Consider the following 72,089-nt stretch of genomic DNA (forward strand, 5'->3'; position numbering starts at 1 on the left):
ACAATAGGTGCCGTACTCGGCCAACTATAGTGCAGTTCGATAGAGTAAAATAGATACTATATATAATGCATGCTAGACTCATGAAATTACGTTTTAAACCTTTCAAAGTAACTTAAGGTCGTTGCACCTTCAATTAATACAAGGATCATACACACTTGCTTAGAATAATTTTATAAGGAAATAACAACATGGACAACCTTAGTTTCTGGGAGTAGATCCGTTATGAAATAGCGTATTCATTTCACTTTTGAACATGCCAAAATAAAGAAGGAAGTGCCTTAACATACCTTATCATAATCTTTCCAATCACAAAGTTGAATTCGCCTCTTCCCACCTTAATCTACAACAACGATAATAATACCATCATCATGTTATGAAAGGTACAACTATCGCACAATGGACAACAAGCTTATTTTGTATAAAAACGGGCAGCATCTCCCCGATAATCCTTAGTTCCTCCAAATTCAAAATAACTCCAACAACACAATAACAACATATATACATTATTTTACAGCCTTATATTACACCATCAAATACTACAAACAGCCCAACACACTCCAATCTTTTCATATACAAAACGACCACCGTACTAGTGTCAAACGACTCGGAAATGTTACGACGAATGACCAGACCACCACCATACATATATATGGTGTTTCCCCACACCTGTCCTCCTCCAAAACACCAAAACATATAGTAAAACACGCATCCCAACAACAACACAAAACAGTCCACTACAAGTAAATAACTCAAACTCACGGCTTCCGATCATCGTCCCGTGAGTTCTTACAAGTATAGAATGACTTACCATAAATTTACAGAAGGAAAATGGATGAAAGAGAGTAGTAAACGTACCTTATTTGTTGGATAACTCAGCCCTTATCTTGGTCCTTCAAACTCTAGGTTTTACTCCCAATAAGATCTTGAAAGGGAGAGAAAATCAATTTGGGATTGTGGGTATTTTTTGGGAGGAAGTTTGCAGGGGTTTAGGTATGGTTATTTGTGATATATAATGAGGTTTATATCACAGGAGATAAGCCCTTAAATGGGCTCTTTGTCTGAACCAAAATTGCCTCTTTTTGGGCACTCATTTAACCAAGTAGGTGACACACCTACTTGTCACCTAGCAGCCTATGCAGTCTCTCAAAACTCCATATATCACTCTACTCCGATATCATATTGATAAATGGTTTAACGATTTAGAAAATAGACTCATAGATCTTTAATGTGATGGGTAGAACACCCCATAACTCTAAGTATATTGGGAGAAAAACACAGTTACATTTGAACTAAGTTTCAATACATTTATGAATATAAGTTGTGGTGACCTTTTCGAACTTTTGTTCCAAGACTCGCTTGACTTCAAATCATAAAATACATCTATCATACAAATAAAATAACTCATAACATAATATCCTTATAATTTTAAACACCCTATTCTCTCCCTAAAAGTACATGTTATAACATTCCCAACTTGTTGACTTTCGACAAAACTTATTTTCTTCAATTCATTTAGCTTCTAAGCCTTCAAACCCTCTTGGTACTTGGTATTCATGACCTTAAGTATTTTTATCCTCCATCGTAACATGATTAAGTTACTTTATGTACTTTCAAAGTTGATCTCATTTCTGAGCTTACATCAATTAACTTACTAATACTCTCATATACGAAAACATGGGGTGTAACAGAAGCCCTCGATGTCGATCCCCTTCTGACTCGAGAATCTAAGGGGATGATGGAGGTTGCAGCCTCCCAAGAAGCTTCTCCTATCCCGAAGGAGGTGACCTATGTCATTGACATCATAGATATGCCCTCCTACACTGAGTCTATGCTCGAATAGGCTCAAGGGGGCAAAGAAAAGTCAAGTGAGGGAACGCAGGGCCTAGATGATCCCCTCATCTCATTTTTCGATGGCATGGACATGGCTGCATTGGAGGATTTTTTAGGGCTTGGTCACCTGGAGGTCCTGAAGAAGGATATGCCCTTGGGAGTTGGCTGGCCGAGTTCGAGCCCAAGATTAGTGAAGTAGTTTCTCGCACCGAGTGTGGACCCCAAGCACAAATAGCGGTTCTTCTCACAATCTCAGAGGATGCCCGATTCCTGTCTGCTATGATGGGTGTAGCATGCTACCTCCGATGCCTGATGACCGAGGAGGACCAAGCAAATATGTACGAGGTGGGCACATTAAGTATTTTCAACTAGGGGTAGCAGGCGCTAAACCGGGTAAGGTGTTAACCCTTTCACACCCTTTCGTGATTCTCTCTTAGATTTTTGATGTTTCTTACTAACTTCATTGTTTTATAGGCGATAAATGGTCTCGGCTAAATGATGATCTCTGTGCACAACTGAGCTCGCCTGTCATGAAACGGGATGCTCTTGGAATAGAATATGCATCGTTTAGTCCAAATTGTATATGACCTCTACTAATACTAAGGAAATGGTGGCCCAGTACAAGGTCGATGTGGAGGCAGTCGAGACCCGCTCAAGAACGAAGACTGAATACATGAATTGGCTATCTCAGAGAGAGAGACCCTCGAAAAAGATTCACGTCCGAGGTTTTGACCTATCGGACAATGTTAAAGAAGCTAGGAGGCTTCAGAACGAGGCAAAGGAACTATACGAGCCTGAGTGTCCCGAAGGTTCTAGAGGTTCGGATGGCTCTAAGGGCTCTAACGGTTCTAGCGACAAGTCGAGCCTCGGTTAAGACTAGGAGCAGGTGCCTTAGTATATTTCCTATTTTCTTATATATACCTTTTTATTATTATTCCGAGGCAGTTCAATCAGGCCGTTCTAAATATATTATGGAATATATAAAAAATTTCCCTTTCTGGCAATAATGTGTCTTTATTTTTTCAGCATCTTCTTGCAATTTCTATTTGTGTATTGTTTTTGATGCCTTAGCATAGAATCAAATGTAGTTTTGGGGCATTCACTTTCGGAGGTTTGAAAGAAGCCCGACTTCGGTGCAACTTTGTTTGCTCGTGGATTCGTACCCTCGGTGAGACCGATGGTTTTCAAGATGCTTAAGTATTTTTAGAGGATGTTTTTGCCAAGGATAATGTTTACCTCGAAAAATGCGAGTAATAATTAAATTTGATTTATGGTTTTAAAGATATATGATTTAGTTCAATACTAATTAATAATTAAGAAATATGAAGTAGAAATGAAAGAGACAAGTAAATCAAACCAGTGCTACTCAATAGCAGTGACCTCGAACTTAGTGACCTTGAGGTGGCTTAGAGCAATAGGAACAATTAAGTAAGAATAGTAAAGTAAGAACAGTAGAGCTAAAGGACAATGCTGATTAATAGTAGATGAAAAGGTAGAGAGTGTATTCTTTGCTCAATGATTAGATGATGGTACAAATGATTGTGGTCCCCTTTATATAATAGGGGAACCCTAAATAAGTAATATTTCTATTTACAGTAAGGAATATTCTTGGTACAATTTTCTAACCGCCTTGTAGGGAATCTTACAATCATATTCCGGGATTTGAGCCATGACTTTAGGAATGTGGCAGGAATCTAGCTTATTTTGGTACAAATCCATAACGGTAATATTTCGGGTTCGAGCATACTTGGCCCTAGTATTCCTCGAACTCCCATCCCCAGGTATTGTACTCTGCCTTCGAGCTCAAGTCTGGTCAGCCGGTCTCGAACTCGACCTCGCCCGGACTCACACTACGAACGACCTCTTGAATACATGGATTGAAGGCATTTGATCTTGACCGTATACAGATAGTCCCCGAGTTTCCTAGAATAAGGTGATAAGAAATGATTTGAGCCTCGATTTTCTTGAGACTCTTATGACGACGTCATTCCCATGACGTAGGCGCTTGAAGTGATTGGAAATGTCGTACCAACACATTTCCCCAAAAAAAAACAAATGTGTGTCAGCACTTGTCAGCCACTGGCGCCGCCAAACTGTAGTCACATTCCTATAAAAGTGAGGCTACCTTGTTGAACGAAGGACTGTACTTATTTCATCTTTTTTTACTTTGACTCTTTCCCTTCTTTATTTTTGTTTCTAATCATTTATTTCCATGGTTCGAACCTGCGACCTCTTGGTCGCATGGCAGCAACTTTACTAGTTACATTAAGGTTCCCCTTTTCAAAGCTCTGATTCGAAACAACAAGAGAGTAGCGCAGAATCCTTCCCGCATTAGAAAATATGTGAGGTTCACCCTGTCGCTTATCCCTTTTTAACTTCAACCGGGCATGGTACGTCATTCTTTTTTCTTTCCATGGGGTGGGATGGCTCTATAATCTACTAACTTTTGCATCCTACAATGGTACAACATCCCAAGGATGAATATCCATGGATCATTGCTCGTGCATCTTACAACCTCTTTTGGTTTTTCTTGTGATAAATGGTGAAGCTACATCTTCTTGTATTCCCTCCTAGTCTTTTTCTTTTATCGATTTTTTAACGGATTATGGCTCAAAATTTCAACAGAATGTTCAATCCCAGTAGCCAGAAGTAATTGAGGGTTATCTACCCTAAATTTCTTCAAGCACACAAGCATTTCAAAAGATAAAAAATGGGGTCCCCGGGAAGGAAGTTCCCAAAGATGCCGCTCTCAAGGACGTGGTCCTAAAAGTAGATTAGGTTCTTGGCTTTTATTTTTTGCTTCTTTGTTCCTGTGTAAGGATCCTTCGTGGATGTTGTAAATATATTTTGTAACCATCTATTGGAAATATAAGAAGATCTCTTCGTCTCATTTTCGGCTCGTGTTGAATTCCATTCCATCTTTATTTGCAAAAAATTCAATTGCATAACTTTAGCGATTAGCTCGAATATCACACTCGGAACATAACAAACCCTTAGGTTTTTAATCGATTAGCTCAAATACCTCTTAAGGTTTTTGTTAATCTTCGTGCTTGGGAAATCGGGACTCTTGAGTCCGAGTTGAGTGAGAGCAAGGTTTCAAATTTGAAATAAAGTTAGCCCTTATGCTTCGTAGACAGTCCCCACGTGAGAGTTTTCTCAAAATCAAGTAGCTCGTAGGCTTAGTAGTCGAGTGATCACTTGCTCTAACTCAAAATAAAGTTAGCCCTTAGGCTTTTTTATAATCCCCGAGCGAGATTTTTCTCAAACTTGGGCAGCCCTTTAGTAGTCGAGTGAGCAATTGCTCGAACTCGAAATAAGACGACAAGAAATGACTTGAGTCTCGATCTCCTCGATGCCTAGATCATGATGTCGATCTCGTGATGTCAGAGTCTGAAGTGATTGAAAAGTCGCATCTGTAAAGTTTCCAAGGTCATTAATTAGAGGCGGCTGGCGGTCGGCTTTTGGCTTCCCCATTACGCTTAAGTGACTTCTATGAATAGGCTAACTTCACAATTTTGCAAACATTACTTCTTAATTTGTTTCCAAGCCTTGCTAGTTCTTTCGATTTCCACGAAACCATACTTTTCTCAATTTGTTCTTTACTCTATCGGTAACCTTTTCATTTGAACTATAATGACAGAAATATCCAAAACCGTTCCCCAACAAGAAAAAACCTATTCGTCATCGGGGCCCTCCAGAAGTAAACCACTGGTGCCACATCGCATCGAGAGATGTAATCCCCCGTCGTGTGAAATAACATCCGATTTCCAAACTGAAAAACCTATATCAACACCAGGATGATATGAGCATCTGTCTCGATATTTCTGTTTGATAACCCGGGTTGAGCTTGAGCAGGTGAAGAAGGATTGAACATGGGATGACAAAGATGTAGTGATTCCTTCCCCAGAAGAGGAAATTACTACCTATAAAGCAGGCTACTTAAGCGTGTACACCTACCCATTCACGCTGGGCCCAACAAATCCAGCTCTATGTCCCATAGATCTAGTTATTCTCGACTTCTGCCAACAATACCAAGTGACGATTGGTCAGATCTACCCTTCATTCAGGCGAATTGTTCATTTGATCCGATTTTTCTCGAGCCAGGTCGAGGGGATTCCTTTCACCCTCGACCATCTAATCAGGCTGTACAAACCTCGACTATCCCGCAGTGGCTTGATAAAACTACAACGTTGATCCTCAAAATATCTCCTCTCCATTATCGATGAGGACAAAAACCGAGGATAGCTCAGTCGGTTTGTCCGAGTTAGGACCTCTGACATGATTCCTACTGAGAGAATGTCATTCCCCGAGGAATGGAATATGAAATGTGAATACACAGTAACTTTATACCTTGCTTCCCTCTTTCTTTCATGGTCTTATCTTTTTCTCAATATAACCCCTTCCGATGGTGCAACTGTCGCTTGGTTTCCTAGAGCGGTCTCAGACCTCGAAGGATGGGTCTGCAAACTGGCCTCTAGTTCTTCATATGTGGAGTGATGTTGGCGCGATTTAGCCAAGGGCCGATGGGAGGCAAAAAACCATGGTGAATTTTCTTGTTTGCTTACGTGTGACCCTCAATGCAATACTTACTTCATATTTATGCAGGCTTTGGAGAAGCTGTCAAAAATGCGGCTGCCCCCACCTGGTGAAGAAGAGACCTCAAAGCCTCCCAAAGAAAAGAAAAGAAAGAGGGGGTCGTCTGCAATTACTCCGAAGCCGAACAATAGCACGGTTCGAAAGCCTATGGCCGATACTATGGTCTTATCCCTGGAAATGGCTCAACCTCTCCGGGACAAGGAAGAAGAAGATGATGACGACTGCCTGTTGGTAGCTCATAAAAGAGGAAGCACTGGTTCTTTGAAGTCTGCCGAACTTGTGGTGGCAGATGCAAATCATTTTATGACTGAAGAAATCTTTGAGGTAAGCTCAAATAAAGTCCCTTAGCCATCGAGTAGCAAAAGAGCACCTTGTTTTGGAGGTCACTTGGAAGGTGAGACCGAGGGGCCCGGTCCCGAGCGCCTTCAAATAGAAGAGAACGCCCCGAGTGGTTCACTTGGGGTAATCAATGTGGATGACTCGCCGCCTAGCCCTGAGTTCTCCAAGGGGCAATTCCGAGATGCTGGAATATGAGGACTTCCGATATAGGGACGAGCCACGAAGGGCATGATATCTTCCAAGAATGCTTTGCTGGGATCGAGGATGGTCGTGTCCTAGATACTTCTTTTATTTTCGATGAGGCACAGTGGCTCATCAAACAAGTAAGTTTTGTCTTTTGAAATTACATTTGTACTATACGCTTGTTGTTCTAAGTTTAACCTATCCCTGTTTGTGAAGGCCATCGTGCTCCATAAGAAAGCATTCTCAAATTCTCAAATCGAGATTGCTTGATTTGAGGCCGAACTTAAAAAGATCTCCGAAGAAAGGGACAGTCTAAAAATCCTCTATGTCAAGAAAGAGGTGGAAATCAGCGATCTCTGAGTTGAGTTGACGAAGGCTTGACAAGAACGGACCGAGCTTGTTGAAAAGGTAATATAGTCCTTGAGGGCCTATTATGTACTTGTTTGTTTTGACGACTAATGCTTTAATTTTGTAGTTTCAACAGAAGGGAGAGTTGGTGGAGCAGCTTCGGGAAGAGCTTAAGATTAAGAAGGCCAAGACCCTGGGGTGGAGGCAGGACATGGACAATCTATCCTCAGAGAAATAAACTCTTTGAGAGCAACTGACTTCATTCAAACACCAGTTTCAAAGGGTGAAAGAGGAGGCCTATCTTGAGGCCACGAAATCGAGGAGCTTAAAGATAAATCCGTTGCTGAGCTGGCCAAGGCCAAATCTGACACTGAGGCAATTGTATCTTCATACCGAGCTGACACCGAAACAGCTAGTGCCCGGGCAAATGGTATTTTTGCTACTGCCGAAGTCAGGTTATCGTGTAAACTTGACCATGCCAGGCGGCATTCTAGGAGAGAAACCCTCGAGGAGGTTCATGCTCGCGGCTTTGATCTCTTGGCCGATACAAGAAAAGGCTAAGACTTCGGAAGAGGAGGCCTCCACTTTGCTTTCTAATGATGAGGATTCAACAGTGGCTCTGATAGTGGGGGAAACAAAGATGAAGGGCCTAAGGATAAGGCTCTCGAAGATATAGCTCCTGAAGGGAATGCAGCTGCTGGAGATATGTCCCCAGAGTAGTTTTTAGGTTTCTTTATTTTGCCTTAGTGTTTTTTTGTGTAAGGACCCCTCACGGGTTTTTGTAAATAGCTTTTGGAAATACAAAGGAACTTTTTGTTTCAATATTGGCTTGTGATGAATCCCATCATGTCTTTAATTATGGAAAATTCAATTGTACAACCCGAATGGTCAGTTCGAGTATTGGTTTGAACTCAGAACACTATGGATCCTTAGGTTTTTTACTTATCGACATAATGCCTCGTTAGGTCTTAGGTAATTCTCGAGCTTAAATCATCTGGTTATGAGCTTGGGATGTCGGAATTCTCAAGTCTGAGTCAAGTGAGAACAAGGTCTTGACCTCTATATGTTTCGGCCCTTAAGCCGTTTAAGTTGGCCCTTAGGCTCTTGTACATTGGCCCTTAGGTTATTTAAGTTGTCCTTTAGGCTCTTATACATTGGCCTTTAGGCTCTTTAAGTTGGGCCGTCTCAGCCTCTAAAATAGCTATAATTTTTCCCTCTTTCCAACTAAAAGACTTAGTAAATTTTTTTGTATGCCTTAGCATGTGTTTTTGGTACACGTTTGAGTTTTTCAAAGGTTCGACTTATCGTAACCTTATTAGTAATTTGTGTAAACATAATCGAATACCTCTTGAGGCTTTTTCAAAGGTCGATGTTATCAAATCCTTTGGATTATTCGATGGTTGAATTTATTGAAGCCCTTAGATTTTCGAGGGCTGAATTTATCGAAGCCCCTTATATTTTGCTTTTGCCGAGGTAGCCTAATTTAATAGGTTTTTCAATGTTTGAAGGCCTTTAATTTATGGCGGAAGTCGTACGTCTCCGAGATGTATTATTTTGGCCGTAAACTTTATATGACCGTAGTTTTAGTATGGACGTAGCCTTTGGATATGTCACTTGGACTTGTTTGCCGACAACTTTCCGAACTTGTTCAAAATGTTAGTCCCCTATTATACTGGCCTTGGACTTTGTTTCGAGGAGGTGTGTCCCGAACCAAACTGGAGGGCCATGACTAGCACCCGGCCATACTTGCTGAGCACCAACGTACATTTTATTTAACCTTCTTTATTATCCTTTAGGGCCGACGAGATCAATATAAATGGTAGATATGGATCATGGACAACCAACAATAAAATATGATGGTATGAACATACATAATATGGGATGACCAGACAATCAAGAAATTGTATATAAGGTACGAGCTACCACGCTACCATGAAAGACTATATAACAAAATCAACCGACAAGGCATACCAAACTATATATGAGTCGACACCTGTATATGAGCCTCTAAAGGAACATAAGTGTTGCAACATTACCGGAACAGGGCCCCGACATACCCATAATGTCTTAACAAAAATGCATACCAAGACCACGTCAAGTCTGAAGAAGGGATCTCGCCAAACACCGATGAACTAGACAACTTACTGTGGTGGGGGAGCTGCGTCTGCCTGTCTATCAGGACCTGCAACACGACATGCAGCATCCACAAATAAAAGGACGTCAGTACGAATAAAGTACTAAGTATGTAAGGCAGGGAACCATAAGTACGAACAGTAATGTAAGCAGGAGTAGAGACTATAAAACTTGTAACATCTGGGTACCTCTGAGGGCTACTGATATGAAATGCATGATACATATGTATATATACATAAACTTTTAAAACGTACGCCTCTGTGGGCATCATCATCATCATATCATACCCGACCGTAATAGGCTCAGTAAAAATATACCCGGCCAACTGATTAGTGGTTGCACAATAGGTGTCATACCCGGCCGACTATAGCGCGGCTCAATAGAGTAAAATAGATACATATATATAATGCATGCTCGATTCATGGAATCACGTTCTAAACCTTTCGGAGTGACGTAAGGTCGGTATCCTCTATAGACGTTATTAGGACTAACTCTTCACCATGAACCTTATAAGAATCAGGAAGTACCAAAACCATTGATAACATAAGAATAAGAGAAGCAACATCAACATCAATCGTTCCATAAGAGGGGGAACAATGTAAGTACTGTTAGCTTCTAAGAATAAAGTATCTTTGGAAGCCCGTTTATTACATTATGTACAAACGGAGTCATGCAAAAGATGGAAAGGGGTAGACTCACATACCTTTTATATACTGCCCAACCTCAAGCTATGGAAATGTCACGACTCCTTAGTCTACAATAGGAGAAATGATGCTATCGTTAACGTTTAAGCGTCGTAACTATTATGTACCGACCACAACCTATTTTACACTGAAACGGACAGCAGCACCCCTATTTATATGACTTCCCACAAGTGAAAACAATCACCAAACAGCCCAAACAACATCAATGTTAATCATATTGATCCCAAAACAATCCACCAACTGATAACATTACTACCAAGCCTTTCGACATATATTTCACAAGTTCTAGCTTCAATGACTTAGCCGCAACTTGGATAATCTTAAATACATGTAGAGTAAGAGAATCCTTACCTTTATACAGAAAGAACAACTCTAATTCAAACTTAATTGTCCACTAAATATCCCTCAAATGCTGCCACAACAACAAGGAAGCGAAACTAGCAATCAATTAGGGGTTTTCGGTATTAGAATCAGTTTAGAAGGCTTGAAATCACCTAGGGTTGATATTAAGAACTTAAGGGAGTATTTATAGAACGTAAGACCCTTAAAAACACCCACATGAGCTGGAACAACACAAAAATGAGCAACAACAAGAGAAACAAGAAACTTACTAGCACCACGGGATTCCCGACACTTAATTTGTGTTGTTTGCCCTTTGTTTGGGTCTTGAATCTTGAGAGAACCTTGAGAGGGTGTTTCCAGGGTTCTAAGGTCTGAATATTCTGAAAACATGAATTAAAATGGGTTGGAGGCATCATATATATATCCAAATGTCTTAAACCGCCTAAGTGGGCCCCATAGAGAGGTGCTTGGGCGCAATCTCGCGAAAACGTGAATATCTATCTACTCCGAGGTCATATCGACGAACGATTTAATTAGTTGGAAAATAGACTCATATATATTCAATTTGGTGGGTATATCACCGCGTAATTCCAATAAATTGGGAGAAATCTTAGAAACATTTGACTTAATGTTTAAGTAAAATTATGAACCTAAGTTGCGACAACTTTTGTCGACTTTTGTTTCATAACTTGTTTGACTTCAAGAATTATGATACAGATATTATATGATTCAAATATATTAAAACATGGCCTCTTGAGTGTATTATGCGCCAATAGGTTTACCCAAAAATACGGCTGACAATATCCTTGATTCGTTTAACTTCTAATACTTGTTAACCACCCTTATACACCTTTGTATCATTTAAGACTAATAGGATTAACTTCTTATCATCTTAAATATAATCTCTTCATATATTTACGTCGACTACCTTATAGAATGAAATAACGTACGTGAATATGGGTTGTAACACCCTCCCCCCTTAGGAACATTCGTCCTTGAATGTAAGGGTTTATGGGGAGTCCAAATCATCGTGGATTCGAACGGAAATTTCCGGTCAATTTTCCCCTAAAAATGGTCACTAGCAAAACTTGCAAGTAGTTAAGCCCAACGTATGGCCTTACAAGGCTACACAAAGTATTATGGATATGCACATTATCTGCAGATCACCATTTTGTATTAAGGAAGTGTATTCTCAAGTTATTGCTTACCTCATAGACCCGTTTCACCTTCTAATGTATCCTGCATTCCACCAACATCCTTGTTATCTTCATTCTGGAATAGGTAAGGGTATTTAGACTTCATATCCTTTTCTGTTTCCCATGTCATTTCTTCCATATTCTTGCTCCTCCATAATACTTTGATGGAAGCTACATCTTTTGTTCTCAGCTTGTGGACTTGTCGATCTAATATAGCCACTAGCACTTCTTCATATGATAGATCCTCTGTAATTTGTACGTCTTTGATAGGGACGACCCGAGAAGGGTCTCCAATACATTTCCTCAACATAGATACATAGTATATCGAGTGGACAAATTCCAATTCATATGGTAATTCTAACTCATAAGCAACCTGTCCCATTCGCTGAATAATTTTATATGGCCTGATATACCGTGGACTCAACTTACCTTTCTTCCCAAAATGCATAACACCTTTCATCGGTGAGATCCTCAGGAAAACCTAATCACCAACCTCAAACTCTAGATCACGACGTCGGACATCAAAATAATTCTTTTGCCTGTTTTCTGCTGTCCTCAATCGCTCTTGTATCACTTTCACCTTCTAAATGGCTTGGTAAATCAAATCTAACCCATATAATTTTGTTTCACTGACTTCGAACCTTCCAACTGGGGATCTACATCTCCTCCCGTATAATGGCTCTTATGGGGCCATTTTAATACTGGAATGGTAGTTATTATTGTAGGCAAATTCTATGAGTGGAAGATGGTCATCCCAATTTCCCTTAAAATCTTGAACACATGATCATAGCATATCTTCTAGTGTCTGAATGGTACGTTCAGCATGTCCGTTAGTTTACGGATGAAATGCAGTGCAGAGATTCACTTGTGTGCCTAAACCCTTCTGAAAAGTCTATCAAAAGTTAGCTGTAAATTGAGCTCCTCGTTCTGATATAATAGATACCTGCACACCATGAAGCCAAACAATCTCCTTGATATACAACTCTGCATAATCTTCAGCCGTGTAAGTTGTCTTAACTGGCAGAAAATGGGAACATTTTGTAAGCCGATCAATTATCACCCAGATGGAGTCAAACTTATGATGAGAGCGAGGTAATCCAATAATGAAGTCCATATTAACCACCTCCAATTTCTAGGTCAAAATCTCTATATTCTGAAGCAATCCACAGGGTTTCTGATGTTCTATCTTTACTTGTTGACAATTGGGACACTGGGATACAAATTCTGCAGTAGACTTCTTCATGTTATCCCACCAATGCTTCTCCTTGACATCATGATACATCTTTGTCGATCCGGGATGGATGGAATATCGGGATTGATAAATCTCATTCATAATTTTCTCTCGCAACCCTACGACATTAGGCACACATAATCAGCCCTGGTATCTTAGTGCCCCATCTCCTCCGATCTCAAAAGCCGTAATCTGACACTGCTGAATGCTCTCTCTCAATCTTACTAAGATAGGATCTTCATATTACCGTGCTTTGACCTCGTCTACCAAAGGTGATTCTGATGTATTCTATATAGTAACACCTCCGTCATCAAAGTCTAACAATCTGATTCTCATATTGGCTAGCTGATGAAGCTCTTTAGTCAACCCCCATCTACCTTCCTCAATATGCACTAATCTTCCTATTGAATTATGACTGAGAGCATCTGCCACAACATTGGCTTTACCGCGATGATACAATATCTCGACGTCGTAGTCTTTCATTAATTCAAGCCACCTATGCTGCCTCAAATTAAAATCCTTCTGCTTGAAGAAGTATTATAAACTCTTGTGATTTGGGTAGATGTCAACATGGACGTCGTATAAGTAGTGCCGCCACATTTTCAAAACATATATTACTGCAGCCAATTTCAAATCATGGGCGGGATAATTCTTTCCATGCTTCTTTAATTGTCTTGATTCATAAGCAATCAACTTCCCACACTGCATCAATACGCACCCCAAACCTATAACTGAGGCATCACAATATAACACATAACCTTCTGTTCCTTCAGGGAGAGTGAGCACTGGTGCGGATGTCAATCGATTCTTCAACTCCTAAAAACTACGTTCACAAGCGTTAGACCACTGGAACTTTGTATTTTTCTGTGTTAACTTAGTCAATGGTGCTGATATAGAGGAAAACCCTTCTACAAACTGCCTATAATATCCTGCTAGCCCTAGGAAGCTGCGGACTTCTGATGGTGTTGTAGGTCTCGGCCAATTCTTTACTGCATCAATCTTTTGAGTGTCAACACTAATACCCTCTTCAGATATCACATGGCAAATGAATGCTACTGAGTTCAACCAAAATTCACATTTGGAGAGCTTAGCATATAACTTATGATCCTGAAGCATCTGTAATACTATCCGCAAGTGGCCCGCATGTTCCGCCTCTGAACGAGAATACACCAGAATGTCATCAATGAATACAATCACGAACACATCAAGATAGGGCCTGAATACATCATTCATGAGATCCATAAAAGCTACTGGGGCATTTGTTAGCCCAAACTACATCACCAAGAACTCAAAGTGCCCATATCTTGTCCGAAAGGCCGTCTTGGGAACATCCTTCTCCTTAACCCTCACCTGATGATACGCTGAACGTAAGCCAATCTTGGAGAAATACTTGGCACCCTAGAGTAGGTCAAAACGGTCATCAATTCGTGGAAGTGGATACTTGTTCTTTATAGTAAACTTATACAACTGTCGAGAATCGATACACATCCTTAACGACCCGTCTTTCTTCCACACGAACAGAACTGGCTCACCCCAAGGTGATGTGCTAGGACTAATGAAGCCCTTATACAGCAAGTCCTTCAACTACGCCTTCGACTCTCGCAACTCTACCGGGGCCATTCTGCATGGAGGGATAGAGATCGGTTGAGTGTCAGGCAACACATCAATACTAAACTCAATCTCCCTTTCAAGAGGAAAGCCTGTGTGTTCATCTAGGAACATCTAGAAATTCATTGACCATGGGGATTTATTGTAGAATAGGCGGCTTTGCCTATGCATCCCTAATGCGACCGAGATGATAAATGAAACCTTTTGAGATCATTTTCATTGCCTTAAGATAGGAAATAAACCTACATTTTGGTGTAGCAATGTTCCCCTTCCATTCAATGATGGATTCACTAGGAAACTAAAACCTAACCATCTTCGTACGACAGTCAACATTTGCATAGCATGAGGCCAACCAGTCCATTCCCGTTATCACATCGAAATCAACCATTTCTAACTCAAATAAATTTGTCGACGTTTGACGACTACAAATCATCATAGTGCAACCTCTATATACCCTTCTAGTAATCACAGAATCTCTTATCAGAGTAGATACCGCAACAGGTTTACTTATCAATTCAGGTTTAACGGAAAACTTATTAGCCGCAAAGGGTGTAACATATGATAATATAGATCCCGGATCAATCAGCGCATATACATCATAAGAAAACACATACAATATACCTGTAACAACATCTAGAGATGACTCGAGATCCTGTTGACCTACTAGAGCATATGTTCAATTTTGAGCACCACTCGAACTTGGACCTGTACCTCTACCTCTACCACGGCCTGTCGACTGGTGAAAACCCCGTGCTGGAGGTCAAACTGATGAGAAAGAACTAGACACAGATCCAGTCAGTTGAGCCATACTACCACCCCCTCAGTTAGGACAATCCCGCATCATATGGCCAGGCTGTTTGCAAGAATAGCACACATCAGAACCTCGACGGCACAGTCCAAAGTGGGCCTTGCCGCACTGATCACAATGTGGTGTTGGGGGTCTCGTCTGACTAATATCCCTATGATGTTGCGAGCCTGATGCCCGTGAATTTTGACCTAGACCAGAATAGGTAAATTGATCATATCGAGGCCTTTGAAATTGTGGAGGAGCACTAGTTACAGGTGGCATCAAACTCCTCGAAGACTGAGGCCTGATGTTGCCTCTAAAGTCATCAGAATACCTTGCAAATCTCGCCCTCTAATGTTGGCCCCTATCCTACTCCCTATCTACCATATGTTGGCACTTACGATCCTCTAGGATATGGGCATAAGACTGAATACGGGAAATATCCATGCCCTCCACCAAGGAGGCTGTCGTGCACTCATTTATCAGATGTGGTCCTAACCCGTTCATGAATAGATGTACCCTGTCACTCATCTCGGCCACCATGTAGGGAGCATACCTTGCTAAAGAATCAAACTGCATTATATACTCTCGCACTCTCATATTACCTTGTCGAAGGTTCAAGAACTTATCAGCTCTAGCTCGTTGTACCTCAACTGGCAAGTAGTGACGAAGAAAGGCTTCAGAAAATTCCATCCACAAAGTTGGAGGAGCATTCAGACCCCTGGATATCTTCCAACTATCATACCAGAAAATAGCTAAATCCCGTAACCGATAAGAAGCCAACTCTACTGCCTCTATATCAGTAGCATGCACAACCCGCAGTGTACGATAAACCTGATCAATAAAAGTTTTCGAGTCCTCCTTAGGGTCTAATCTGGTAAACATTAGAGGGTCTAGATTAATAAAATCACGAACTCTTGTACTAGCTGATTTATCAACAACACCAGTATTCTGCCTCTAAGCCTGAGTAGCTACCAAGCTAGTCAACTACTGCACAGTACTCCGCATATCCTGGTCTGTAGTGCCAGACGGCGGAACTAGTGGTGTTGGGTGCCTCCTAATATCCTCAGGAGAAGACGGAGTAGGTGAGGTATGAGATGGCATCTCACTCTGAACCTCATTTTGGCCTGCTCTGTCTTGAGACACCTGACTAGTACCCTCTCCCGCAGCTGTATCAAGCCATGTACTAATCGCTTGCTTCCTAGTCGAAGGCATCACTGAAAGGAAACAAGGTTAATATTAGAGACGAACACTTAAGACTATAGATTCAGGAAGAAGGTTACAACCCTAGATGTCATGTAGCCTCCTGATTATAAATGTGGCACGCTACACATATATAAGCAAGACTCTACTAGACACGGCTCATAGACAATTCCTAGGACACACTTGCTATGATAATAAGTTTGTCACGACCCAAACAGGAGGGCCATGACTAGCTCCCGACCATACTTGCCGAGCACCAATGTACATTTTATCTAACCTTATTTATTATATTTTAGGGATGACGAGATCAATATAAATGGTAGTCAGGGATCATGGACAACAACCAATAAAAGATTATGGAATGAACATACATAACATGGGAAGACCAGACAATCAAGAAACTATATATAAAGTACGAGCTACCACGCTACCATGAATGACTATACAACAAAATCATTCGACAAGGCATACCAAACTATACATGAGTCGACACCTGTCTATGAGCCTCTAAAGGAACATAAGTGCTACAACAATGCCGAAACAGGGCCTCGACATACCCATAATGTCTATAACTGTGATCTCACCAATAACAATTGAACTGGACAGCCTACTATAGTATGGGTGCTACAAGTACCTTCCCCTGAGGAGAGCATCATGACCCACGTCGAGGGATTTTTGAGCATGTATATGCATCCCTTTATGTCGGGTCCCCTTGACTGGGACGTGCTTGAGTTCTGTCAGAGATAATAGGTTACCTTGGCACAGTCTCACCCATCCCTTTGGAAGATAGCACAGACGATAAGGTACTTTGCAAATAAGGCTGGGCTCAACTTTACCCTCAGTCAACTAGTGAGGTTATATCAGCCGCTGCGTTGTCGGGGTTTGATTACTCTACAACATCGATCCACCCGGTCTACTTCCATTGACGGTAAAGATAATGAAGACCGAGGATGGATGAGTCAATTTATTCGAGCACGGACGATTGATATCATTCCTGGAGAGTTTCTGCCCTTTCCTGAGAAAAGGAATTTCACACGTAAGTGTCATACCTATATTTTTATCACATTTTCCAGAGGCGAGCTCCATAACCAAATTTTTCTATTTCATTTTTTGTAGCGACTACTTGGTCACTAAACGAGGTGTCTGATTTGGCCGAGCGGTCTCATAAGCTGGCCGCTTGTTTGACCTACGCTAAGCGCAGGTGGCGAGATCTGTTCGAGGGGAGATGGGAGGCAAAGCATCATGGTAGGCTCTTGGTGGCTTATTTCCCTAGAACGGTACTTTTCTTTTTAGCGTACTAACTTAGCCATCGTAGGTATTGGAGGTTTTTCCGAGATGAGGCCATGCCCTCTAGGGGAGGAAGAGAGACTGCCGACCTCGGGGTTGAGGGTCGATGATAAACAAAAAGGGTCTCCGGGGTGCGAGAAGGCTCGCAGCAGGGCAAGTCCTTCTTAGCGGTTTAGAAGAGGCAATTTGATCGATCATCCGGTTTCAAAGGCCTCCGTTTTTGAAAAAGCATTACCCGTTTCTGCTGAGGGTACTTTGTAGGGGGAGTAGAAAATGGTGCCTCCTTCTTTTAATACCAAAGGCGCTTCGGGGGACACTAATGCATCGGACATTGGCTCGGCTTTTGGCGAGGCTCGGCAGCTCGACTTTATGGTAAGCTTCGGTAGACGGCATAGGATTATTCTAGTTTCATACTCTTCCTTTTTTATTGATCTTTCTTTTGCATGCCTTTGACAGGCTTAAATCCCATCTGCTTCGTTATGTGGCTAGGTTGCGGAAAGCTTTGGATAGGGAGAAATCTCTTAAGCTTCTTTGCACGGGAAAGAAAAGCGAGCTGGTATCCCTGTGGTGTGAGGGGTATCGAAGCCGGAGCTGCACGAGCCGCCTCGAAAGACAGGTATCCTTTAATTCACATTGAAGTACGCTCCTCCTTTAATTTCCGAGGATTAATGTTTTGATATTTCAATTAGAGAGCAAAACAGAGGAGCTGGATTGACTTTGGGGTGAAGTTGGTTGGGCCAATCGTGAGTTTAATGAGCTGCGGGATCATGCAAATGCCCATGAGTGCTTTGGCTAAGGCTTCTAACCTTGAGATGCAAGTCCGGACTACTTGTGCAAACGATTCTGCCCGAGCGAATATGATGTCAAGGCTCGAGTCCAAGCTTTCGAAGGCGAGGGCCGAGGTGGTGAATGCCCGAGCCGAGGTTGTGATGAGCAGCACTAGGGCGGGCCAGAAAGTGGTAGCCTATTTGAAGAGCACTGCTGTTGTAGAATTGAGCTGAGGAAAACCCTTAGTCGTGCAAGCAGTAGTAAAGAGTACGTGAATGCAAATCTCGGAGGGAAACTCTCGAGGAAATTCACGCTAGGGGTTTTGATCTTTTGGAAGAGATCAATCAAGCCAAGGCGGAGGAGTCCAATGCCAAGTTCCTTCTATCCGATATCGAAGATGGCGAGGATGGGGCCGTCGAGCCATAGTCCCCAAGGGGGGACGTCTATTTCCTTCTCTGCCTTCTATGTATAGAACTTTCATAGTATGCTGTAAATGGAGCTTGTGTTTTATTATATGTATGTATAAGGGGGAAACCTCGCAATTTTGTATCTTCTAGGTTTCTGTTTACCGAGAATTTAGCTAGATCAATTGGCCTTCGAGTTGGTAGGAATCCTTAGATTCGCGATATGGCCCTAGGGATCATTAAGTCGGCCTGTAGGCTCTTACGTGTTTGGTCAATGCGACCTTTTTAGTTAACTATTTTGGGTTAAGTCTCTGAGTTGGGTTTCAACTCGAGCTCATTCAACCCTCAAGTTTTGGATTCGTGTGGGCTGGCGATAATGGCTCTTACGCCTTGGGTCGTAGCGACTTTTTTATTAACTGTTTTGGGTTCAGTCTTTGAGTCGGGTTTCGACTCGAGCTCATTCGACCCTCAAGTTTTGGATTTGTGTGGGCTGGCGACAATGGCTCTTACGCCTAGTGTCGAAGCGACCTTTTATGTGTATGGACATGAGGCTCATTAGGCTAGTGACAATGGCTCTCATGCCTTAGGTCGAAGCGACCTTTTATAAGGGCTTTATTTTTCCCTCGATAAGGATTTTTTGAACTAGTGTTTGCCTGACTCTTCGACGGCTTAATAAAAAGCCTCGATTGTGAGTCGTTATATGGCGATGATAGAGCACCTCAAGAGGTTTTGTCTCGGAGGCTAAGTATCTTGAAGCCGGTATTTAGGAGCTGACATGGTCGAAGCTCGTTTGCCTATATCAAGGGTAGCTTATTTAACTGGTTCTTTTCAAAGTAGATTCGAAGTAATTGAAGGCCTGTGATTTTGTAGCAATGATCAGACGTCCCCGAGTCATGTTAGTTTGGCTGGTACAGCCTTGTGACCGGAGTCATTTGTGTTTGGCCGGAGCCTTTAATTCCCGAGTGAAGTAGTTTTGGCATCTATATCGAGGGTATGCCTTTTTAGGGGTGTTACAAGTTCAATATATAGCCCAAACTTTGAGATCGGGTTTATGCCTTTAGTAAGGTCTTACAAGTTTTACATGTCTTTAAGGTCTTACAGATATTGTCGCTGCCTTATGCAGGTCTTACGAGACCAAGTCTGCCCATTTGGGGTCTTATGGCCTCAGGTTTTTTAATGAATGGTGATTGGCGATAGTCCCTGAGTCATCGAGGGTATCTTGGCTCGGAAGCCGTTACTTGTAAACTCTGTATTGCCTCATTGTGGTCTTACGATTTCGGAGATTCCAATCCTGAGGTCGTGCCTTTTTTGAGATTTCGATGCCAGTCCCTGAGTGTTCGAGGCACTTTCAGCCTTGGAGATATTTTGTGATTATCAAGTTTCCTTCTTGAGGGCTTATGAGTTTGGAGTCCCGACCCGAAGGTCGTTTAGGTGTTGAATTGTTGACGCTAGTCCCCGATTGTTTAGGACGTTTTTGGCGGATGAGTCATTTTTGCGAAGGTGCCGAGCTTCTTTTGGAGTGTAAGATGCTTCGATAAAAGATATTCTTCTGTTATTTGGTACAAGTGTACATATTTTCGCCGTCGGGGCCCCATCTATACGGACACGGTTCGTTTGACCATTTGGCCCATTACATCATTTCCTATTGGGACCCCATTTGGCGTTTCTTGGCTTTTGCGAGCAGATGCCTTCCGTGGGGGATGCCCCCCCAGTGTTCGAGATTGTTTGCGAAAGAAGCTTTGAATACTTGTCGAGTCGTCCTTAGGTAGTATGTGAAGGTTGCCTTATTAAAAACCTTGCCAGTAAAACCCTTTTCAAGATAAAAACTCAGTTGAAGGAAAAGAGTGCAACGGATGCTTTAAAACCTTAAGGTCTTTGGGTTGGGTTAGCGCTTTGACTTCTTCGGTTGGGCGCCTGCATAAAGGTTAGCGTTAAATATAAAACAAAAAAGGGAGATGGTTATACCTTAGTGGTGATGGAGCTTTTGAACCTTGGCATTCGTCTGGAGGACGTGGTACAGTCCTTTATTCGGATATAGCCGAGAGCGTGTCTTGTGGTTGCTATCTTATTGTCGGTTTATTTCTTAGTCCCTCTGCTGGAGGAGACTTTGGTGTTTCGGCTAGTGGCAGCTGTCTCAAAAGATCGTATGGATGACATGTAGCGGCTCGTTTGCTTTGTCCTTTTTTGTTGTTTCCCTTTCTCGAAACTAATTTTTGGCTCGGTCGCTAAGGAATTCCCGAAGGTTACCATTGTCGAGTAACCGGGCCACTTCCTCCCGGAGTTGCCAGCAATCCTCGGTCCTGTGTCCGTGCGTGTTGTGAAATTCGCACACTAAGTTATGGTTCCTTTGTGAAGGATCTGATTATACATGCCTGGGCCATATGGCATCTCTGATTTTACGGATGGCGGACACGATGTCCGGTACATGGACATTGAAGTTGTATTATAATAAGCGAGGTGCCTCTGTTGGTCCTGCGTTCCTATCGAACCCGACTCTATTGATGGGTCCCCGAGGATTTTGTCCTTGGTCTAGCCTTCGATCGTTACGAGGTGGGTTGCGCCTCGGGGCTCCTTCTATCTTCGATGTATGGCTGATATCTTTCTTTGTTTGGCTTTGGCTCCTTCGCCAGAAGCCTGCTTGGGTATACTAAGCCCGAGGGGACTCCTAGCTGGTCATCTTCGACCCTGATCTTTGACTGGTATCGGTTGTGGACATCCGACCAGGTCACAATGGGATACTCAACCAGATTATCTTTCAGCTGCCTCGAAGCCACCAAGTTTCGCTCATTCAGACCTTGAGTGAAGGCCTGCACCGCCCAGTCGTCAGAGACCGGTGGTAGTTCCATTTGTTCTATTTGAAAGCGAGATACATATTCTCGCAGCATCTCGCTCTCCCTTTGCTTGATTTTGAAGACGTCGGATTTCCTTGTGGCCACCTTGATGGCACCGCCATGTGCCTTTATAAAGGAGTCCGTCAGCATGGAAAATAAGTCTATGGAGTTAGGATCTATGTTTTGATACCACATCATGGCCCCCTCGAGAGTTTTTCCCGAACTTCTTTAGTAAGATGGACTCGATCTTGTCGTCCTGTATGCCGTTGCCCTTCACTGCGCAAGTGTAGGCAGTAACGTGCTCATTGAGGTTTGAGGTCTCGTTGTATTTCGGTAGGTCTGGCATTCTGAACTTCTTTGGAATGGGTTTCGGAGCTGCTTCCTCTAGGAACGGCCTTTGTATGAACTTCTTCGAATCTACCCCTTTTAGGATCGGGGGTGCGCCCAGAATTTGATAGACCCTGGAGTTGTAGGTTTTGACCTTTTTATCGTTGGCTTATATTATTTTCTCACCTGATTTGACCCTTCTGGTGAGGTCCTCGAGCATCTTTACGATTACAGGGTTGACTATCGACCAGTTCGGCAGGGGGAGCTGTCCCCAGTGCTACCGTGCTAGAGTCTTTTGGTGACTTTGTAGCTGAGCAATAGCCAGCTGTTATCCTTGCAACATTTCAAAAATAACATGAAGGCTAACCTCCTGTTCTTCCTTGGTTGGGGTTTTCTGAGTTTCTTGTGGATCCCCTTGGTGCACACTCCTATTAGTGTGGGAGCTTACGTCGATGCGTTGGGCATCGAGTGAGACCGCATCCACGAGGATTGGTTCTGGCGCATTCACAGGGTTTTGTTGTGGCACATCAAGATTGTTGTTTTCACCTCTATTCACTGAGTTGGACATTTCGACCTGAAATTGAAGATCTTGGACAAGAGAAAGCATGAAAGATAACTTGCGTTATGTAGTAAAACCAGCATGAAAATAATCATTATTAGTTTTAGCCCCACGGTGGGCGCCAAACTTTTTATCATTAAAATGGTAATAACAATCAAATTTGATTATGAGACTCTAAAAATACGTGATCTATTTTTATGCTAGTTGTTAAGCAGATGATGCTATGTGTGAGACTTAGAAATGAGATAAGAGTTAGGAGTAAGATGATAACCAAACTGATAGGTTAATAATCGGGGCCTCGAGGTCGATTCCGGTGCTCGGCTGAGAGCTATCGGAGGCAGTGAAAGAGCGGCTAAAAGTTAATGTAAAATTAACGAAGGATCTTTATGGGCAATGATAAGCAATAAATGAAGAACAACAATGAAGATAATAAATGGAAACAATAATATCAAGAGAATATGTTAGAGATCAAAGAGAATGTTCTTGTATATTTCATGTGGACCAATTGAAGCAACAGACCTTTACAAAATGACAAGGAACCCCTTTATATATGAGGGAAATCCCAACATAGTACAAAATGCATTGATTATAAAGATAAAGCAACGGGACTGCTAGGTGACACCCTGATTCAGGGTTAGGGTAGTCCACTAGGCTCTGTCAGTCCTAGTCATGTATCTTGGGAACTCCTCATTTCTACCATTAACGTAATCATCACTACCTCGAGGTCGAGTGTCGATGACCCTCGAGGGAGGATAGTCGGTCGTGGCCTCGAGCCTTCGAGGTGATCTTCTGAAGTGCCTTTATGCCGAGAAATTGGACCCTCCGATTTTATCGTATACACCAATAAAATGACATGGCACAAAAAGATCCCCTTTAAAGGTTCATTTTGTCTTTAGAGAGCCCTGTGAAACAAATTCCTACTGATGATATGATTAGATTCTTTGGCAACATTACTACATCAAGATGTGTATATTGTACCATACCTGAAGATGAAACAATTGAATACATCTTCAGCCAAGTAAGTCTTACTAAGACTGTGTAGAAGAAGTATGGAGACCCTACTGCCATATAAATTGGCAACATGCCCCTCAAATTGATCTTGATGACCTATTGCCTACAAAAGAATCATAATGAAGTACAAAAGCTCATTCTAGCCACCCTTCCTAGTATCATATGCTGGAACCTGTGGAATAACAGATGCAATGCTAAATATGGATCAAAGACCTCTTCTATAGCAAGGGTAATTTTTTCTATCAATTCTTATGTACATTTGCTGCTACACACCAACTTTCCAACTATTAACTGGCCTTAAAGCAGGGTGAATCTATACTCAATCATTGAGAATATCAAGCATCACACATCTATCTAGTTGGTTAGATGGAACAGGCCATCAATTGAGTTTGTAAAAGTTAACAGCGATGTGAGTGCCTTGATCAATCCAGGGAAGATAGGTGGTGGTGTTGTGATCAGGAATCACTTGGGAGAACTCATTCAAGCAATTGCATTCCCATTGGGCGAAAGCACCAACAACCTGGTAGAAACTAAAATACCTCTATCATTAGTGTGTGGAGATCACATACTCTCATGTGTATAGAGAGGCTGATTCCCCTGCTGATTCTCTATCCAAAATCAGTCATAGCCTCAGTACAATAATACACTTCTCCAGCACTCCTAAATTACCTCCCCACATCAGAGGTCAGCTTCAATAAGATTTCCTGGGCAACCCTTCCTTCAGGCATGGGAAAACCCAAAGAATCATTATTCCATCATACTTGACCTCTACCACTTATCATGGTTATGGTAGACAGAAACAAGCTAAGGGAACCATAGTTGGGAGTCCAAATGATCATCATGTTTTGCTACCATAACCATAGAAACATGAAGGGTGGTCCAGATAATAAGCCACCATAAGAGCAATGCCAAGGCAACAACAATGGATAGTCTGGTTTACACTAACTTGTTTGTTACTATGCAGGTACAAAGGACACAATCATAGCATTGATAGACCTCCAGGGTCTGGTATTATCACCTGGAATGCTTAGTCTCTTGGAGGTGTAAAAATACTATAAAGAGTGCTCGCCTATGAAGCACTCATATAAAGTTAACAACCAACATAGACAATAGAAGGCCCCATAACACCACCCAACAACCTCCCCCCAAATATCGTTAAACCATCAGCAACACCTTCCAACATTGATAATCCATTTCAACATTACCACAAATCCACTAAGGTACCCAACCCCACAGTCAACACCCCAAAGCCCACACAAAATCTCAAAATCCTTCTCTAAAACCCAAGACACCAGACCAAACCTTACACAACCAGCACACATACATATTTCAGAACCCACAAGAACCTGAGATCAGGCCTTCACGTAAACTTCGTAAACCACAAAAACCTGAGAGAGGGCCCACACAAGAAGATTTGTTTTTTCACTAACACAACATTCTTTTTTGCACGTACTTATCTATGTGTCATGCTCAGCCAATTGACATGCCTTCAGTAAGTGGTATTAGTACACTTTGTACTTACTCTACTGAGAGCACTTCAATGGTTTAAAGCATGGTCTAGTCTGACCACCTCAAATAGATAGCCACAAGTACGTGATCCCAGCTTCCTTCTCGCGAATGCGTAGAACGAATTCCTCCACTGGTCAGCTAAGCCTAAGCGATCGCGGACCATCCTATGCAATCACGTATAAGGAAACCAGTAACAGAAACCAGCAGTTTTCAGCTGAAATGCCAAGTCCAAAATCGATTTGTTAACCATCCGAAACTCACCCGAGGCCGGGCCGAGACCTCAACCAAACATACCAACAAGTATCAAAATATCATATGAACATAGTCGAACCCTCAAATCAGTTCAAACAACATCAAAAACATGAACCACATATAGATTCAAGCCTAATGGACTTTAAACTTCCCATTTCTACCAATTATTTTAAAACCTATCAAATCACGTCCGATTGATCCCAAATTTTACACACAAGTCACAAATGACACCACGAACCTACTCCAACTTCCAAAATCTGAATCCAACTCCGATATCAAAAAGTCCACTCCCGGTCAAACTTTCCCAAAAATTTAACTTTTGCCATTTCAAGCCTAATTCCACTACGGACCTATAAATCACAATGCGGACACGCTCCCAAGTCCAGAATCACCCAACGGAGCTAGCAAAAAAATCAAAACTCCATTCCGGAGTCGTTTACATATAAGTCAATATTCGGTCAACCATTCCAACTTAAGCTTTCCATTATGAGACTAAGTGTCTCAATTCATTCCAAAATCCTTCTGGACCCGAACCGACTAACCTGGTAGGTCATATAACAACTGTAAAGTATAAAATGAGCAGTAAATGGGGGAACGGGGCTACAACTCTCGAAACGACTGTCCTGATCGTTACAGTAGGTCATGGTTTTTACCCCTTGAGTAGATAGGTTTTCCATGTGGAATTGTTTGTGTACTTTAATTTTCATACTTTATTTTTAGTTTTGTGTTAGAATAGTTAAGTCAAAGAATCATGTTCTTTGACATGCAAAAATTAAGTAAGACACAATTTATTCATCTAGGTGCATCCTAAAATAAGTGTATTTGTGGGATCACTAGCGTTAGACATAAGTATTAGATCAGTGGCACAAACACCTGCCAAACTTTGACTAATACTACGAGTTTTGGAGACAGTGACGGGGTTCTTAATTATGCTGTTTTGATCACGTAATTGCATCAGCTTAAGTAATCCCCCATTTCAGTTCAGGTATTATTTCCAAGGAAATCTATTCTCTTAGCATTTTCATTTTATTTTCTTTTTTCATGTTATTATCATCTAGTACTACAGCTGACACTAGTATTCGGCTTGGTGCATTTTCAGCATAATAGCTAACTGGAAGAAAAACTATATCTCAAAATTTCTCGTATTTTGCTAATTTTATTTGATCAATGTGGTGAGTAAGAAAGAAATATTGAAATTATTACTTTGTTGGCCTCGTTAAACTAGTACAGATGGAGCACCCAAGGATAAAAATTACATCTATAGCAAAGGTTAACACCTTATTTATTTTAAATAAATACCATTTTAAAAAATTATATTCTATAGATACCTTTTAATGTTTATAGCAAAATATCTTATTTTAGTTACCTCCTACCCCTAAACCACTAAATACGCTAGTCAGTTACACCATTTTCTTTCTATCTCTACTTTGATACATGCTATTCTCTTCCCCTAATCCTTGAAAATACAATGCTCAATCTCAAAACTTCTCTCACCCACATCACCTACCATTAGTTTACTAAAAATATTTTTCAGGTACCTAACCCCACATGCTGTGGCAGTCGCTGCGGCTTCAACCTAACCTACGGTGGCTCCAGCATAGAAGCAAGCCTCTCACAAGACACTTTCACACTCTCCACTGATGTCGTGCCTTCATATACCTTTGGTTGTGTACAAAAGGCCACCGGCAGCTCCACTCCACCCCAGGGGCTATTATAGGTTTGGGCCGAGGCCCATTGCTGTTTGGAACTCAAGGACCATGCCTTATTGGATGGCTTGCAAGAAGACATATTTTAATTAGATTCGACAGATATAATGACTATGTTCTTGCAGCGGCTAAATCTGTTAACTACTATGTACAGGATGCGTGAGAACAGCGAGATTTAGGGTTTTTTCTCGACGGTGATTTCACCGGAAATTAGGGTTTGTTCTTGAACAAAGACGACGGAGTTTGGGGCTGAGCAACTTGATTTTCTGTTAATATATTTCAACGTATTTTCAATATATCACGCTGTATTTTCACGTATTTCATTGTATTCATTATCTTTTTTTCATTGTAATTCAATGTACTCGCTGTATTTCATTGTATTCACTATCTTTTTTTCATTGTATTTCAATGTATCCCATTGTATTTTATTGTATTCACTGTCTCGCTATATGCCATGAATGTATTCATATATTTTTTTAATTAATATAATTTATGTATTCAGATGTATTATATAATTTCTCTGAAGGTTGCTATGTTTTTGGGGTATTTTTCGGTTGAGAATCTTTTTTATAACTGAAAATACAAAATTTGTGTGTTATAATTGAGTTTGTTGAGTTATATTACGAGTCTATTATGTTAATTGATTCACTTTCCGTTTAAAAACAGTGTAATCCCATGTTTCACGCCGTGAATACAGTCGAATACAATAATCTGTCCAGCTGTAATCTCATGTTTCACGCTATGAATACTGTCGAATGCACTCGAATACAACAACTGATTAGCTGGACTTCCCTGGTTCATGTCTATTTTTGCTACTGTATTTATGAATACAGTAGCTTAAACACATCTAATATATTTTATAACAACAGAAAACACATCTACTATCCGTAATATAACAAATGGTATCTATAGATAGTTAATTACCGCACGGAGGGAGTAAAGGGTAAGTAATATCTAAAAGCTATTGATTCAAATGTTTCAAATATAATAGACTCTCTACAGGTAAGCGAGTTAATTACTACGACATCAGTTAAGAATTCGACACGTAGCATTTAGAGTACCCGTTTACACATCAGCTCTAGAGATTTCCCACTTACCGAACACCCACCACCAAATCATTTCTTCATCTGAAAACTAAATAAAATCATGAATGCAACATTTTGTCTAGACTCTAGATTGTACATGAAAATTATTTTAAATAAAAATGCTCAAAATATTTACTCAGATTAAAATCTTTAATTAATCAGAAACTTGTTGAACTTACAGTGTAGGGTCTCAGAGCATATTCCTGGAAGAAAGAAGGATTCAGAGACACAGAAGAAAAAGGGGATGTTTCTATGTTCTTTTTCGGGTTTTTGTTGCAGTCCCATTGGAATTGGATGGCCGGTGGAAGTTTTTAGATCAAAATAACAATGTAAAAGCAAATCTTGGCTGACGCTAAATGACAAAAAATAAAAATAAAAAAATTACAGAAACACAATAATTTAACTTGATTCGATCAATTAAGTCATATCTATGGGTAGAAATGAACAATCCAAATTCAAAGGAGAGTACAAAAACAGCCGAACAATAATCTCATAAAATTAGATTCATCACAAGAGTAACTATCTCATAAATTTTGTTCCTAAACAAAAAAGTTGTCAAATGCACGAAGCATTCCACGTTTATGCAGGATCCAGAAAAGGGTTACATCTCAAGTAGGTGTGATGTAGACATCATACTTTAATGCAATCATTCAGCTGATTTCACGACTCCAACCCGTGACATATATTAGGTCATAACTTTACTGTTGCTCCAAAGATTCTCTTCAAATTTTCTCCCTACACAAAACTTGGTAATTGATCCCTAATCTTATATTTTACCTCAAAATTTTTTAGCACATTCCAATGTAGAACTTTGTTTGCACGTCTAATAATAACAAAGACAAGGGATATTTTGTGTATTAACTCTTATGTAAGAAAAATGTACGAGTAGTGTTGTGCTTAGTATGGTTATGTCTATATATACATAATAGATATGTATCTATTATTGCATGTATGTATAAAAAGATAGATACAAAGAAAGGTCTGAGAACAAAAAGGGGGTTTGTGCTTTTGTGAGTTTGAGTTGTTGGAGAAAGAAGAAAAAATGGGAAGGGGTAGGGTTGAGCTTAAGAGAATAGAGAACAAGATCAACAGGCAAGTGACCTTCGCTAAGAGAAGAAATGGACTTTTGAAAAAAGCTTATGAGCTTTCTGTTCTTTGTGATGCTGAGGTTGCTCTCATCATCTTCTCCAATAGGGGAAAACTGTACGAGTTCTGCAGTAGCTCTAGGTATATATTTTTACAAGAAACAAAAAATGATTAATATATTACGTATATCTATCTATATCTATGTTAGTCCTTTTTTCTCTTTGTGTTGTTGTTTTGAGATCTAAATAAGTATAGGAGATTTTGTGATAAAAGTATTTCTCTTTCTTTGTGTAGAGTGTATTTACCATTTTTGTGAATGTTTTGGAGTGTATAGGACTTTGTGCTTGTGGGTGTTGTTAGATCTGCAAGAGGAAACCGTGAAAAGAAGATAAAATTTCTATATCTATGTTGATTTTCTGTGTTGAGGGGTTGTGGTTTCTTCCTAGCTAGTCTCCTCCATTTTGTGTTCTTTCTACTCATTTTGATTGGCTTTTTTATTTCCCCTTTGACCTCATAAACCAAATTAAATAGTGCTTTTTGCAGCGAAAATGGTCTGATCTATTGCCTGTTAATAATATCTATAACAGTTTCTTCTTATAGATCTTTTATCATTTTCTTTACCTTCAAATTAAAGAAGCATTTCTTGAAACTTATTCTGCTAAAAGCTTAAGTTTTATTCCACATCTCTAATTCATTCGGCTGATTCTTTGGAAATATTCCACTAATAAATTTAGGGTTCACTGTTAAATGCATCAATATAGATTTTGGATCGTGTTGGTCATAAAGTTCCTACCTTTAGGGTTTTTTTCAACCCTAATTTTTTCTTTTATCTGAACTTGTTTCTAATTTTTGTTCTGATCATTTACTCTTGATGGAATATCTTCAAGCTTGGATTCTCTTCTTCGTCTTTATGCTTTTTAGTTTTTTCTTAAAGCCATTTGGTTCGCTGGTTACTCCGGAGCTCTTAATTAAGAGAATTTGACTTGACGTTAATTATCAGCTTAATTAATTATCTAGATTGTCGATCTCTAGGTCTTCATTTCTTTTTGCTACGATGAAACAATCTTATATCCAGTCACACTGGAAGTCTTTTGGTTTATTTCCTAATCTTTCAGAAAATCTTTCAAACTTGATTTTACATTTCTAGGATATAGAGTGCGAAAGGAAAAGTGACGGCTACACCAAAAACAATTGTCTGAGATGAAAAGAAGTATTGTTGTGTTTAAATCTGTGTAAGAATGCAAAAAAAAAAAAAAAAAAAAAAATTAATAATAATAATAATTCCGATTTTCAAAAAGATGAAAAAATATAGATCTATTATTAACTTCATGATGAAAACATATATATTTGCTTTGGGATTATCTAATTATGTTGTGAACTGAAGCATTATAAGCTTGTGACAATGAAACAGCATGCTCAAGACATTAGAGAGGTACCAGAAGTGCAACTACGGAGCACCAGAGACCAATATATCCACACGAGAAGCACTGGTAAATGTTTATCTTCCAACTATTTCTTCTTTAATTAGTGACTTCTTGCTATTAGGACATAATTACGGTTCTTCAATTCAAGAATGTTTCCATCTCTATATCTTGGGTAGCAATTATTATCGAGGAAAATAACAATCCAACTTCCTTTCCCTTGATTGCTATATACATTTGTTTATATTTTTGCAAAGGTTACTGAATAGTTCAAGAACAAAAAGACATTGTAATGTGAAGGGAATGAAAACTGGATAACCTTCAAAGTTTTCATTATTTTGAAACCAAACATAGGGAATAACGAAACGATAAAGAAAAGATTTGTTCCATCCAAGTCAAGAGACAAGTGCTAGCTGTTTAAGGATATATTCATATCCATGGTGTGTTTTGTTGAGTCCCACATCGACAATGAAGGATATGGATTGTCTCCTTATATGGACTTGGGCAATCTTCACCTCTTGAGCTAGCTTTTGGGGTTGAGTTAGACCCAATGTCCATTTAACATGGTATCAAAGCAGGACCCATCTTTTCGATGTTGGGGCCCCATAATTGTCCACGCTCCAGATATCCACTCCTGGGGTGAGAAGGGGTGTTGAGTCTCACATCGACAATGAAGGGGATGAGTGGTCTCCTTATGTAAACTTGGACAATCATTATCTCTTGAGCTAGGGGTTGAGTTAGACCCAATGTCTATTTAACATGTTTGCCAAAGAAGTGTCCCAAAATTCGAATGATCTTGCTTCTACGCTGTCATTTAGACTCATGATATTATAAATAATTTTGGATGCTCTTAGACAACCCACGAGGAATAAATATTGCATCCTCAAACATGCTACAGTTACTTGATCCCTGCCACTCAATACAAAATCATATTCCTTCCATCCCAATTTATGTGGTACCATTTGACATGGCACTAAGTTTAAAAAAACAAAAAAAACAGTTTTGAGACTTATAATCTAAAAATTAAGCATTAAACATTTGTGTGATTATACATCATTCATTAAGGATGAAATGAAAAACTTTTGAAGTCAAATTATTTCTAAACATAAAAAAGATGACATTCGTTGTAATATACTAAAAAAAAGTTTGTCACTTAAATTGAGACACAAGGAGCAACAAAAAGAAGGCAACACATTGGAGCACTTAGACTCCAAGGGAACAAATCAAGAAGTTTTTAATTTGTGAAGTCATTTGGATGGACAAAAATCAACCTTTTTATATTGAAAAACTGCTACCTGAGCATTTGAGATTTTGATTTCCATAAAAAAATTTAAAGAGGAAGATAAGGATAGATGATAAATTTAACACAATATTTTATAACTACATTATATCCTATCTTCCTATATAAATCGTTGTACTCCTAGTTGCTCACTTGTACATGTATATTAAGAGAAATATAACCTAAGTTAGCAATGTATTTTCTGATGTTCTTATGAGTTTTGTTATAGTATCAGAGCCATTGTCTTCCTCTTCCCCTTCACCAAGCATGCATGTCAAAGCACACAAAGAAATCCTCTCCATGTATTCCTTCCTTGTTACCCTTATTCCTTTTATCATTCGGAATTCTCTTAATTATGCTCAGCACTTTATTTTTATAAAACTAAACTAACATCTACCAATTTAGTTGCCCTCTCACGTCGAAATTGATGGAAGTGATGAATTTCAACATAACCTTGAGTATGATCATCACTCGATCCAACACGACCAACTAATCATGAGTCTTCTTATCTCTTCATTATCTGGAAAAAAAAGTCCTACCTTTTCTAATGGGAATAATTAGAAGAAATATCGTAAGTATCATAACATGAATAATCTAGTGACGTCAATTTTGTAGGTGCTAGCTAGTCGCTAGAGCGTGTGTTCAATCTAGAGACATTGTTGGAATTCCTCAACAATTTTTGAAATTGGGAATTACAAAATACAAAGAAATTGGCAAAAAAAGGTAAAGTAAACCTCACAGATGATAAATAATTGAAAGAACTATTAGCACTTTAAAAAGATGACTTGCAGTTTATATAAAAGCCAAAAAAAAAAAAAAAGATAAAGCATTTTGTTTTCTGGATTGCGCGATGTGAAATTAGTGTCCTTATACAGTCTTTGGGCAGCCTTACCTAATGGCTAATGAGCTAGCTTTCAAGGTGAAGTTAGAGTCAAGGTCCATTTTATCCGTTGAATTCTTATAGCGATAGCATTTCTATCTAATAGACCAATTTATTGTTGCCAATGGTTACAGGAAATAAGTAGCCAACAAGAATACTTGAAGCTTAAAGCACGTTACGAAGCATTACAGCGATCACAGAGGTATATATATAACAATGGTATTGAGAAGAAAGCTTCATTTATGAAATGTGTTTTAGCTAAAAGAACGTTTTCTGATGTTGTGTCATGAATAGAAATCTTCTTGGTGAAGATCTTGGCCCTTTGAATAGCAAGGAACTTGAATCACTTGAGAGGCAGCTTGATATGTCACTGAAACAGATTCGATCAACTCGGGTAAATTTGACATATAGCTAATCAATAATTTTAGTATTAAAATATTGCTGCATGGTCATTAACTCATAAACACTTGCACTGACCACTAGTCTCAACTTTTTCCAGACTCAGTTAATGTTGGATCAACTTACAGATCTTCAGAGAAAGGTACATAAGTTTATTTTATTATTCCTGACTAGTAAAAAGAATCATTGTGTTTTCCTAGCTACTTAAAATCATCATTATATGGCGACGATCTTCCATTTGGCAGGAACATGCATTAAACGAAGCAAACAGAACCTTGAAACAAAGGGTAAGTGAAATTTCCCTTCTTTTCCCCCTTCCTTTTGGTAGCGCAATTACTACTGAATTCGTGTGAGTGCATGTCGTCTGTGTTGGAGGCAAACGACGAGAAAGGAATAGTTTAATTTCTATATATACACTAATAGATGATGAATAATCTAAATAACTAAAGTAGGTTACCTGTTGCATGTTAATACATTAGCAGTGTAAAAGCATTGTACAGTCAATGTATGTAAATTAAATTAAAGAATTAATTGCGATGTCTTAATTACTTATTGATCCCGTCACTCAAGCTCTCATTGGAAGTGACGGTTTCACCAACAGAACCAATAATTAACATCTCTTCTGTTAGTCATAGTTGTTTCATGAGAATATTATATATATGCAGTTGTGTGTGTATATATATTCACTTGTCATATTAGGGTTTGGAATGGTTTAATTTGCAGTTGATGGAAGGAAGCCAACTAAATCTGCAGTGGCAACAAAATGCACAAGATATGGGCTACGGCCGGCAAACAACTCAAACTCAGGGCGATGGCTTTTTTCATCCTTTGGAATGTGAACCCACTTTGCAAATTGGGTACGTTCTGATCAATATTTTGGATGATATATTTTTTTTTGTTTGCTTTTTAAAAGCATTCATGGGTCAGTTTGACTACCATAAAGATTAAGAGGTAAATATTCAATATTTTGCTAATCAGTGAGATAAAAAGCATTTTCTCCGTTCTAATTTATGTGAACTTGTTTGACGGGTACGGAGTTTAAAAAAATAAAGACTTTTGGTATTTGTGGTTCTAAATAAGTTAAAAAGGGATCCAGAATATTTGTGTGATTATAAAAGCTTCTCATTAAGGGTAAAATTAGAAGTTTAAAATAAATTGTTTTCAAATTTAAAAAAGGGTTATTATTTTTGGAACGGACCAAAAAGGAAATAGGTTCATATAAACTGGAACATAGGAAGTACATAGTAAAATTGTGACATATTTAGTTGAAAAGGTGACCTCGCAGAGGGTAATTATGTTCGCTATGTATGCTATACAATCTATCATATGTGTGAATACTTCATCCAAATTCTTCAAATTATACCAAAAAATTATTACTATTGTACAAAATATTCCACTCATATTTGAGGACATGTAACATATATATAGAGTGATTGTTACGTTTATTTGGCAGCATTTAGAACTGATTTAAAGTAAACGAATATTCGTTACTTGACCTAAGTTATCTATTGCGAATATTGGCAGGTATCAGAATGATCCAATAACAGTAGGAGGAGCAGGGCCCAGTGTGAATAACTACATGGCTGGCTGGTTGCCTTGAAATTAAGCTCATTTCCGATAAGATTGATTATATAAACTTATGCTCAATGTTTTTCCTATCATAAACACTCTCCTAATTTGTGTTATATGTTGTTTGCCGAATTCTGGACTAATTTGGGATCCATAAGACAGACCCGTTATTGTTACTTAATCATAAACTAGATTTCCCTGAGTGCTTAATCACTAAAGATTATTACTTTCCTCCATTTTCTTTTGGTCAGTGTCAAACTCAGTCTGTATAGTTTCATTTTAATACATCTTAAGATCTTGGCTCCCATGCCCCTTTTTCTGAGTCTCTTCAAAACTGGCTATGAGTGCTTTCTGTAGGGAAATTTCCACTCATTGCTTCCTCTAATATCTTTTTTTTTAACGCATTATAGAGGTTTAAAGGAGGGCTTAGAAACTCTTAGCTCTATCACTAATCTCTATTTTTGACACTTATATTATGTCAACTTTTATTGAGTCTTTAAATTGTTAGAAACCCGTTGTCTGATAAAATATGGATCTCTGCATACCTAGAAGCTTATGAAGATGATCATTATTGATTGTAATTATTATTATCAGTATTACCGGCTACCTTAAAATCGTAAGTTAAGTCCCAAATTATATTAGGAAACAAGCGTACATGCAGTGCATGAGCCCTTTTATAATTTCATTTCATGCTTTGGGCCTATTAGTAAATGGAAGTTAGCTGTGATGCAGTACATTCTTGTTGTGAAAGAAGTCAGCTAGTGAAAATTTTCGCAGCTCTGGGGCTCCGGATAAAGCAATTTTTCGTTTTAATACTGAATTACAATTTTTTCTTTAGTTGTGCATGATAGAATTTTTGGACCTAGTTCAGAATAAGTTGGTCTTCTTTGGCATTTATCCGATGTTATTAAATTAACGTTTCCATTGGGCTATATTCATTGGAGAGAGATCGATGCAGAACATTTTATGTTTGATTCAAAGGTCATGGTGGAAAGTTTGGGCTTTTTAAAAATCTTAACAAATTTGGGGCATTTGCATCTATACCCGCTTTTTGGGTCATATTTTAACTTATGCCGCTAAACTTCAGCATACGGGGCTGAAGTAGCAAAGAAAATCACGCAAAACTTCAGCATTCTAGTAGACGGGCCTGAAGTAGCAAAAATTGCTGAACCAAGTATGCTGAAGTATTTGTTTGTAATTGTTGAGCTTAAGCATAGTAGTTAAAGTTTTGTTCTCTATTTTCTGAAGTTTTTGTTTGTAATTGCTGAACTTAAGCATAGTAGCTGAAGTTTTGTTCTCTATTTGCTGAAGTTTTTGTTTGTAATTGCTGAACTTAAGCATAGTAGCTGAAGTTTTGTTCTCTCTCATGAGTTACAGCTTCATTTTCCCCATTTCTGCTTCTTTATGCTTTGTTTATCCGTATTATGTGATATCGGGTTGGTCGGATCGAATCCGGAATGAATTTGGTAAGGTTTGAGACACTTAGTCTCTTTTGAGGAAGCTTAAGTTGGAAAAGTCAACCGGATGTTGACTTATATGTTAGAGGGCTTGGATGTGAGTTCTGATGGTTCGGTTAGCTTCGAGAGGTGATTTGGGTCTTAGGAGCGCTATCGGAATGAGTTTTGGAGGTTTGGAATAAATTTAGGCTTGAATTGGCGAAGTTGATATTTTGGCGATTTCCAGTTGGTATGCGAGATTTTGATATAGGTGTCGGAATGGAATTCTGAGAGTTGCAGTAGTTACGTTGTGTCATTTGGGATGTGTGTGCAAAATTTCAGGTCATTCGGACGTGATTTGCTTGGGTTTTTGATCAAAAGCGTAATTTAGAAGATTTTGAAAACTTAGGCTTGAATCCGATGTGTTTTGGTTGATTTGATGTTGTTTGAGGTATTTTGAAGATTTGTACAGGTTTGAATAAGGTTTTAGGATATGTTGGTGTCTTTGGTTGAGGTCCCGGGGGCCTCGGGTGAGTTTCGAGGGATTGAACGGATCATTTTTAAGTTAAGAAAATTGCAGATTTTGGTTTGAGCTGTTGCAGACATTTTGGTCTTCGCATTCACGAGTGGACCCTCGCGTTCGCGAAGGGTCAGGAAGGGAGACGTCAGGTTTGGCCTTCGCATTCGCGAAGGGGAATCCCATGTTCGCGAAGGGCTGGAATGGTAAGCATCGCATTCGCGAAAGGCCGGAATGGTAAGCATCGTGTTCGCGAGAGGCTTAGTCGCGTAGGTTGGTGAAACTGAGGCATCGCGTTCGCAATGATGAGGTCGCGTTCGGGAAGAAGAGTTTTTGTCAACTAAATTTTGTGCTTCGCGAACGCGAGACGTTGACCGTGTTCGCAAAGAAGGAATTAAGGCCTGGGCAGAATGTTTAAATACTCGTCTTGTCCGTGATTTTGGGGTTTATTTCCTCCATTGTTCGTCGTTTTTTAAGCTTTTTGAAGGGGATTGAAGAGAGATTCAAGGGGAATCACTTGGAGGAAAGATTCTCGGACATAAAACTCGATTCTAATGTGAATTCCACCTAAATAATCATGAAAATTAAACCAAAAATTGAAGAACTAGGGCTTGGAAACTTAGACCTTTGATTGGGGTTTTGAAGGACCATTTGAGGTCGGATTTCAAAACTTTTGATATGTATGAACTCGTGGGGAGATAAGAAATCTATTGATGTAAAAATTATCGAATTCCGAGACATGGGCCCGGGGGTAAGGTTTTTGTAATTTCGGGATTTATGTCGTATATTGATTATTTTCATTTGGGTTTCGTTCCCTTAGCATATTTTGACGTCGTGATTCTGATTTTGGATAGATTCGATGCAGGTGGAGGCCGATTTGAGGGGCAAAAGCATCACGAGCTAGAGATTTGACTGGTTCGAGGTGAGTAATGATTGTAAATGATATTATGAGGGTATGAAACCCCGGATTGCACATTGTTGTGCTATATTGAAGTGACGCACACACGAGATGACGAGTGTGGGGTAGTGCACTATTGGGGATTATGACTTAGTTCGACCCGAATGACTATTTTACCGCGTATTTGACTGAAATCTATCTGCTATCATTATTATTTGGGTTGAATTCCATATTTGGGCTTCGTGCCAACTATTTGAACCCTTAGGGGACTTTTATTGATATTTTCTCACTTTTTTGACTTTATACTTGAACTTAGTCATGCTATATTTCACTATTTTCATAACTCAGCCATGTCTACTATGTTTTAATATATCAAATGATATTTCAAATAATATTTTAGGCTGAGCGTTATGTTTTATTGTTGCCCGAGTGGCTTATGTGATTTTGACTGAGTAAGGCCGAGGGCCTATGATGTGAGGATACTTTTGGGTCGAGCTGCACACCATAATAATGATACACTAATTATGATTATGAGGCCGAGAGATTGAGATATGTATGCTACGAGGTGGCTTGATGATATGAGGCCGAGAGCCTGGTAATGATGCCACGAGATGGCTTGATATTGCGCTTGGGCCGTAAGGGGCCCCTCCAGGAGTCTTCACACTCCCAATGAGCGCGGGTACCCATTGTGATGTGAGATATAGCCCGAGGTGCTGGTATTGTTTTGAGATATTACCTAAGGGGCGGATTTGTTAATATTGTGCCCGAGGGGCGAACCTTTATGTGTTTATTTTCCTTAATTGCCTGTCATTTATTTGTTTAAATTGTTGAAAAAGGTTTTGTGAAGTTTAATTTGAGTTAAATGACTTTCACATATCTTTTACAGATTTTACTACTTCATTATAGTCTGCAAATGTGCTTTACGTGATTTTCTGCTTTCAGTCTTTATTTATAATTATTACTCACTGGGTTGGAGTACTCACTTTACTCCCTACACCCCGTGTGCAGATTCAGGCGCATCTGGTCCCGCTCTCGAGTGCTGATCATTTCTAGCTCAGGAGGATCCGAGGAGTCTCTAGGTAGATGTCATCATTCGCAGCCCGGAGCTCTTCCCTATCTTTATTTCTTCATGTTCTTAGTTTCTATATTAAACTCTATAGTTTTTATTTGAGTATTCCGGATTGTTTAGATGCTCATAACTAGTGACACCCCGGTATCGGGCTGTGTTGGGTTGTATTCCGCAAATCATGCTATTAACTGCTTAAACTTTGGTTTATTTTATCATGCTTTAGACTGTTCTTACTATTTAACTGTTAAATACTGAAATAGGAAGTGTCGGTTGGCCTTGTCTTCACGAGAGGCGCCATCACGACCGGGTCCGGGTTCAGGGTCGTGACAAGTTGGTATCAGAGGCTAGGTTATATAGGTCTCACGAGTCATGAGCAGGTTTAGTAGAGTCTCGCGGATCGGTATTGAGACGTCTGTATTTATCCTCAAGAGGTTGCAGAACCTTTAGGAAAAACTTCATATTCTTGAATTCTTATCGTGCGTCCTTGATTTAGCTTGAAAAGTAACTCTTTGAATTCCTTCCACGTGTTCGTATGCGCGCATGAGCGCTCAGTATCAGATTTGCATCTATGGCTTGTGATTCCCCGATCAAGGGGCGAGATGTGATCTCTTTGTGTTGATGTTGGGCCACTCTGGAATACTTGAGGCCGAATGTTTTGCCTATAGCTCGAGCCCTGAGCTATTTGTCACACCTCCCTTTTTACCTACCCCGAAAAGGGTATAAGGGAGTTTTTTTCCAACTTAAAGTGACAATCGAAATGAGATTATTTATCTAAGAATCAGAGTCACCACTTGGGATAATTTATGGTGTCCCAAGTCACCGGTTCAAATCCCAAATTGAGGAAAAATTTGACTTTGTATTACAGTCCAAGAACCAGAAATCCGGGTAAGGAATTCTGTTAACCCGGGAGAAGGTGTTAGGCATTCCTGAATTTCGTGATTTTAGCACGGTCGCTCAACTGTTATTATTGGCCTATTTATCTAATTTTTAGATCACTTTCAAACCTATGTGCATTTTTTACCTGCTTTTATTTAATTTTAGGAAGATTTCAACGTTATACAAAACACGTCTGTGGATCACGCAACATGAAATGCACCCACGATCCGTGACATATTTTGTTTAACGTTGTTAGGATTTGGATCTGGGTGACATGAAATGCACACCCGACAGTTTAGGAAGGTAAGTTATTAAAGCAACTACGCGTTTGCAACTTTGCGAGGGCCATAAAAATTGCTAAATGGCGCGCCTCGAATTCTAAGGATCAATACAAGATTAATTAAATGAGGGCCATGCAATGGTCATTTTTGCTGGGCATGGCGCACCTCAGTTCTAAATTAAAGAGGCATTCAAACTAAGCTTCGGAGGGCCATAAGCTATTTTGCGTTATTTAGTATGGCTAACCTCATTCTAAAAAAACACATTAATTGTTTAAAGAAAACTGCAGGATTCCTAATTACTCAAATATTGCCTAATGGATTTGTTGAAGGCCAAAAGAAAGTACTACTTCATTTTAAAGAAAAACTCAAGCCCAATCAACGAGCCCAGTCCGTATGGGTCATGTGCAAATAAAATATTCTGACATACACATGTCGAACCTCCACAACAACTGAAAGCAGTCAGATTTTTAACATGCCAAATTAACATTAAACCAAAAGCCATTGCAAGCTTTGGGGCTCGAAGTAGGCCTGTCATGATGAAGGTCGACAAAACCAAAACAACTCAAAGTTGTGCATTCGTACTTGAGAATGCTTTCGCCTCTTGGGGTGGCTTTAAACCCATATTTTACAAACTAACAATTAATTTAGATTAAAAGCTAAGTGGGATTAAACCTACAATTATTCCTGACTCTTAGCTAAGGGACACAAATTGCCTAATTAACTTCCATATTTACAATTGTATTAACATAAAATAATTGACCAAATGTTCCAAAATCAAACCAACACTAATCCATTATGGCTCATGAGTACACATGCTGGAACTATGGACATCAGTGCTTTAAATACTTCACAAGAACAGTCATACAAAATTTAAATTCATTCAAACCTTGGCTTAATCCATGTACATGATAAATGGAGACTTGTAAAGGGGCCTAATGAACAAACATGATCTCAAACCTTAGGCTCATGGGCAAACATGCTTATAAAACAACATCAATACACGTACAAGCGAAACACCTAACATTTTAATGGATTCAGATAAACATTAGAACCAAAACCTTACTGATTTGAGACAGTAACTTAAGCAAAAAATCTGTGATCCAGAGCACAAATCAAAATAAACTGAATAATTGAGGACTACAATTCATTTGCCATACAAACAATCCACAAACCTGCTCATACACCTTCTAAACATGTTATTTAATGTTGAAACTAAACAATTGGCTAAAACACAAACCCCATTTTATAATACCAGTACCAGCTCGTTTAACATCTACCATTACCAATCTACTACATGGTATTTAAACAGTAAGAAAAAAAACAAAGAGAAACTATGGCAAATACATCCTATATTCCATCGGATTCCACTTGATTCTCATAACCAGCATTCAATCAGTATTTCTGGACTAAGGAAATACCTAAAAATGAAAGTAATGGGGATAAGATCTGTAGTAGCAACAATAGTATCCAGCAGCAGAAAGAAACCACAGAAAAAACAGCCTCAAACCAAAGACTGATGCTCAAAAATCAAAAATCCACAACCAGAACTTCAAACCAAGCTTTTAAACCACCAGATTCAAATCATTTTAGCCCAGATAAATTAGAAACTATTTCAGGAATTAGAAACTGAAGAGATCACAAAAAGAATTCAATCAAACAGTGAAAAGCAGCCGTTTGTATTTTTGGATTTTTATCTCCTAGATCTCTCTCTTATTCTGTCCTTCCTCTTAAACTTCTATATCTCTGTTTCTTTTTCTTTGGAATCTATATTTTGTTCGTTCTCCTTCAGTCTTTTCCTAAGCAAGCTTTATATAGGATCTCTTAAAGTAACCTAAAATCAATTCCCTATTCACAAATTCCCCTTCCCCAATTTCCTAATTGATTCCACTCAATTCTTTACTCTTTATTTTATTCAATAATGCATTCCTAAACCCTACCACTTTAGAAGCTTATTAATTAGTTAGGTAAGGTTCACACAACCTAAATAATCCCTAGGCTACCCTTACAACCCATGTTAATTACTCAAACCTAACAAACGGGTCAAATTGACCCAAAGTCCTTGAGCTACTGTCTGTGATCCAAACCAATTTCTGCGATCATATGGAAGGCAGAAAACAAAATCGACTACTTAAATGGATTAAACATACGACTGATTAATAACGACTACTATATGATTGATTAATATCAACAAACAAACATGAAATTAGTTAGGTTATTAAAACAAACGACCTAATTAGATGAACTAAGTCAGTGGACCAATAACAATCATAGAACAACTTTTACAAAAAGAAACAAAGGGGACAACGAGCAGAGAACAGTTTGAACTCAACAGATTGGTCGAGTTTTCAAAGGGAGTAAAAAAATCTAACTAAAGAAAGGGAGAGGAAAAAGGAGATGAAATGGATTAAAAGAATGAAAACACTTACCATTTCAGAAATCAACAACCTGCTGTAGACCTTGATTTAACGAGACTGATGTTACACATTTGTTCTTTGTCAAGAACAACTGAGCAACATCAGTCTTCATCGAATCTAATCTTCAAAACTTTGACAAAAACAGCATCATATGACCATGCATGCCACTAGGTTTTATTGAGGATAATCTTAGATTTTTAGGGCTCGACCTCGGATTTAAGATTCGAGAGATTCTGGCAATATTCAAGGGAAAACAATAATGGATTTGGTACGATGGAGATATGAGGGTTAGGTGGTATTGATTTGGGGTCGATTGGGTAAGTTAGAGTTTAAGGGTCTGACCTTCGATCCCATATTTGAAGAGTTCGACTGCGATTCGAAGGTAATGGGTAGAGGATTCGGAACGGGGAGATGAAGGTGAGTGGATGGTGTGAATTTGGGGTTGTTTGGTGGTTGCTCGTCACCGTAGGCGATTTCCGGCAGGCAGTCAATGGTGGTTTGAGGTGGAGATTTTAGGTGGTCTCTGAAGAGAGATCAGAGACGATGAGGGGGGGGGGGGGTTCTAATTAAGGGGTTTGAGGTTTTGAGTATATTAAATTGATGATTTAATTAGGGCCGTTGGATGATTGGAATCCAACGGCTCTGATTAAATCATTAATGGAAAACGGGGTCATTTTGTTTCACTGTTGGGAGCCGATTTGGTTCTAGATCGGGTCGGGGTTTGGGAAATGGGGAAGAATCTGGACCGTTTGATCAAACTAATTCAACGGTCCAGATTAAAACGACTGAAACGACGTCGTTTGGATTAAGCTGGAGACGGACCGACTATTGGGGCGTGTCTGGGCCAGTTTTGGTTGGGTTTTGGGGCCAATTGTCATGTTTGGCCCAAATACAACCTTTTCTATTTCCTGTTATTTTCATTTCTTTTTCTTTCCCAATTTCTTTTAAATTAAACTAAAATAAAAACCTAAATTAATTCCTAATCCAAATTATCTAATAATTTAAATTAACTCTAAATTATGACTACCACAACTAAGTTAAGTACCAAATTAAAGGGAGAATTACCAAAAAATCAAAAATTTAAAAGCAACAATAAACTATTTTTTGTGATTTTCCATTTTTGTAAAGCTACTTAATTAATTCTTAAAAATGCAAAGTTAAATCTTAAATGCAAAAAAATGCAACATATTTTTTTTTATTTTTAAATAATTTAAATAAAATAAACATGCACAGACAAATGCAAACAATAACAGAAAATGCCACAAAAAATCCGCAAAATTGCAAACAATGGAAAAAATTGTTTTGTTTTTGAATTTATGGGAATAATTCATATAGGGCAAAAATCACGTGCTCACATCTGCCCCTCTTTGCTCGGAAACACGAAGAGTTTTCGTGCAAAGATCAAGTGAGCGGATACGAGCAATGTTTGCCCATTTGAATACTCCGTGGGAAACATCTTTGAAAGAATCTGACCGAACCTCTGCTTCAAAGGTTTCCTACATATCCTTGGCTATAAAGGAATCAGGTCAGTGTAGTTCGGGAAGTTTCGGTAGCTGGGACTACCATGAAGCTGTGATTTCACTATTGCTGCTGCTGCTACTACTTACTGACTACCTTATTACACCGTGACAAAATAAAAGAAGCTAGACTAAGCTATGAGCTATTCATTACAAAGATTTCATTTCAAACTTGATCTTGTGATTGTTGTTGCCTTGTTGACTTGTATTTTCCTATAGAAGTTCCTTTGTTGCTGACTTGAATCATAATTTTGTGATGCTTTCCTTTTGCTTCAATTACTTTCCCTTATTTTCCAGGTGGATACCTGATTGCCGAACTTTAACCGTCTTCCTTTGACTGTTATTGCCTTTTTTTTGAATTGCTTCCTTCTGTTCTTCTTCCTTTCATTTTTACGTGGTTTCTTGATTGCCAATACTTGAATTGTGTTCCCTTCCTATGAAACTCGAATTGCTTTCCCCTTTCAACTTGAACTGTCTTCTTTTGACCATTGTTGCCTTCCCTCTGTTCTCCTGGCAGGCTCCTGATTACTGAAACTTGAATCGTACTCCTTGCCTTCGTTCTTCAGGAGGGCTCCTGATTATTGAAGTTTGATTTGTACTTCTTCCCTTCGTTCTCCAGGCGGGCTCTTGATTTCAACAAAATTTGAATTTGTACTTCTTCCGTTCGTTCTTCAGGCGGGCTCTTGATTTACAATATTTGAATTGTATTTTTCCCTTCGTTCTCCAGGCGGGCTCCTGATTACTGAAACTTGAGCTGTATTCCCTTGCTCTCCAGGTGGGCGCCTGACTGCTGAAACTTGAATTGTATTCTCTTGCTCTCCAGGTGGGCGCCTGACTGCTGAAACTTCAACTATTTTTTCCTTGACTTGTTCTCCCTTGTTCCTCCAGGTGGGTGCTTGATTACCAATACTTGTGTCAATCTTCCTTGAAACATGATTTGTTTTCTCTTGTTCTCCAGGTGGGCTCCTGATTACTTGATCCTGAACTGCTTTTTATCCTTAACATCCGTATTGTTCTTCCTTGTTCTTCAGATGGGCACCTGACTTCAACAAAATAGACAAAACAAAGAAAATTTTCTAACTCAGTTTGGTAACCGGGAACCTTTGTGAGTGTTAACTGAATCATGTTACTTAATATCTCTAACAATATGTACACTAGATCCCATTATCCAGGAGGGTCCTAAAAATTTCTAGTAAAATGCCCGTTTCAAAGCTGCATTATATTTTCTTCTATTGAATCTTGTAATCTAACTTGGTCCTAAAACTTTATCCCATTATCCAGGAGGGTCCTGAAAAGTTTTAAATTAAATTGTATCTTACAAGTGACGCTTTTAAAGCTAAACTATAATTCCTTATAGCCGAACTTGCTAAAACTTGTTATCTAATGGAATTTTTAGTGCTACGTCCTATTATTCAGGAGGGTCCTGAAAATTTCTAGTGAATCCTATCTCAAGCATGCAAACTTCGAAGTTCAGCTTATATTCCTTTGGGGTACATTTATGCTAGATTCTGCTACTCATGATTATTTTGAATTTTAAACTAAGTCCCATTTTACAGGAGGATGCTGAGAACTTTGTGATAAAACCTCCTTGGTGCTTGCTCTTTCTTCACGTAGGATTTCTTCGAAACAAATGCAATTTTTGCCCCTGTTTCAAATCAAAGAAAAATCTTGTCAGTTTAAAACGTGGTGGTTAGTTGTGGCATTCTTGCTGAAGGTGGTTCTTCCTTTGCCATGCTTTGCTTTGACTGGGTGTCTTGAGCCGGTAGAGAATTGTTTGACCTTCTGATTGATCCTTAACCCCAGGACCCTAGATAATCTGAGTGCTCTACACCCCAACCGTTGTTTTTCATTTCTGACATCTGCATCTCCCTCGACATTACTGAACCATTTCACCGATTTAACTTTTGCTTACACTCTATGTACCACTTTTCATCATACTATCTCTGGCATGTCCTAGCTACATTTTGCTTTGTGCAATTTTGAAACTAGTAGTAAACTTTGAAATTCCTTCTTATTTGTTGAAACAAGGCTAACCTTTGAAGAGCTTTAGAGGAGTAAAATTAATAGCAATGAAATGCGATGATTTTGAGAATTAAGAATAAAGAAGAAAATCCAAATTTGGATGGTTGTTGGAGAGAGAAAAAGAAACTTACCTGAGTGGAGTAACTGGAACCAATAGTCATGGTATGCATTTTGGATTAATCAACCCAGCCTATTTAACCAATCACTTTTCTAATTATTTTACTTTGTGCTCCAAGATCTCCGCAACCCGATGTTTACTTTCTGCCAGCTTATAGACCATGTTCGGCTTGCAGTGCCCTGAAGGATTTTAACCGACAAACCTCTCTCATTTGTTCATTCATCAATTCCTTGTCGTCTCATGGTGCTCGTGAAGGTTTTCACCAATAAGACTCTCTCATTTTTACTTTCTCTCAGCTTTCGTCGCCTCATGGTGCCCATGAGGGTTTTCACCAATAAGACTCTCTCACTTTTTGATTTCTCTTGCTTAAACCGGAGTGTTACCCCTGATATGAATCCTCTTTACTTGCTTGACTTGGCATCTCTCTAAGACTGATCGGGTGGTCTTTCTTTGGATGGTAATGTGGGTTCTTTGGATATGTTTGGAAAGAAAAGGGTATCAAAAAGGCTCAAAGCAACTTAAATGGGTCAAAATTACAACTTTTGGAATCTGATCTCTTACCACAATCAAAACTTCTACCCTAGTTTCTTGCTTGGGAATTTTTTATTTTTATTTTGATATGATATGACCGAGCCATGAGGCTGCCTACGTATCCTTAACAGGAATCAGGTGAAACGTAGTTCACACATGAATTTCTTTGTTTTCTTGTACTTTCTCTTTTCTCTTCTTTTCTTTTTTTTTTCTTTTCTTTTTTCTCTCTTTTTCGTTATTGATTCCAAAAGAGGGGTATGAAATAAAATAAATAAGGCTCAAAAGGAGAAACAAAGGGTAGAGTGTTTAGATAGCAGAACAAATAGCCTTCATCATTCCAATCTTCGAAACAATGCCAAGTACAAACAATCAACAATTAAACCAAAGAAATCATACATAATATCTCTTGACTGCATCAGAATTGATAGCCATGTCTACACATTTGCCTTCGATATCTGTTAGATACAAAGCACCATTGAATGACCCTTGCCAATTTGGGGCAAACTTGCCCTTCGCTTCGGCCTGGTGTGGAAGGATGCACTTTAATACTTGCTGACCCACTTCAAACTTTTGGGGACATACCTTTTTATTGTACGCTCTTTCCATTCTCTTTTGATATAACTGCCCATGACACAATGCTGTCAATCTCTTCTCATCGATCAAACTTAACTTCTCCAAACCGGTTTGACCTACTGATCATCCTCAATCTCGGCCTCAGCAACAATCCGAAGGGACGGGATTTCAACTTTTGCAGGTATCACTGCTTCAGTACCATATATCAACAAGTAAGGAGTTTCACCCACTAAAGTGCGAACAGTAGTGCGATAACCTAACAATGCGAATGGTAACTTTTCATGCTATTGCCTAGAACCTTCCACCATTTTCTGAAGTATCTTCTTTATGTTCTTGTTGGCTACCTCGACTGCTCCATTCGCCTTGGGGCGATATGGGGTGGAATTGCAATGCGTAATCTTAAATTGTTGACATACCTCTTTCATCAAGTTACTGTTAAGATTAGCACCATTATCTGTGACGATCACCTTTGGTATCCCAAATTGACAGATGATATTTGAGTGAACGAAATCGACCACTGCTTTCTTGGTCACAAACTTGAGAGTTTTAGCCTCAACCCACTTGGTGAAATAATCAATGGCCACCAGAATGAACCTGTGCCCGTTGGATGCTGCTGGTTCAATTGGTCCAATAACATCCATGCCCCAAGCAACGAAGGGCCATGGTGCCGACATTGTGTGCAATTCCGATAGTGGAGAATGAATTAAATCTCCATGTACCTTGCATTGATGACATTTGCGCACAAAACTGATTCAATCTCGCTCCATGGTGAGCCAATAATAACCTGCTCGATGAATTTTCTTTGCCAGCACATATCCACTCATATGCGGTCTGCAGACTCCAGAATGTACTTCAGTCATGACAGCCGTGGCTTGTTTAGAATCTATGCATCTCAACAATCCAATATCTGGAGTTCTTTTATACAAAACTCCTCTACTGAAGAAAAATCCACTTGCCAACCGTCGAATTGTTCTCTTTTGATCCCCCGTGGCTTGCACCGGATATACCCCCATTCTGATGTACTCCCTAATATCATGGAACCACAGTCCACCATTAAGTTCTTCTTCCACCATGTTACTGTAAACATGCTGATCTCGGACTTGAATATGTAGAGGATCGACATAAGCTTTGTCCGGATGGTGCAACATTGATGCCAAGGTAGCCAAAGCATCTTCCACCTCATTATGGACCCTTGGAATATGCGTGAACTCCACTGATTGAAAGCATTGACAAAGATCATGCAAACATTTTCGGTACGGTATGAGCTTCAAATCTCGTGTTTCCCATTCTCCTTGAATTTGATGTACCAGAAGATCCGAGTCTGCCAAGACCAAGACTTCCTGGACATTCATGTCTGTAGCTAGAATTCATGCTTCGTACTCAGCCATATTGTTGGTACAATAAAAACGAAGCTGAGCCGTAACAGGATAGTGATGCCCTATTTCAGAAATAAGCATAACTCCTATTCTAACTCCTTTCATGTTAGCAGCCCCATCAAAGAAAAGTTTCCAACCTGGTTTTTCAGTCTACTCTAGCTTGTCAATATGCATCACCTCTTTATCGGGAAAATAAGTCCTCAATGGCTCATATTCTTCATCGACCGGGTTCTCAGCCAAATGATCGGCCAATGCTTGGGCTTTCATTGTGGTTCGATTCACATAGAGATGTCAAACTCTATGAGCAAAATCTGCCACTTCGCAAGCCTCCCTGTGGGCATAGGCTTTTATAAAATATACTTCAACGAATCCAAGCGCGAAATGAGGTAAGTAGTGTAGGATGAAAAATAATGCTTCAATTTCTGTGCTAACCAAGTTAGGGTGCAACATGTCCTTTCCAGGTGAGTGTACTTAACTTTATAAGCTGTGAACTTCTTGCTAAGATAGTAGATAGCCTGTTCCTTCCTGCTAGTGATATCATGTTGACCCAATACACAACCAAATGAATTTTCCAGGACTATCATGTGAAGAATCAAAGGTCTCCCTGGTTCTGGTGGAACTAGCACAGGTGGGTTTGACAAGTATCCTTTTATCTTATCAAATGCTTCTTGACACTCATCAGTCCACTTGACTGCAACATCCTTCTTTAGCAACTTGAAAATAGGCTCACAAGTTGTCGTGAGTTGAGCAATAAACCTGCTGATGTAGTTCAATCTCCCTAACAGACTCATCACCTCAGTCTTGTTCCTCGGAGGTGGCAATTCTTGGATAGCTTGGATCTTTGATGGGTCCAACTCAATGCCTCGATGGCTGACTATGAATCCCAATAATTTTCCAGATGGAACACCAAATGCGTACTTGATAGGGTTAAGCTTGAGGTTGTACATGCGAAGCCTCTAGAAAAATTTCCTCAAATCTTCGACGTGGTCGGCCTGCTGCTTCAACTTTATGATTACATCATCTACGTACACCTCAATCTCCTTATATATCATATCATGGAACACAATAGTCATTGCCCTCATGTAAGTTGCCCCAGCGTTTTTCAAACCAAATGGCATTACTCGGTAACAATAAGTTTCCCATGGCGTGATGAATGTCGTCTTTTCCGAATCTTCTTCAGCCATTAAAATCTGATGATACCCTGCATAGCAATCCACAAAAGATCCAATCTCACGCTTGGCGCAATTATTGATCAAAATGTGGATGTTGGGTAGTGAGAAATTATCCTTTGGACTCGCTTTGTTGAGATTGCGGTAATCAATGCATACTCTGATCTTGCCATCCTTCTTTGGTACTGGCACAACATTAGCTAACCAAACGGGATATCGTGTGACCCGAGTGACCTTTGCATCTAACTGCTTAATGATTTCTTCCTCAATCTTCACACTCGTATCAGTTTTGAAATTTCTCAATTTTTGCTTGACGGGAGGGAATGTCGGGTCAGTGGGTAACTTGTGGACCACTAAATCAGTGCTTAAACCCAACATGTCATCGTATGACCATGAAAAAATATCTTTGTATTTAATCAGGGCTTTGATCATCTCTTCCCTGATCTTTGGTTCAAGGTGGACGCTTATTTTAGTCTCTCTGATATTATCTGCATCCCCTAAATTGATGGCTTCTGTATCATTCAGGTTGGGTTTGGGTTTTCCTTCAAAGTGATTTAATTCCTTACTAATTTCTTCAAAGGCCTCTTCCTCATCATATTCTGACTCGTCATCACACTCTACTTCTTGAATTATTTTTTCATAATTAGATTGATTTTTAAGACTGGGCTGAGGATTCCTCATGCATGCCATGTCATTAGAACCAGCGTAAAAAGAACTATACAGAAAACAAAAGAAAAATAAAAAGGAAACTATCAGAAATGATGAAGAAAGGGAAATTGCATTTCATTGAATGATAAAAGATAACAAGGTTTGCACACTCAAACAGACTGAAAAATAAAAATCTGGATTACAACCCTAGAATAACCCAGACAAACTGAAGGAAAATCAAAAAACTACCAAGACTCCTTTCGAGTAGGGAGAGGAGTGTCTTTCCAATTATTAAGCTTTGTTTTTGGTCCGACGAATTGAATTTCTGCATTGCTAGAACCTTCACTACTTTCCACCATGTTCACACCGTCGAACAACTTCTCAAATCTTTCAATTAACTCCTTATCAAGATCAATCACAGGATTGGGAATTGTTGTTACTGGTCATTTTCTGGTACCGGACTTGACAAATGATCTTGAGAGACGTGGGACTAGCTTTGGAAGGACCCATGCCCTCTGTTTTAACTTTCTGGCTCTTCTTATGTCTGCGGCAGTGAGCTTGAATCCCAGACCGAATGTTCAAGTTTTCAGGAAGAGACACCGGCTATATGATGCCTTGCAAAGATGAGCCCAAACCTTTACCAAGTACAAAATCATTCTTCAACATCTCATAGTCCACCATGACTGATGCAGCGGTTATCTTCAGATTTGGAATATATTTCCCCTCTGGAACTTTCTCTACCAACATCGTGTCAAAAATCTGGTAGACCAACAGTCCCTTGTCATCTTCCACTTCAATGAACGGTACAATGACATCACTGTGAGCGCATAAACTATATTCGCCATGCACAACTATTTCCTGTCTATTCCATTCAAATTTGACCACCTGGTATAGTGTTGATGGGACTGCTTTGGCGGCGTGAATCCATGGTCGACCTAACAACAGATTGTAGGAAACAGCTATATCCAGCACCTGGAATTCCATTGTGAACTCAACTGGCCCTATCGTTAGCTCTAGCATTATATCTCCAACTGAATCTTTGCCTCTACCATCAAATCCCCAGACACAGATACTATTCTTATGAATCCTCTCATCTTCCACTTTCAACTTACTCAGAGTGGAGAGGGGGAAGATGTTCGCACTAGAACCATTATTGACCAATACTCGGGTAACCACGGAGTTCTTACATTTGACCTTAAGGTAAAGGGCTTTGTTATTCTCAGTACCCTGTACGGGCAATTCATCATCGAAAAAAGTGACTCTATTCATTTGAAAGATCTTGTTGGATATCTTTTCCATATGGTTCACGGTGATTTTATCGGGAACGTAAGCCTCATTCAATATTTTCATTAAATCTTGACAATGCTCATCTTAGTGGATTAACAATGACAATAGTGAAATTTGAGCAGGCATCTTCCTTAATTGTTCCACGATAGAATAGTCATGCACCTTCATCTTCCTCAAGAATTCCTCTGTCTCTTCTTTAGTTACAGCTTTCTTTACCAGCACTGGGTTATCTTTGGAGATCTTAGCTTTTCTCAACTCCTCGGGGGAAAAACATCTTCCCGAGTGAGTCAAACCCTGGGTTTCGCAAACTTCTTCTTTGATTTCTTTCCCTTTGTAAGTCACTGTCACCGTTTCGTAATTCCATGAAATAGCCCTGCTATTGACTATTGGTAACTGGGTTACCGACTCGATAATGACATGATCTATGCGGGCGCCCTTCACGATTACAATAGGTTTGCTTTCCACTCCTGGCACAACCACTTTCATCCTTTCTTGCTTTGCTGCAACATCACTCGAAGACCCTTCTTAACTATTACAGATGGTTCACTACTCCTTTCGCTTGACTTGAGCACTGATTTCTCACTTGTTGATTGTTCAACTGTCTTGAACCCACTGGACCGAATCATCATGATGGTCTGTGACGGCTTCCTGGGCTCCCCTCCCTCATGCACTATTTCAATCATATTTGCCTCCTGATGGGCTGGCATCAGATTCCGGTTGATATTGGGCGCCTCGGGAGCTTGAACTTCTATCCGATTGGTATCAATAAGCTCCTGGATAGCACTTTTTAAGTGCCTACACTTCTCCGTGTCATGACCTAGAGTACCAGAACAATACTCACAGTTTCCGGAATAATCAAGATTTTTCGGGGTAGGATTTGGTAATTTGGACTGTATCGGCCTCAACATGTCTAGTTGTCTTAGCCTGTGGAATAAACCGGTAAATGACTCTCCCAATAGAGTAAAGGTTTTCTTTTTCTGCAACCTTTCATCCTTAAATGCTTGATTAGGCCAGAAACTTGGTCCAGGAGGGTTTCGGTAGGCTCGTGGGGGTGGATAAGTGTTTTGGGGAATGGGCACACGCCATTACGCGTGGGTGGGAGGTTGGTTGTATGTTTGGGCATGGTGGACAGAAAAATGAGGTTCTGGTGGGGAGTAGTAGTGTTGGGGTGGATTATATTGGCTATGAGGGTAACTTTGGTGGTGGGGTCGAGGCTGATTATAGTGGTGAGATGAGCCTATGGGTCCGAACCAAGTTCCAGAATCAGCCATTGCTACGTCCTCTCTCTTATTTTTCCCAATTGCTCATGTGCCGCCCTGAATAGCCTGAGTGGTTGCCTTAATAGCCGAACAGCTCATGATTTTATTCGACTTGAGCTCCTATTCTACCATACCTCCCATATTCACTACTTCATTGAAGGATTTTCCTACAGCTGAGACCAGATGGCCATACTAAGTAGGTTCTAAGCCCTGTAGGAAATAATCCACCATCTTACTTTCTTTCATTGGAGGGTCTACTCTTGCTGCCTGCTCTCTCCATCGGAAACCATACTCTCTGAAACTTTCACTATGCTTTTTCTCCAGTTTTGTCAAGGAGAGTCGATCTAGAACGATCTTAAGATTGTATTGGAAGTGACAAGCGAATGCTTGCGCCAGATCATCCCATGTATACCACCTTCCGTGATCCTGCCGGGTGTACCACTCCAACGCCGATCCACTCAGACTTTGACTGAAATATGCCATCGGCAATTCATCTTTTCCTCCAGCTCTCCTCATCTTGCTACAAAAACCTCTCAAGTGTGCTACTAGATCACTGTGCCCATCGTACAAATCAAACTTGGGAATCTTAAACCCTGCCGATAATTGCACATTTGGAAATAAACACAGGTCTTTGTAAGCCACACTTACTTGACCTCCTAACCCCCGCATGTCTCTGAATGATTGTTCTTTGGATGGTTTTTCACCTTCCGCAAGGATATAAAAACGAGTAGTATAAACTTCTGAAGCTTTGAAAGTGGGCTCTGGGGGGTAGTATTGGTTATCCTGGGCTTGGAACATAGGCTCACTAGAAGATTGGTGTAGTGTAGAAGTTGGGGATGCTACGAAGACAGGAGTGATTGGGGGAGGAGGATATGGAACTGGTTTGGGTGGTGGAGCTTGCGGGGTTTGGGAGGTGGTGCCTTGGTAGTGATTGTAAATAGGAAATCTTGCAGATGAATCAACAGTAGGATGTTCCTGGGTTTGAGTAAATGGCGGGATGAAAGCAGGGTTGGCAGGGTAAGCTGGTAGTGGTTGCCCTTTTGCCCAGGCCTGGTACATTTTGGCCATCTGCTACTTCAAATTATACATCTCTTCTTTCATCTAATTAACATCCAATTCTTCCACCTCTCTTGAAGGATCGATGCTACTCGCATCAAGTTCTTGGTTAGACATGATCAATTCGCCTTTGGACCTGGTGTTGTATGGATGGGTTGCCAGAATTCTCAACAAACTAACCACCTGCCTTAGTTCTGGAGCATCAACAACAAACTCGTTAGTGATTAGAGCTTAACAGATTGGTAACCTCATATTTGTGGAATGCAATGCACCTAAGTAATTAATCATTTCAATCATGTATTTGCTCGATTGCTTGTGTCATCCCAGCTTTTCCTTATTTCCATGTTCAACTTCCCTTTTTCTCCTTTTTTTCTTTTTTTTTTTCATTCTTGCCTTTCTTTGTTTGGCTTCTCTTTGTTTTTTTTATTCTCTCATTTCCCTTTCTTATTTTGTTTCGTTCTCACGGTTTCTTATTTTCTTTCTCTTTTCTTTTGGTTATGGTCGAATCCTATGGAGATTTCCTATGTATCATGACCCCGCATGAATCATACCGAGCGTAGTTCTGGGGTATAAGTGTAAAAATAAGTAATAAAACATTTTTGGGATTTTCAAAAAGCAAATACTTTGATTATAACATCTCGAAAACTAACAGACTCAAAAGAAACTAACAGACTCTAACAGAAAGAAAATACAGACTCAAGTAAAAAAAATCACGAATACATTAATGCCTCAAATGCTCCCGGTGCCCGCGGGACATCATTCGGTCTCGCCACGGGCCTATATGCAAGATCCCTTTGAAGCCTCTCCAAGTCACTCATTATCTGTCGACAAACGTCATCACTGCCGCAAAAAAGTAGTGCGAGTCTTATCCTCACATGCTTGGCATTTCACAACAATATAGTCGGCGATGACTCTGACCCGCTCTCGGATTCTACCCTTTTCCTGAAGCAGACGCCCGACCTGTTGATTCCAGGCTTCTAACACCTGAGTGTCGTGGAGATGTTGATTTTGCAACTGTTTCATTCCTTCCTCCATTTGAGACATCAAATTATAATAATGTTTCCTATCAGCTTTGAAGTCCTTGGCTTACTTGGCTGCTTCATTCTCGAGGGTAGTCAATTTTTTCTTCAGGATGGTGATTATCCCTTCATACTTTCTTTTCATTTGCTGCAGAAACTTTACCTGCTCTTCCGCCTTCTTTGCCTATTGTACCCGGACTTTGGCTAGGTTGGCCTCAGACTTTTCCAGGTCATCTTGACACTCAAGGGCTTTCTATTTTAGACTGCTTATAAGCCTTTCATCCGCTCGGCTTCTTTCCGGGTTTCTAGGGGCTGTTTTCATCTTTCGGATTTGAGCTTTGAGGGTTTCATTTTCCTGAGTTAGTTTTTTCTTTTCTCCCTCATCTGCGGCGGCTTGCAAACCATTTTCAAACTGAAGGTCCAAGACTTTCCTTTCCAACTTGCTTATGGTAGCCCTGTACTCGTTTTCTTTGGTCAACCAATCCCATTGCACCTGTGCTCCGTTATGAACTGTTGGACATGGGGTCTTTTTGCGAGCATTTCAGGCTCCTGATGAACTCGGGATCTTTTACCATACCAAGCATGGTAACCAGGCTCCAACTCACCTCTAGATAGATCTCGTATTTGAGTTTTAGTCTCTAAGAATCTGCACTGATGCCAATTCCGACGCACTTTTTCTTCTGGAAATGTAGCTTTTGGTTCTAACTCAATGACCTGCCAACTCAAATCTTCATCATATGGGATGGTCTGGTATCGGCCTAACTGATGCAAGACTCTATGTGGAGCATAAGACTGGATACTCCGAAGCCCCATCAACAACAGGAAACACACCTCGGCCGACATATAAATTACTTCACTGACCGAGAGCCACCCGAACGCCCATTCGGTTTTGTTTGCAGTCAAGGATCTCAAGTGGGCGTGCCATTCTTTTGCACCCTTCAAAGAACTTTACCCCTTCTCGGCAAAGGGTCAGAGCTCAGTAAATTTCTTCCAAGATCAGCGGCATTATAGTCCCATTTGCCTTTTTCATCATAAAGTCAGCTATCCCCATGAGCCCCAACTCTATATTCCCATCTTTTCTAGGGCAAATCAAAATACCCAGGAACGCAGTTATAAAAGCTAATCCTCTCCGAAATTCCCACTTGTCTTGGTTTCCTGCATGAGTAAGACATGTATCTGGCATCTCAAAGCCACGGGGATTCCCGTAATGTCGGTACATGAAAAAGAAGGTACAAAATCCTTTGGCTAAATTTCCGTCTCAGATGTCCCGAGTGATACTTAACAGGTCCAAAATTTGTGAGGGGTTACTGCTCTAGGTGCCACCAGGTATTGATTTCTAAGATTCCCGTTGAAACCGGTGTAGCCTGCTATCTCTTCCAGTGTAGGAGTTAACTCGAAATCAGCAAAGTGGAATACATTAGGTGATGGATCCCAAAAAGGTATCAAGGCCTCAATTATGTCCTTTCTCGGCTTAACCTTCAAGAGCCCGATAAGACCACCCAACGCTTTTATCACAACCTTCCTACTGTCGTCCCCCAAATCATGTCACCACATATGTATCTCCAAAGGGATCTCTTCATGGACTAAGAAAGGTTCATTTTGAATTGTGCTCATCCTGCACATTTATTAAGGTGATTTCAATTAAAAAAAACTATGACTCATTTTGACTCAAGAAAAATGACAATTTTTCAAACTTTTCACAAAAATATCTGGCTTTGCCGATACGGCCTTTCAGCACTACAAAAACGAAGATTTTAAGGCTGTGTCGGCTAACCAGCCAAAACCTTGAAAATGACTAAAGGTGGCTATTCTTGCAAAAACAGCCTTCCGGCGCCCTTTTGAGGGACATTCGGCTATTTTTGACAAGAGTGGCATCACCTTATTTATTATCAATAAAAATAAATTTTTTGTTCTTTTCGGGCTATTTTTGCAGAAATGAAGTTGGACCCGATGAGGGTTGCCTACGTATCTCACACCCTGTGAGAATCAAACTGGCATAGTTCGGGCAAATAAAACAAAACCAACTATTTTTAAATACAAAACCTATTTTTTTCATTTCATTCTTCTCTAAAATTCGGCAGAGTTTCAGCACTATTTGGACATTGGGTTTTTCAAAACAGGTGACGAACTCGCTTAACCCTCACATTGCTATTCTTTTTTTTCCAACCTTCTCCCATTATTTATAAGCTAATCAGCATGCAAATAAGAAGCAAATAAATGCACAAGTATCAAGTAAGATGCATCAGGATGGTCCTTTTCATTTCGAGTACACCTGTCCTAGACAGGCCCAACCCCTGTGTTGAGTCTCCAAAGTTAAATGCACGTGATGCAAACAAATGTTCCTACTAGGGATCCGGCATGAGGCTTTGTTATACTAGGTTTAAAACCTGGGTTTATTATTCTAGACCTGGTTTACCCGAGCGGACAACTCGAGCTGGGGGGGCAACATACCGGGAATACAGAAGCTTCACCGGCTTTGCAATTTGTCCAAACCTCGTCCTAAATTTGGGATATGACTCTAACAGAAGAGAAATCACACGAAGTGCACACTTCTCCATGATTTAGAAGACTCAGAGAGCAGATGGGTTTCGTAGCAGTTTATATACAGTTCACAGAATATCAAAGCGGTAAAAGCAACATTTAGCACATTAGGCCCAAACATGTAAAAAAATAAGATAATAAATAAAGCCAACTATAACAATTCATCTAAGCTCGAATTCTAAATCCCGAACCAGAGATTCTAGGTTCGTTCCCCACCAGAGTCGCCAAAGCTGTCACACCTCCCTTTTTACCTACCCGGAAAGGGTATAAGGGAGTTTTTTCCAACTTAAAGTGACAATTGAAACGGGATTATTTATCTAAGAATCAGAGTCGCCACTTGGGATAATTTATGGTGTCCCAAGTCACTGGTTCAAATCACAAATCGAGAAAAAATTTGACTCTGTATTAGAGTCCGCAAACCAAAAATTCGGGTAAGGAATTCTGTTAACCCGGGAGAAGGTGTTAGGCATTCCCGAATTCCGTGGTTTTAGAACGGTCTCTCAACTGTTATTATTGGCCTGTTTATCTGATTTTTAGAACACTTTCAAACCTATGTGCATTTTTACCTGCATTTATTTAATTTTAGGAAGATTTCAACGTTATACAAAATACGTCTTTGGATCACGCCACATGAAATGCACCCACGATCCGTGACATATCTTGTTTAACATTGTTAGGATTTGGATTTGGGTCACATGAAATGCACACCCGACAGTTTAGGAAGGTAAGTTATTAATGTAACGCTCCTAAAGCAACTACGCGTTTGCAACTTTGTGAGGGCCATAAAAATTGCTAAATGGCGCGCCTCGAATTCTAAGGATCAACACAAGATTAATTAAATGAGGGCCATGCAATGGTCATTTTTGTTGGGCATGGTGCACGTCAGTTCTAAATTAAAGAGGCATTCAAACTAAGCTTCGGAGGGCAATAAGCTATTTTGCGTTAGTTAATATGGCTAACCTCATTCTAAAAAAACGTTAATTGTTTAAAGAAAACTGCAGGATTCCTAATTACTCAAATATCGCCTAATGGATTTGTTGAAGTCCAAAAGAAATTACTACTTTATTTTAAAGAAAAACTCAAGCCCAATCAACGAGCCCAGTCCGTATGGGTCATGTGCAAATAGAATATTCTGAGATACACATGTCGAACCTCCACAACAACTGAAAGCAGTCAGATTTTTAACGTGCCAAATTAACATTAAACCAAAAGCCATTGCTAGCTTTGGGGCTCGAAGTAGGCCCGTCATGATGAAGGTCGACAAAACCAAAACAGCTCAAAGCTGTGCATTCGTAATTGAGAATGCTTTCGTCACTTGGGCTGGCTTTAAGCCCAAATTTTACAAACTAACAATTAATTTAGATTAAAAGCTATGTGGGATTAAACCTACAATTATTCCAGACTCTTAGCTAAGGGACACAAATTGCCTAATTAACTTCCATATTTACAATTGTCTTAATATAGAATAATTGACCAAATGTTCCCAAATCAAACCATCACTAATCCATTATGGCTCATGAGTAAACATGCTGGAACTATGGACGTCAGTCCTTTAAATAACTTCACAAGAACAGTCATACAAATTTCAAATTCATTCAAACCTTGGCTCAATCCATGTAAATGATAAATGGAGACTTGTAAAGGGGCCTAATGAACAAACATGATCTCAAACCTTAGGCTCATGGGCAAACATGCTTATAAAACAACATCAATACGCGTACAAACTAAACACTTAACATTTTAATGGATTCAGATAAATATTAGAAACAAAACCTTACTGATTTTTGACAGAAACTTAAGCAAAAAATCTGTGATCGAGAACAAATCAAAATAAACTGAATAATTGAGGCCTACAGTTCATTTGCCATACAAACAATCCACAAACCTGCTCATACACCTTCTAAACATGTTATTTAATGTTGAAACTAAACAATTGGCTAAAACACAAACCCCATTTTATAATACCAGTACCAGCTCGTTTAACATCTACCATTACCAATTTACTACATGGTATTTAAACAGTAAGAAAAAAAAAATAAAGAGAAACTATGGCAAATACAGCCTATATTCCATCGAATTTCACTTGATTCTCATAACTAGCATTCAATCAGTATTTCTGTACTAAGGAAATACTTGGAAATGAAAGTAAAGGGGATAAGATTAGCAGTAGCAACAACAGTATCCAGCAGTAGAAAGAAACCACCGAAAAAAATAGCTTTAAACCAAAGACTGATGCTCAAAAATAAAAAATCCACAACCAGAACTTCAAACCAAGCTTTTCTGCGATCATATGGAAGGCAAAAAAAAAATCGGCTACTTAAATGGATTCAACATACGACTGATTAATAACATCTACTATATGACTGATGAATATCAACGAACAAACATGAAATTAGTTAGGTTATTAAAACAAATGACCTAATTAGATTAACTAAGTCAACGGACCAATAAGAATCATAGAACAACTTTCACAAAAATAAACAAAGGGGACAACGAGCAGAGAACAACTTGAACTCAACAGATTGGTCGAGATTTCAAAGGGAGTAAAAAAAATCTAACTAAAGAAAGGGAGAGGAAAAAAGAGATGAAATGGATTAAAATAATGAAAACACTTACCATTTCAGAAATCAACAACCTGCTGTAGACCTTGATTTAACGAGACTGATGTTACACATTTGTGCTTTGTCAAGAACAACTGAGAAACATCAGTCTTCGTCGAATCTAATCTTCAAAGCTTTGACAGAAACAACATCATATGACCATGCATGCCACTAGGTTTTATTGAGGATAATCTTAGATTTTTAGGGTTCGACCTCATATTTAATATTCGAGAGATTCTGGCAATATTCGAGGGAAAATAATAATGGATTTAGTTCGGGGGAGATATGGGGGTTAGGTGGTGCTGATTTTGGGTCGATTGGGTAAGTTAGGGTTTAAGGGTCTGACCTTCGATCCCATATTCGAAGAGTTCGACTGTGATTCTAAGGTAATGGGTTGAGGATTCGGAACAGGGAGATGAAGCAGAGTCGATGGTGTGAATTTGGGGTTGTTTGGTGGTTGCCCGTCGCCGTAGGCGATTTCTGGCAGGCGGTCAACGGTGATTTGAGGTGGCGATTTTGGCTGGTCTCTGAAGAGAGATCAGAGACGATGAGGGGGGGTTCTGAGGGGGTAAGGGGTTTGAGGTTTTGAGTATATTAAATTGATGATTTAATTAGGGTCGTTGGATGATTGGAATCCAACGACTCTAATTAAATCATTAATGGAAAACGGGGTCATTTTGTTTCACTGGGGGGAATCGATTTGGTTCTGGATCTGGTCGGGGTGTGGTAAATGGGCGAGAATCTAGACCGTTTGATCAAACTAATTCAACGGTCCAGATTAAAACGCCCGAAACGGCGTCGTTTGGATTGAGCTGGATACGGACCAGCTATTGGGGCGGGTCTGGGCCAGTTTTGGTTAGTTTTTGGAGACAATTGTCAAGTTTGGCCCAAATACAGCCTTTTCTATTTCCTTTTATTTTCATTTCTTTTCCTTTCCCAATTTCTTTTAAATTAAACTAAATAAAAACCTAAATTAATTCCTAATCCAAATTATCTAATTAATTTAATTAACTCTAAATTATGACTACCACAACTAAGTTAAGTACCAAATTAAAGGGAGAATTACGAAAAAATCAAAATTAAAAAGCAACAATAAACTTTTTTTGTGATTTTCCATTTTTGTAAATCTACTTAATTAATTCTTAAAAATGCAAAGTTAAATCTTAAATGCAAAAAAATGCAATATATTTTTTTATTTTTAATTAATTTAAATAAAATAAACATGCACAGACAAATGCAAACAATAACAGAAAATGCCACAAAAAATCTGCGAAATTGCGAACAATGGAAAAAATTATTTTGTTTTTGAATTTATGGGAATACTTCATATAGGGAAAAAATCACGCGCTCACACTATTGATTTCGTGAGCGCGTGCATCTGGATCTATATGTTCTGTTGTGTCCCTATTAAGGGGAGTAATGACCGGATAGCTACGTGATGAGTATGTTATGACTGTGAGGTGTATTCATACAATTTAGAAACAACGAGAAGGGTCTACTGGAGGATAGAAGAACTATTAGTTACTTGATTTTCATCTCGATTTGAGGTATAGCCCCGAGTTTTGGGTGTGTGAAGAATCCTTCCATGTTTCCTAGTTTGGAGTGGAGTAAATTTCATGTTGCGTTCTGAGTTCAGACTCAGGAAGTTTAAGTGACTGCGTAATGTTTATGACGGTGGAAGGTATACAGAAATGCTAGGTTGAGGAAAAGCAGGTGGGTTATCTCCTGTGGAGTGTTCTGAGGCTGTGTGAAACTTATGTTGTCCGTTAGAAGATCTCATTTACAAGTGAAATATATGTATTGCAATTTAAGTTTGGCTCGCTGAAAAGAGTGGGTTTAACTGTTACAAAAGTGAATGCGAGATTTGCATAAGAGTTAAAGTACCAAATGGTCTGTGTTTCACGAACTTATGAAGGATCGAGTTTAATCTCACTATGGTACTATGGCAGTAATAGAGTATATGCGTTATGAGTTATTGAGTGTGTTTTGATCTATGGCTTCGAGCCAAGTGGAGGAGTCTGCTATGGATTAGTTGACTGCACGGCTATGTGCTATGTTGGTTCCAATTTGAGGCGTACGGGAGGTCGATCAGGTGGCGGTCAGGCCTGTTTCTATACACTTCCAGCTAGACCCGATGCTATTGCTTTCGATGCTGTTATTACATGTATTATTTCAGTCTGCCACAGAGATGCCTCTGTATTATTCGATCTCGGTTCCACCTTTTCTTATGTGTCATCATACTTTGCTCATTATTTGGGTACGCCCCGTAAGTCTCTTGTTTCACCTGTTCATGTATCTACCCCGGCGGGCGATACTATTGTTGTAGACCGTGTGTATCGGTCATGTGTGGTGACTATTGGGTTCTGGAGACCCAAGTGGATATTTTATTATTGTGTATGGTGAATTTCGATATCATTTTGGGCATGGATTGGCTATCCCTGTGTCGTGCTATTCTGGACTGTCATGCCAAGACAATCACATTGGCTATACCAGGTGTGCCACGGATTGAGTGGCGAGGTGTGGCTGATTATGTTCCCAGTAGAGTGATCTCATTCTTGAAGGCCCAGCGTATGGTTGAGAAGTGTTGTCTTTCGTATCTAGCCTTTGTGAGGGATGTTAGTGTAGAGACTCCCAATATTGATTCTGTTCCAGTTGTGAGGGATTTTCCCGACGTGTTTCCCGCAGACCTGTAGGGCATGCCGCCGGACAGGGATATTGACTTTGGTATTAACCTGGTGCTGGGCACTCAGCCCATTTCTATTTCGCTGTATCGCATGGCACTGGCAGAGCTGAATGAGTTAAAGGAGTAACTTCAGGAACTCCTTGATAAGGGGTTCATTCGGCCTAGTGTGTCACCTTGTTGTGCGCCGGTTCTATTTGTGAAAAAAAAGGATGGCACTATGAGGATGTGCATTTATTATAGGCAACTGAACAAAGTAATAGTTTAGAAGAAGTATCCTTTGCCTCGTATTGATGATTTATTCGACCAGCTTCAGGGAGCGAGAGTGTTCACCAAGATTGATCTCTGTTCAGGTTATCACCAGTTAAAGATCAGGGACTCGGACATTCTTAAGACGTCTTTCAGGACCCGATATGGTCATTATGAGTTCTTGGTGATGTCTTTTATGCTGATCAATGCCCTAGAAGCGTTCATGCATTTGATGAACAACATGTTCTGACCTTATATAGACTCGTTTGTTATAGTCTTCATTGATGATATTCTAGTATATTCGCGTAGTCAGGATAAGCACTCGGAGCATATGAGAGTTGTGTTGCAGAGATTGAGGGAGGAGAAGCTTTATGCAAAATTCTCCAAGTATGAGTTTTGGCTTAGTTCAGTGGCTTTCTAGGGGCACGTGGTGTCCAGCGAGTGTATTCAGGTTGATCCAAAGGAGATAGAGGTGGTTCAGAGTTGGCCCAGACCATCCTCAGCCACAGAGATTCACAGCTTTCTTGGTTTGACAGGCTATTATCGCTGGTTTGTTCAGGGATTCTCGTCTATCGCATCGCCCTTGAACAAGTTGACTCAGAAGGGTGCTTCATTTGTATGGTCGGACGAGTGTGAAGAAAGCTTTCAGAAGCTCAAGACAGCCTTGACCACAGCTCTGTGTTAGATTTACCATCAACTTCAGGTTCATATACCATGTATTGTGGTGCTTCGAGAGTTGGTATTGGTTGTGTATTGATGCAGGATGGTAGAGTTATTGCTTATGCTTCTCGTCAGTTGAAGCCCCATGAGAAGAACTACCCCGTTCATGATTTGGAGTTGGCTGCCATAGTTCACACGTTGAAGATTTGGAGGCATTATTTGTATGGTGTGTCTTGTGAGGTGTTTACTGATCATTGTAGCCTCCAGTACTTGTTCACACAGAAGGATCTCAATTTGAGGCAGCGAAGGATGGTTGGAGTTGCTTAAGGATTATGATATCACTATATTGTACCATCCGGGAAAGGCCAATGTGGTGGCCGATGCTTTGAGCCGAAAGGCAGTGAGTATGGGGAGTTTGGCATATATTCCAGTTGGGGAGAGACCTCTTGCAGTTGATGTTCAGGCCTTGGCCAATCGGTTCGTGAGGTTGGATATTTCGGAGCCTAGTTGGGTATTGGCTTGTGTGGTTTCTCGGTCTTCCTAATATGATCGGATCAGGGAGCGCCAGTATGATGATCCTCATTTGATTGTCCTTAAGGACAGAGTTAAGCACGATGATGCCATAGATGTGACCTTTGGCGATGATGGGGTGGTGAGGATGCAGGGCCGGATTTGTGTGCCCAATGTGGATGGGCTTCGGGAGTTGATTCTGGAAGAGGGCCATAGCTCAAGGTATTCCATTCATCCGGGTGCCGCAAAGATGTATCAGGATTTGAGGTAGCACTATTGGTGGTAGAGAATGAAGAAAGACATTGTGAGATTTGTAGCTCGGTTCCTTAATTGTCAGCAGGTGAAATATGAGCATCAGAGACCGGGTTGCTTGCTTCAACAGATAGATATTCCCGAGTGGAAGTGGGAGAGGATCACTATGGACTTTGTTGTTGGACTTCCACGGACTTTGAGAAAGTTCGATGCTATTTGAGTGATTGTGGATTGGCTAACCAAGTTCGCACACTTCATTCCTGCGTGTACTACTTATTCTTTAGAGCGGTTGGCAGAGATCTATATCCGGGAGATTGTTTGGTTGCATGGTGTCCCAATTTCCATCATTTTAGGTAGGGGCACTCAGTTTACTTTGCAGTTTTGGAGGTCTGTGTAGTGAGAGTTCGGCACTCAGGTTGAGTTGAGCACAGCTTTTTACCCTTAGATGGACGGGCAATCCGAGCTCACTATTCAGATATTGGAGGACATGTTGCGTGCTTGTGTCATTGATTTCGGAGGGTCATTGGATCATTTTCTACTGCTTGCTGAGTTTTCTTGTAACAACAACTACCAGTCGAGTATTCAGATGGCTCTATATGAGGCTTTGTATGGGAGGCGATGTAGATCTCTAGTTGGTTCGTTCGAGCCCGGTGAGGCTAGGCTATTAGGGACAGACTTGGTGCAGGATCCCTTAGAGAAGGTGAAGGTGATTCACGAGAGGCTTCGTATAGAGCAGTCAAGGAAAAAGAGTTATGCTGATAGGAAGGTTCGGGATGTATCCTACATGGTTGGCGAGAAAGTTCTGTTGAAGGTTTCACCCATCAAGGGTGTTATGAGATTTGGAAAGAAAGGGAAATTGAGTCCATAGTTCATTGGGCTTTTTGAGGTGCTTTGGAGGATTGGGGAGGTGGCTTATGAGCTTGCTTTGCCACCCAGCTTGTCGAGTGTGCATCCAGTAGTTCATATTTCTATGCTCCGGAATTATATTGGAGATTCGTTTCATGTTTTTGATTTCAACACGATTCAGTTGGATGATGATTTGACTTATGATGTGGAGCCAATAGCCATTTTGGGTCGTCAGGTTCGGAAGTTGAGGTCAAAAGATATAGTTTCAGTGAAAGTGTAGTAGAGAGGTCGGCCCTTGGAGGAGGCTACCTGGGAGACCGAGCGGGAGATGCGGTGCAGATATCCTCACCTGTTTGAGGCTTCAGGTATGTTTCTTGACTCATTCGAGGACGAACGTTTGTTTAAGTTGGGGAGGATGTGACGACCCGGTCAGTCGTCTCATGAGTTACCACTCTATTTCCCCATTTCTACCTTTTTTATGCTTTGTTTATTCGTGTTATGTGATATCGGGTTGGTCGGATCGAATCCGGAATGAATTTGGTAAGGTTTGACACACTTAGTCTCTTTTGAGGATGCTTAAGTTGGAAAAGTCAACCGGATGTTGACTTATTTGTTAGAGGGGTCGGATGTGAGTTTCGATGGTTTGGTTAGCTTCGGGAGGTGATTTGGGTCTTAGAAGCACGATTGGAATGAGTCTTGGAGGTTCAGAGTAGATTTAGGCTTGAACTAGAGAAGTTGATATTTTGGCGATTTCTGGTTGGTAGGCGAGATTTTGATATAGGGATCGAAATGGAATTCCGAGAGTTGCAGTAGTTCCGTTGTGTCATTTGGGATGTGTGTGCAAAATTTCTAGTTATTCAGACATGATTTGGTTAGGTTTTTGATCAAAAGCGTAATTTAGAAGATTTTGGAAACTTAGGCTTGAATCCAATGTGTTTTGGTTGATTTGATGTTGTTTGAGGTGTTTTCAAGATTTTTACAAGTTTGAATAAGGTTATAGGATATGTTGGTGCCTTTGTTTGAGGTTCCGGGGCCCTCGGGTGAGTTTCGAGGGGTTGAACGAATCATTTTTAAGTTAAAAAAATTGCAGATTTTGGTTTCAGCTGTTGCAGACATTTTGTTCTTCGCGTTCGCGAGTGGACCCTCGCGTTCACGAAGGGTCAGGAAGGGAGGCGTCAGGTTTGGCCTTCACGTTCGCGAAGGGCCGAAATGGTAAGCATCACGTTCGCGAGAGGCTTGGTAGTGTTCGCGTAGGTTGGTAAAGCTGAGGCATTGCATTCGCGATGGTGAGGTCGCGTTCACGAAGAAGAGTTTTGGTCAACCGAATTTTTGTGCTTCGCGAATGCGAGGTGTTGACTGCAGTCGCGAAGAAGGAATTAAGGCCTGGGTAGAATGTTTAAATACTGGTCTTGTCCGTGATTTTGGGGTTTATTTATTCTATTGTTGGTCGTTTTTGGAGCTTTTTGAAGGGGATTTAAGGGGAACAGGTAAGATTCTCGGACTTAAAACTCGATTCTAATGTGAATTCCACCTAAATAATCATGGAAATTAAGCCAAAAATTGAAGAACTAGGGGTTGGAAACTTAGACCTTTGATTGAGGTTTTTGAAGGACCATTTGAGGTCGGATTTCAGAACTTTTGATATGTATGAACTCGTGGGAAGATAAGGAATTTACTGATGTAAAAATTATTGAATTCCGAGATGTGAGCCCGGGGGTCGGGTTTTGGTCGTTTATTGATTATTTTCGCTTGGGCTTCGTTCCTTTAGCATATTTTGGCGCTGTGATTCTGATTTTGGATAGATTCATCGTGAGTGGAGGTCGATTCGAGGGGCAAAGGCGTCACGAGCAAGAGATTTGACCGGTTCAAGGTGAGTAATGATTGTAAATGATGTTCTAAGGGTATGAAACCCCGGATTGCACATCGTTGTGCTATATTGAAGTGACGCACACGCGAGATGACGAGCGTGGGGTCGTGCACTATTGGGGATTGTGACTTAGTCCGTCCCAAATGACTTTTTTACTACGTATTTGACTGAAATCTATCTACTATCATTATTATTTGGGCCGAATGCCTTATTTGGGCTTCGTGCCAACTATTTGTTCCCTTAGGAGACTTTTATTGATATTTCCTCACTATTTTGACTTTATACTTGAACTCAGTCATGCTATATTTTACTATTTTCGTAACTCAGCCATGTCTACTCTATTTTAATATATCAAATGATATTTCAAATAATATTTTGGGCTGAGTATCATATTTTACTATTGCCCTAGTGGCTTATATGATTTTGACTGAGTAAAGCCGAGGGCTTGTACTGTGAGGATACTTTTGGGTCGGCTTGCACGCCGCAGCGGTGATACATTGATTATGATTATGAGGTTGAGGGCCTGAGATATGTACGCCATGAGGTGGCTTGATGAAATGAGGCCGGGAGCCTAGTGATGATGCCACGAGATGGCTTGATATTGCGCTTGGGCCGTAAGGGGCCCCTCCAGGAGTCTGCATACCCCCAGTGAGCGCGGGTACCCAGTGTGATGTGAGATATAGCCCGAGGGGCTGGTATTGTTTTGAGATATTGCCTGAGGGGCGGATTTGTTGATATTGTGCCGGAGGGGCGAACCTTTATGTGATTATTTTCTTTAATTGCCTATCATTTATCTGCTTAAATTATTGAAAAAGGTTTTTGTGAAGTTTAATTTGAGTTAAATGACTTTCACATATCTTTTACAGATTTTACTGCTTCATTGTTGTCTACAAATGTGCTTTACATTATTTCCTGCTTTCAGTATTTATTTATGATTATTACTCACTAAGTTGGAGTACTCACTTTACTCCCTACACCCCGTGTGCAGATTCAGGCGCATCTGGTCCTGCTATCGAGTGCTGATCATTTCCAGCTCAGGCGGATCCGAGGAGTCTCTAGGTAGTTGTCGTCGTTCGCAGCCCGGAGCTCTTCCCTATCTTTATTTCTTCATGTTCTTAGTTTTTGTATTAAACTGTGTAGTTTTTCTCTGAGTATTTTGGATTGTTTAGATGCTCATGACTAGTGATACCCCGGTATCGGGCTGTGTTGGGTTGTATTCCACAAATCATGCTATTAACTGCTTAAACTTTGGTTATATTGTAATGCTTTAGACTGTTCTTACTGTTTAACTGTTAAATACTGAAACGGGAAGTGTCGGCTGGCCTTATCTTCACGAGAGACACCATCACGACCGGGTCCGGGTACAGGGTCGTGACAATAGTGGCTGAAGTTTTGTTCTCTATTTGCTGAAGTTTTTGTTTGTAATTTCACTAAATAAGCTGAAGTTTTTTTGTCCTGGATTCATTAGTTTTGTCATTAAGCTTTTTCAAAAACTTCAGCAGAAGATGCTGAAGTTATTTAATTCATTTATAAAAACTTCAGCACTTGATAAGCTGAAGTTTTTATCCTGGATTCAATAGTTTTGTCGTAAAGCTTTTTCAAAAAATTCAGCATAGATGCTGAAGTTATTTATAAAAACATCAGAACTAAATAAGCTGAAGTTTTTTTGTCCTGGATTCATTAGTTGTAATAAAGCTTTTTCAAAAATTTCAGCAGAAGATGCTGAAGTTATTTAGTTCATTTGTAAAAACTTCAGCACTATATAAGCTGAAGTTTTTGAAAAAACTTTCAAACATACTGGAGAAATAATCAGATTGCCAATAGTATCTAAATCATAAATTTTGGAAACAATAAACTTGAAAAGAACAGAATTATCATGAAAAGAATCACTAAGTGTGACCTTAAACTTCCCGTACGTGAAAATATTCACAAATTATTGTCTACTGATTTACGTAATTATTTATAATTTGTTTTAAAATAATCTGATAAACATACTTATGACAATCATCCCATGAATTGAAGTTTCATAGCAGTATCAATAGCAGCAAAAGAAAGAAGAAGAAGAAGAAGAAGAAGAAGAAGAAGAAGAGAACGAAAGAGGAGAAGGATGAGGAGAAAAAGGGCTGAAGTTGCCCCATGCAATTCCAACAAAAATATTTTATTGGAAAAAAATAGCCCACTACTATTTACAATTTTTCCTAGCCCTAAAAATTAGTTTATAAAAAATAACTCGAAAATAGTATAGAAATATCAATTAGGATCAAATAAAAATCCATGTATAATAGAAAATAGGGTGAAATATTCGCTCCCTACAGTTACTACATGTATACCAGTAACGACTCGGCCGGTCGTTTTGGGCATTTGAGCCTCGTTCCCCAATTTGATGTTTCTCGTATGTGTATTATTTTCTGACTTTCGAGGTTGGTTGGTTATCTTCTGGAAGGTTCGGAAGTGAATTGGAACACTAGAGTATTATTTTGGAAGTTTAAGTTGTAAGAGTTGACCAAGGTTTGACATTTGTATATACGACCTCGGAATGGTTTCTTGATGGTTCTAATAGGTTTATATGGTAATTTTGAACTTAGGTGTATGTTCGAATTTGGATTTGAAGGTTCCTAGATTAATTTCGCTATATTTGGCAAAAGTTAGAAATTTGAAGGTTTAGAAGGTTAATTAGTTTGACCGGGAGTTGACTTTAATATTATCTAGTTTTGATTGTTACTCTAGGAGTTGGAACAGGTTCGTTATGTTTGAACGGGAGTTGACTTTGATATTATCGTGTTCGGTTTGTCTCTCCGGGAGTTGGAATAGGTTCGTTATATTATTTAGAACTTGTGTGAAAAGTTTGGGCTTAATCCGGATTGGTTAGGCTTGAATCGAACATTTGGTTTGAAGTTTGGGATATGATGAATTAAAAGAAGCTTAACATGTGCTTAGGCCGTCAATTCTTGGTTTTAATGTTAGTCGTGGTGTTTGGAGTATTTGGACAAGATTGGATAAGGTATTGAAACTTGTTAATGTGATTGGATGGGGTCCCGGGGGGACTCGGGTATATTTTGAGGTAGTTCGGACCATTTCCATGAGTTTTCAACATAAGATCTTTGCTGGAGTCTGATGTCCTTCGCGTTTGCATAGGAGTATCGTATTCACAATGAATGTTTTGGGTGCTGGGGGATTCTTACTCTTCGTACTCGTAGAGGGACAACCGCGTTAGTGAAGGAGAGGTTGAGTTGGCCAGTAGCCTTCGTATTTGGGAAGCTGCAGAGCGCGTTCGCGCAGGATTAGGGGCCTTTGGCCTTCGCGTTTGCATGACCTATGTCGCATTCCCGAACGAGATTTTTCTGGGCCGTGATTTTCTATTTTGCGAAAGCAAGGCACGTGCTCCTTCAGCCCGGGGTTCTTCTAGTAGGTACTCGAGTTATTAGAGCCTGCCTCATATTCAGCAGCCATTCTTAGCTTGAGGTTATTTTTAGTGTGGAGAGGTAGGGCATATCATGAGAGATTTCCCCAGACATGGTCGAGGCGCATCACAAAAGGGTTCTCAAGCAGTAACTCCAGTTCCAGTTGCTACACCACCAGCCCCACTAGCTAAAGAGGGCTCAGGCATTAAGGGGATTCCCTAGATGTGGAGGTTACTATGATGACACAAAAGGTCATCTTTTGTTTTAGAATCTGTTTTGTGTTCTGAGGCCTTGAAAACCTCCTTTTATCTCCCCTCGATTTGCGTGCATAGTTCGGGCACAATACCGGATAGCTTTTCTATGAAAAATTTGAGAAATAATGATTTTGGCTTAAAAAAATAACTTTAGTTGACTTTGGTCAGCATTTTGGGTAAGCAGACCCGGATCCGTGTTCCGACAGTCCTGGAGGGTCCGTAGTAAAATATGGGACTTGGGTGTATGCCAGAATTAAATTCTGAGGTCCCTAGCCCGAAAAATGATATTTTGAAGAAAATTATTTAACTAAAAATGTAATGGTTTTTGGAAATCTAAATGTTTGATCTTGTTGGTATCGTGCCCGTATTTTGGTTCCGGAGCACGGTACATATCCGTTTTGGTATTTAGACCCTATCTGTGAAATTTTGTAAAAAAGCGAAAGTATTTTGACGTGATTTGGACCATTGGTTGAGGAAATAAGAAGTTTAAAACTATATTGAAAATTTCATGAGTTTTGGTGCTAAAGTCGTTGTTTGAGATGTTATTTTGGTGATTTGATCGCACGAGCAAGTCCGTATGATATTTGGTTTTGGACCCCCGAGGGCTCAGGTGAGCTTTGGATAGGCCACAGAGTGTTTTGAGACTTAAAGAATTAGCTGTTGCGTTGCAGATCTACAGACTTCTCAATTGCAAAGTCTGGCTTGCAAATGCGAGCATCGCATTTGCGAAGTTTCACCACATTTGCGATTAGAGGGCAGGGAGGGGGACCTTCGCATTTGCGAAGCTCATCGTCGCAATTACGACTCCAATAGTCGCCGCATTTGTGAAGGCAGCAGCTCATGCCAAGCTTCGCATTTGCAATGCTTTGGTCGCATTTGCGGACCTATTATCGCAAATGCGATATCTACGACTGTGTAAATCATAACTTAGACGGGATTTTCACCCATTTTTCAAATCTCTCGAACCCTAAACTTCCCTAGGCGATTTTCCAAAGATCCAAACTTCTCTAAATTATAGTTATGTGATTTTTAACTCAACGCTTTCAATCCATCTCATCTTTTTGCAAGATTTCATCACAAAATCTAGGGATTTACATGGGAATTTGAGTGTTTTTGGGTGGAATTTGGGAATTTTGAAATTTGGGGAACTAGACCTCAAATTGAGGTCGGATTCCAAAACCAATTGCATATCCGGGCTCGTGGGTGAATGGGTAATTGGGTTTTGGTTCGAACTTCGAGTTTTGACCAAGTTGGCCCGATGTTGATTTTTAACTTTTTGGGGAAAATGGT

At 39.9% G+C, this 72,089-nt stretch overlaps 2 protein-coding genes across 2 annotated transcripts; one reads left to right on the top strand and one right to left on the bottom strand.

Annotated features, from left to right (window-relative positions):
- Positions 1-11,684: 11,684 nt before the first annotated feature.
- On the bottom strand, positions 11,685-12,053 carry LOC138883120 (uncharacterized). Its single transcript, XM_070163780.1, has one exon. The coding sequence runs from the start codon at positions 12,051-12,053 to the stop codon at positions 11,685-11,687; it is 369 nt and encodes a 122-aa protein (XP_070019881.1).
- A 17,160-nt stretch (positions 12,054-29,213) lies between these two features.
- Positions 29,214-35,109, top strand: LOC104243620 (agamous-like MADS-box protein AGL9 homolog). The gene is given in 8 exon segments (NM_001302600.1): positions 29,214-29,466; positions 30,737-30,815; positions 33,040-33,107; positions 33,200-33,299; positions 33,405-33,446; positions 33,550-33,591; positions 34,028-34,161; positions 34,829-35,109. Coding segments are annotated over 8 exon segments (726 nt in total). The 5' UTR covers positions 29,214-29,281; the 3' UTR covers positions 34,905-35,109.
- The last annotated feature ends 36,980 nt before the right edge of the window (positions 35,110-72,089 follow it).

Source organism: Nicotiana sylvestris, chromosome 12, assembly GCF_000393655.2.
Source record: "Nicotiana sylvestris chromosome 12, ASM39365v2, whole genome shotgun sequence".
Classification (NCBI taxonomy): Eukaryota; Viridiplantae; Streptophyta; class Magnoliopsida; order Solanales; family Solanaceae; genus Nicotiana; species Nicotiana sylvestris.

What these genes read in the sequence shown, in the direction of transcription:
- LOC138883120 (XM_070163780.1), bottom strand. Translation starts at nt 12,053, where the DNA reads ATGGGACAGGTTGCTTATGAGTTAGAATTACCATATGAATTGGAATTT.